Genomic DNA, 72089 nt, shown 5'->3' on the forward strand with positions numbered 1-72089 from the left:
TTTTAAAATCACTACTTAGCAATGGGAATCTTAGAAGAATAGAATTTTTGACTTAGAAGGTGCCTACAGGTCATCTAGTCTCACCTCCTGCACAGTGCCAGCTACAGCATCCCTGACACATGGCGGTCCAGCCACTGCTTAAATACCTCCAGCAAAGGAGAGTCCACCACCTCTTGGGGCAGTCTGTTCCACTGTTAAACAGAACTTAGCAGTTGGGTGTTTCTCCAAATGCAGTGGTGGAAACCATGGTGAGGTGGTGGTGCTCAATTTCTCTCTTGACAGCTGAGTTCCTGCTGCTTACTGGGAAGGATAAGGGAGGTGCAAGGGGGTGCCAACTCACTGCCAGGAGTGCTGGAATGTCCCCACCGGTGAGTTTGCATTGCATCAACCTCCCTGTCATCTTGAGCCTCCCACTCTCCCTCCCAGTAAGCATCAGCTGCCAGGAAGACAGGTGAGCACCTCCCCACCCCAGGCTGTCCACTACTGTTTTAATTTTTAGCTGAAATCTTTCCTGCAAAGATTTTCCTATAATCCATTGGATCTAGTCCTTCCTTTCAGAGGAGCAACAGAGAACAAATCTGCACCATCTTCTAGGTCACAGCCCTTCAAATACTTGAAGATGGCTATCATGTGTCTTTTATTCTTCTCTAGGCTAAACTCAGTTCTTTCAGCTGTTCCTCATAGAACTTGAGTTTCTTCTGGCCCTAATAACACCATGCTTTAATGCAAGAATAGCCAACATGATGTCCTCTAAGTGTTGTTGAATTAAAACATCAGCCCCAGTCAGCATGGCCAGGAATAATGCGACCTGTAGACCAGCAATATCTAGAAAGCATCCTTGCTTTAATGTTTCTGGGCCAGAGTGATGTACTGGCAAGAGCATTGTTAATTCCCCCCCCCCGTTACTCATTTTTTTCACTGCTATTTTTCTTCCACTATCAATGGCTATACCTTGTCCTGGCATCTGGGTGACTGGCTATTGTTTGTGAGAGGAAGGGAGGAGTTGAGTTGATAACACGCTTTGTGTGCAGAGAGTGTCAGTGTTTGAACTGGGGGGGATATTTGCTTTATGATTTTGTCTACAATATTAAGGTGGGATGATAATTATATTACCTTGCTTTTGAGGTGGCCAAGAGGTATATGTGAGTGTCCTTTCTTTCATCCCACAAATAATTTCACCAGTGGACTGCACTCTGCAGCTTTCCTGGATGCCTGTGCTTTAAATATGTGTATGCAGCCGGAATGACAATTAAACCTGGAGTGCCTCTAGACTGCCAGTATTCTGCAGGAGGGATTCAAGCCCAGGGGAAGACATCACCTGGTAGCTCCTCCCATTTCAGCTCAGATAGTGCAGTCAGCCAGAGAGACTGCTGAGTGCCACAGAAATGTTTACTGGTTAAAAAAAATATACCACCCTTGACCACCTCACAACGATAAGGTAAACTCAAAACCCCAGACCCCCCAAAATCTGAAGAAATTCGGAAGTGCTTTGGGAATGAGCCAGAAGCTTCTTTCTCAGAGGAAGAAAACATTTGTTTCAAAAGATATTCTAGAGAGGTAGCCATATTGTCTGTTGCAGCAAAAAAATCAAAGAGTCTTTTGGCACCTTAAAGATTAACAGATTTATTGTGATATAAGCTCTAGCCCACAAAGGCTATTGTGGCACCTTAAGCCTATATGCATATAATATGTGTGCAATTTAAATACAGACCTTTTGTGCACTCTGTCAAAAAACCTGCACAACACAGGTCAGAACAGGCCTATGAGTGAGCACCAGTGAGACTGAAATGGGATGGAATTAGGCTGTTCACTCCATCCTGAGTTCTGTCTTGGAAGACAAAAAAATGAAAAAACCTCACCAAATCCCTACTAGGTAAGCACGCTACCTCACACATTTATCTAGCGACTGACTGTTTCTATATTAGACAAAGGAACATGAGTCATATATGGGTGGGGAGTCCAGAATGGAAAACTGTTCTCAGACTTGGAACATGCAGATTACCTCTATATAGACACATCTTCCTTGCAAAGCAAGACTACTTTTGTCTATTGTTAGCCATTTTGAGTATACCACATTTTGTTTTCTCAGTTGCTTTTGAGAAATGTGCCCTACGAAATTTTTATCTTTGCTATATCACTCATTATTAGATGAGAACAGCACCCCCTGCCAATCAACTATTTGGATGCCAGTAAAAATGGGGAAATTTTTAACATTGCTCCTTTAAAGCAAGAGGGTTTTTTTTCCAACCTGGATCTAACATTCCAAGGGATTTCCTTGCATATTTGTGATGCCTGTATAGATTGTCCTTGTTTTAAAGCAATGTCTCTTTCCCCAGAAAATCATGGCTCCATAAAACATACATAGTCCCTGCTATTTCTGGGACAAAGCAGCAGCAGCAGCAGCATCCCATTTCTGAGAAATTAAAATCTGGTTTGTAACTCAGATCTGCCCCCAAACTAAATAGGAAAGAAATGGAGAAGCATCCATCACTTCTTTATTCCAAAATCCTCAGTGGGCAGTGAAGGCTGATTCATTAGGCCACGTGGGGAACTGCCCCACCGATCTCAGTTTGCCCTCAGCCGGCCTGCACCTCCCTGCCTTCTCACTGACATTGGCTCCACCTCCACCTACTGCTGGTCCACCCCACTAGTCCCAGTGGGCACCAACTACCCCTGTAGGTGGGAATAATATGCTATCTGTAACACCTGGGAGGGACTTATTTAGTCTGCAGTCTCCAACTTGGAACTGAGTCTACAAGCTGATCTCATGGCTAGAAGATCCAGCCTGATTTTTGCACTTCTTTGTTTCTTATTTCTCCTCCCCTGTTTTATGTAACATCTTGCCTCATGAGCAATTCTGGAGAACTTGAAAGCTTGCCACCATTTTGTGATATGTTAGTTGGCCCTATTAAAAGTATTGCTCAACTGTGGATTTTGCCATTTTTTTCCTTATGGACCAACACCATTGCTGCTTTGGCTTTTTATGCAGCAAGTACAGTCACATCTTGTGAGCAGTTTTTGACTATGACATGTCAAGGTGTTTTTTTTAATAAAGACAATAGTACTGCCCAGCAGGGCAGAGAAGTGAATAATAGATATATTCAACTGAAACTGGCACAGGGATGGATTTCGTGTGTGTGTGTTGCAGGGAGTGGTACCCTTTGTCTCTTATAACAAATGCCACCGTGTCTTTGATGAACAGAATTCAGGTTAATCATTTAGCTGGGAGGCCTTGGGTTAGTTGAAAGAGCTAGAGTTGTATCTGCCCACATGTGAGTGAGTTTCTCTCTGACTCACCTTGGAATGCCTTCAGGTTTTCCCGAGGGAATTCTTGGGAAAGCTTAGCAGGCCTTTCCAGACTGTAAAATGTCAGAAAAGCACAGAAGGTTGCTCAAAGCCCTCCTTCCAAGATCAAAATCATTTCCCAAACCTCCATACCAGTCCTTCCATTTCAAACCACCTTAGCCTTTTGAAGTATGGATAGGGACTCGTGAGGTGGGGGGGGCTTACAGCAGGAAGGGACCTCTGGAGAGGTCCGTTGAACCTCAGCAAGAAATAGTGTTTGTGAGCATGCTTAGATGGACACACCTGTCCAGTGAGCTCTCCCAGAGGGCTTATGGACTGGCAGTGACCTCATTATAATCATCACCTGAATTTGGAGGTTTGTGGACCTGAATGATAATTATTTCATTCTGAAATGGGAAAGTTTGCATTCCAAACCTCCGAATTCTGATATTCACCACATTGTTAATCTTGACAAGCATAGCCCTCTTGAGACATTCTCCTACGTTTTCACTGAACATGTGATTAAAGGGATCGGGAGTGTGCTTGCCAGTTCCACCGCCTGTATGTGTTTGCCTGATGGCCTTATCTCCACTGTGCATAAAAGGAGCTTCAAAGTGCAAAGACACTGTAAGAGCAGGGTTAGCAGGGATTATTTATTTATTTATTTTATTTTATTAAAATATTTCTATCCAGCCCCTCTACCCTACAATAGGGCACTCAGGGCGGCTACAATAAAATCACACACATATATAATAAAATAAACAATAAAAACACAAAACATTACAATGAATTAAAATGCATAAAATACTATTAAAATACATAAAATGCATGACACCCCCACCCCCCACACGCAGCAAATGTATTAAGGGAACAAATGAAAAGGGCCTTTGGCTGCATGGAGATGGAAGCCAATACACCGTGGAGTCCTTGAGATTGCCTCTGCCATGCTCATGCAGCTCTATCTCACCACCTGTTTATTGCTAAAATCCATCTCTAGTTAGGGACAATACAGTTGTGAATACAGAATACCACTTCTGTGTGTGTAGTCTATGTAATCGATTTGGATCTCATCTGCTTTGCATGGCACCAGAGACAGATACTAATGGTTCCTGAGGGTTTATTTGTAGTACCTTGAACTCATATAATTCCCTTTGTCATACAGTTCAGCTGTGTAGCCCAGCTTTCATGAGAAACAAAGATTTCAGAGTTTTAGCTGTGCTGATTGTACACATTGGGTCAGTTGTAAAATGTTCATTTCAGTCTGGTTTAGGAGCTGGGGAAGCAGAAGCAGAAGCTGGTGAACCAGCTGGAGCTGGAGAAAGGCAGTCTTAGCTACTTAGGCCACCTGAGCCTCCAGTGACAAGGTTGAATTCAGGAGCAACTCCCGCCCCCAAGTTACAGAACTGATCCTTCCAAGGGAGTGCAACACCGTCCCCCACCTTCCGGACTTGAGAACTCAGGACACATAACACATTTGTCTTTTCAAGATTCAGCCTCAATTTATTGGCCCACATCCAGCCCATCACCACCTCTAAGCACTGGTCTAACACTTCAACTGCCTCTTCTGATTCAGATGGAACAAAGATATGTCATCCTCATATTGGTGACAACCACTCAAAATCTCCTGATGAGACCTCCCAGCAGCTTCATATACATGTTAAATAGTGGGGGGGGGCAAGATGGAACCCTGAGGGACACCATAGGACAACTTCCATGCCAAACAGCAGTGTCCCATAACTACTTTCTGGAAATGGCCCTGGAGGTAAGAGTGGAACCACTGAAGCACATTGCCCCCAACCCCCACTTCCCTGAGATGCTGAAGATCACCATGGTCAACAGTATCGAAAGCCACCAGGAAATCAAGGAGAATGAGCATGGTTGCACCTCCTCATCTCTCTCCCAACCAATGTCATCAGCCAGGGCAACCAAGGCAGTTTCAATGCCATGACCAGGCCTGGATGCCAGAATGGAATGAATCTAAGTAATCCAAGTTTCCTCCAGGCATGCCTGAAACTGTACCCTCATGGGCCAAATGGGGAGACCTAGTTGGCCAGGTTTGGCACGGAGCCAAAGATTCTCCACCTCTGCCCTGTTACGATCCTCAGCCTTTTGTGGTCCACTTTATTTCAACCAGATACAACATCAGCTGTTCGAGAGATTTATGCTTAGCAGGATTTTTTAAAAAAATCTTTTTTTCATTAGATTTATTACGGTCAATTGACCAGCCAGAGAAATTCAGTACAAAAAATACACTAAAACATATTCAAAAACAGTACAAAATAGTACAGGTAAGTTAATTATTTCATGAGGCAATGGATCGATTAGGTCAAAGGTTCCTTACTCATCAGGTCTCTACGTGTATCAATGGCTGCTGCGAAAAAATTCACGACTTTACGGGTTATGGGGGAATTAATATCCGCTAATAGATATTGTGCAAAAAATTTTTTATCTCTGCCTGGAAATTTCTGGAAGAGAGGAATAATAAAATGGCTGCGAAGGCTGGTATAAAACCTGCACTCCAGTAATACATGTTCTGCTGTCTCAATGGCACCACTGTCGCAAGGACAGTAACGTTCGGTCCGAGGGATTCTATTGAACCTTCCCTCTAGTAGAGCTGAGGGCAAAACGTCAAATTTGGCCAACGTAAAGGCCTTCCTTAAGCTAGGAATAGATAGGTGATAAAGAAATTGAGCAGAAGTGAATGGTTTTAGGGATGGCGAGCTTGCGAACCTAGGACCGAGACAGGATAGTACATTTTGGAAATCCACATCCAGAATCCTCTGGGTGATGGCTAACAGCGCTTTCGAGCGCCCCAATGATATAACATAAGGGATAGAAAAGCCAAGAGAAGTAAGCTGCAAGGAAAGGGATTTTTTCCATTTGGATTGAAAGTTGTCAATTAATATAAGGGGGGAAAGACCAACTGTCTCAAAAATCAGTTTCATCCAGTAGCGAAATTTAAGAATCCAGATCCGCGATTCTGTGGAGGGCATACCTGTTATATATCTCAGTTTGGCATTTGAAACGGAAGGGAGGACGGCTAAAATACTTCTAAGAAATTTAGTTTGAATAATCTCAAAGGGTAAGTGTGAATTGTAGTTACTCACTTGGGCACCATACAATAATTTTGAGATTACCTTGGCCGTGAAAACCCTGATCGCAGACGGTACATAGTGACCACCTTTTGAGCAAAAAAAGGATAAAAGGGCTTTTGATGATCTTAAGGCAATCACTCTGGCACTCTCCACCTGCGAGCGCCAGAGACCTGACTTATGAAATAGTATTCCCAAGTATCTGTAGGATGGAACTTGGTCGATGGGGGTGCCATTAACTTGCCAACGATACTTCCTTCTCTTTCTAGAAAACACTATAACCTTAGATTTGCTGTGGTTAATCACTAGCTGGTCTTCTCTACAGTTGCAAGCAAGGACTCTTAACAGACGTTTCAATCCAACGGGCGATAGCGATAGCAAGACCACGTCATCGGCGTATAATAATACTGATATAGGTTTATTAGCTAAGGTGGGAGGGTGAGCAGGGCATTGTCTCAACTTCTGAGTCGAGGAGTTGATATATAGGTTAAATAGGGATGGGGCCAATATACAACCCTGTTTGACTCCCTTATACATGGGGATGGATTTGGTAAGGATCCCCTCGCGGTTGCATCTAATTTGAACGTATGTGTTGTGGTGCAACCCACGGATCAGGGCAAGCAGACGTCTATCAATAGTGGAAGCCTCCAACTTAGACCAAAGGATATCTCTTGAAATTGAATCAAAAGCCGCCTTGAAGTCGATGAAGGCGGCAAAAAGAGCACCACCTGGCCTAACCATGTATTTATCTACTAGATGTTGAAGTACAACAATATGATCCAAGAAGGAGCGTGATGCCCTAAATCCTGCCTGTCCCTCTTCTAGGATAGACTCCTGTTCCATCCAATCTTGTAGCCTGGACAATAAATGCCCTGCATATAATTTGCTTATAATGTTTAAAAGAGAAATAGGCCTATAATTAGCGGGATCCTTTCGCGAGCCCTTTTTAAAGATCGGAATAATGATGGCACAACCCCAATCTTCTGGGATACATAGGGATTGATCTATACTAGTAAATAAAGCAGCCAGGCCCACCATTCTGGATTAGCTTTAAGAACTTCGGGAATAATGTTATCCGGCCTGGGTGCTTTATGCAGTTTTAATCCAGCTATAAGGGATTTTATCTCCTTTACAGGTACGGGCGACCAAGGAGGGAGGTTTTCTATAGGAGGGTGAATCCTAATTAGATTGGTTTGCCCTAAATTAAAGATATTATGGAAATAGGTTTCCCATGTATGGACCAGAATATGATAATCCACTACATTTGGAGTAGTTGGCCAACCCCCGGCCACAAGCTTCCAAAAGGCAGATGCGTCATTTGACTTAGAAGCAACTATCAATGCGTGCCAGAGTTGGGTCTGAGCAATTCTTTTTTTTTGTTTAATCAGTTGCTTGTAATTTCTTTTTAATGTGAGGCATTTGGAAAGCAAAGCTGGTAGATCTTGTCCTCTATATTCCTTGTATTTCTGAATTAGCTGTTTTTTTAAGGTGACACACTCCTTGTCATACCAAGTTTTTGATAAGTTTGGTCGGGCAAATTGCTTTACCGGTAGATGGGACACTAGGCATGACTGGACTTCATAGATCAGATTTTGAAAAGCTACCAACATAGGTTCACCCTGTACCGACTCTAAAAGGAGATCACGACGGCTAAGAAGCCGTTTGGAACAGAGAGATATCTTCAAATCCATTTCTAATTTAAGTGACCACCTAATACGAGTAATACTGGAGCCAGGATCTAGTTGCATTAAAACAGGACGTTCCAGATAAAAAGAGTGGTCACAATTCAGAAGAAGTAGCAGCGGCAAATGGTCACTATCAAGGCGATGATCTACCGAACAGGAAACAAGGTTGCTGATTTGGTCAGGAGAGATGATAAAGAAATCTATTGTGGATGCACCTATCCCAGAGAGATAAGTATATTCACCTTTAAGATCTCCATTAGCAGAACCATTCAGTAAAATAAGATTCAATTTAAAAAGGGATTGCTTAAGACATAAACCAGCAAAATTAATACCAGTATCTTTGGAGCAGCGGGAGGGAAAATCTAGAGATGCTTCTAAGAGAGGAGGAGCTTCATGAAAATGGGCATATAGGGCATTATCATTTGATCCAAGTCTTGCATTAAAATCCCCTGCTATAACAACTTTTGCCTCAGGGTATAGCAGGGTTTGTTTATCTATGTATTCCTCTAGCTTGCCAAACATTTTGCCTATGAGCTTTTTTTTGTCATAGAGGGGGGAGATACACATTTATTATTATCATAGAAAAACTCGGGAACTTAAGGGCTAGGGACATGGCTAAACCAGGAAGAATGGCCAAAGCAGTGGTACAAATTCCTAGGTTTAGAGCAATCATTATCGCCAGGCCTCCCTTAGGGCTGAAAATCCGTCTAATTCCAAATTATCCCGACTCCAGGTTTCCTGGAGGAGAATAATATCGTAATTGTTCAAATACTTCTTAAATGAAGGGTCTGATTCCTTTGCTCTCCAACCAGCAATGTTCCAGGAAAGGAATCTCAACTGAGATATCCCACCTAAAGATTCTAGTCAAGGGTTGGAGGAGGGCTGGCCTATAACTAAAGGATTTCAATTTTTATGAGTATCAGCGGAAGGAGGGCATTCAGCCCATAAAGTGTCTATTCAATCTAAATTTGGGTCCATTCGACTAACATTAGAGATGTGAGGCTTAGAAGGGGGGGTAGAGTGGGCATTAGAAGAAGGAGCTTTCTGAGGTACATTCACTTGCTTTCTCGTAGACCCAAATAAAGGGTTTCCCATATTTAAAGGGCTCTGAATTTCAGCTGTATTCAGAGATGGAATATTAATTTCAGCTGTGATTGAGAGAGGGCCATGGAAGTTGTTTACCGGGGCCCCAAGCAGCGGCATAGCGGTAAATGGAGTTGCCCTCTCCCCCTCACTCGCATTAGCTCCCTGAGGGTCAGGACCCAAGCCGCCACCTGATAGTTGCTTTAATTGCAGGATTAATTTTTGTAAGCTATAAACTATCTCAGCTTGATCCTGGGGGGACAATAGAGTATAAACTTCAAACAGTTCCATTTCTTCTTTACAAAGATCGTCCTTATCGATAGAGCACCGTAAGTTGTAATTGGCAGGAACTTCCAATAAAGAATTCGGATGACTTGGCCCCGGATCCAGTAGCTGATCAGAAGGGAGCACAGAGACAACTTCGAGTGAATTTAAATTCTCAACAGAGCCCTGAACAGATGGTATCTGTGGTTTCGTGGAAGAAAAGGAATGAAAATTGCATAAGGGTTGAGGAGGAGCAACATTGTCAAAAAATCTTGATGTCAAAATGCCCATAGAAGACAGGATCGATCTCCTGTTAAGTAACAGTGATGTTTTCCGAGCCGATTTAAAAGTCACAAGAATCCGATCAAAAAGGGAGTTCTCATCTAAGTATTCAGCTTGGCTGATGTCTCCAGTTGCTAGAAGGTCCGGTAAGACCTTTTCCAGGGATCTCAAAAAGTAAGTTTTGCGTTCATGGGGAGAGAAACGTCCAACAGGTTTGCAATCATTATAAAAAACAAGTTTATGTCAATTTAGTACTAATAACCACTTGGAAGCAGAAGGCCACCTTGGATGCGACTTTACTTTTTTTAGATTGAGGGTGTGATGAACTTGCACACCTTGCATCTGGCTCTGCCCAGAATTATGTGAAGCATGGAAGGGTAATGATGGAAACCTTTTATCCTCATATGAAGTTAGAATGGATGGAGTAGTGTTTTCCTTCCTTAGTTGCGATGTAGACTTTTTTTCTTCACTTGAGGCTAAATTAGGTGGAGTATCTTTCCCCCTCTTTTCTTGAGGAGCACGAGGCTTCTGTCTCTCGCCTTTTTTGGGCTCAGAAATTTCGTCCATCCGTTTGCAGAGCTTAGAAAAATTCATCTTGCTTGATCTGTTGTGTTTTAAGCACTTGATGTTTTTAGGTTTCTTAGTAAAAGGAGCCTTCTTAGCTTTTATTTGCCCCTTAGGGACACTTTTTCGCTTTTTGCCCAGGCCATCTCTAGCCCTTTGTCGCTTTGAAACCGTTTGAGATCCCCTGGATACAAAGTCCGATTGCCGGGAGAACTTGATGGCTGTCTCTGTTAGAATGGAAAGAAAAGAATTCATTTCCGCCAAAAAGGTCTTCATATATTCAAAGTCTTTAACCAGCATCAAAAGCCAGCACTCAAGCGGAACGTCTTTAGAGTGAGGTAAGCTTCGGATTCAGGAGGATTTGGAGAAGGATAACTTATTTTAAGGGGGCCCTTTCTGGGAGTAGACAGGCTAATAAAGGAGCTTGAAGGTGGATGCTGCCTAAGCTTGGCAGTTTGATGTTCAGATGCCGATAATAAAAGAGTTAACTTGGAATGTAGCTCTGCCTCTTCTAGCTCAGAAGCCAGATTAACTTGAGATGTATCAATACTTTTCTGATGTAGCAGTCCCTTTAGGTCTAGCGACCAGTCTAGGGGAGAAGTGGACTGAGAGGACTCTGGCTGTACTTGAGGAGTCTGAACTGAAGGGGTTAATAAATGCGCTGATATAGTATGAGCACTGCTTCTCGCTCTCCTCTTTTCTGGGGATAAGGAACTGCCTGTAGCGATTTCGATACACTCGCTACCCACTAGGCTTTTATGTTCCTGCTCTATTTCCGATTCCATTTCCTTCGATTTAGGTCCAAAAAAAGATTCCAGCTTTGTCTGTCTAAATTTCTCTGAGTTTCTGGTCGGCTCTGTTAGAGCCAAACCCTGGGCCTTGTAATCCAACCGCGTTAAAACCATATCCTCTTCAAATAAATTGTATGACAAAGCGGCAAATACCAGCTTAGGGGTGAGTAGAGAAACAAACAAACAAATAAATAAAAAACAGCATAAGATAAACTGAGGCAGCTTAAAAACAAGCACGGAGAACCCAGCCAAGGTTGGATTCACTGCCAGCTCACTCAAACAACCTTCTGGGCAGCACGCCAGGTCCTTGCAAGGGAAATATCAGAGATAAGGGCTATTGCAGGGCGAGGCAGCCTTTGGTTTTTACCAGGCTGCACGTTAAGAATTACCATCTGAGAAACAGGCTCAGACAGTATAATTAAAATGATTTAAAATAGTCTATAGAAGTCTAAAAAAGAAAACGTTGCGGAGCGGCTCAAGTTGCTTACCGACCTTGGCCGCCATCTTCCAAAACCCCTAAAAATCTTTTGAAATCCTGGACATATTTAATAAAATTTTAAATGCTGTGGTGTTTTGTTTTGTTTTTTTAAAAAATTGCAGATTTACTATTAAACTACATGTTCCATGACATTTCTTTATTTAAATGAATGAATGAATGAATGAATAGTCTTTATTGTTTATAGCCAAAGGCCACCACAATATATAACAGATACTACAGAGACAAATGCAGTGACATTACATGACATTTAAAAAGTCTGAAATAAACATATTTAAAATACATATTTTAAAATAGAACCTAGCGGAAAAGCTGTAAAACCTTTCAAAATGGGATTAAATTGGAATTAAAATGGATTAAATTGAATTAAAATTGAAAAACAAATAAGATTGTAGAAAACATTCCTAGCCAGTAGCACATTAAAGCCAACAGCCTTAAATAACTGTTTCGCTCGCAATGAAGCATAAGAGGGTAAAATTTCCGTATTGATCCCATATGTAGACAAAATAAATTTAGATCGCTTAAACCAAGAGTTATGAGAGGGGCTCTGTAATTGTTCTAAAAAGCACTTTTTAGGAAGGCGAGAATCATTCATGGATGCCAGCTTCAGCCAATACATGGCAAGAGCCACATGTACAGAAGATTCAACAGAATAGAGACCTGTTTCTGTCCTTAAAAAGGAAACAGCAAGGACAGATCTCATAAAGGTGTTCTGAACTATCTCAAGGGCCGAGATATTTGCATATCCCCAGATCTCCGCACCGTAAAGGAGCTGAGGGATTACTTTTCTACGGAAAACCTCCACAACCGGAGGAACCAGACTCCCACCTTTAAATTTAAAAAAGTGGAGTAGCGAATGGATCAAATGGGACACCTTCAACTTAACTGCATCAAAATGTGGTTTCCATGTAAGGTTGGCATTGAATATTAAACCAAGATATCTAGCACTACGAAGTTGTTCAATGGGGGCATCATTAAGTTTCCAGTGATGGGTTTTTCTTTTCTTCCCAAAAACTACCACCTTTGTTTTGGAGTGATTTATTAATAAATGCTCCTTAATACAGAACTTACCCAAATATGTGTTTAATTATTTAAAATGAAAGTTAAAGATGCCCTTTCGCACGTTTTTAAGTTTCCTTTTGAGATCATCCCCTTCCCCTGTGAAAATTCATTTTAAAAAGCCTTGGCTAAAGGTGCTGCTTTAGAAAATGTGGTAAGTCAAAAAGCCCAGTGATTGTTTGGTGCAAGTACATTTGGGTTTCAATACAATCTAAATGAACATCAGCAAAAAAAAGTACCATTCACACCATCACTTGGTGTTCATTCTGAAATAAATCCTGCCTCTATTCATTTCCTTTGTGTGTAAAAAGATAGTTTTCAAGACAGTAGAACAGCTGAAACCATAAGAAGAGGGTACAAGCATAGGGGACATACTCTGCAAACACGCCCAGATTCTCCCCTTAGAATGCTGTTGCATAAGAACAACAAAAGCCTTTAGAGGAAATTGACAAAGACCGAACAGGGAAACAGAAGTAAGAACGGTAGACTCTTGCTTTCAACTCCTTCCTTTTTGGCAAAAATGTATAGCATATATCCTATTACTCAAACTAAAACTCTGAGGTAATAGTAAATACGGCAGCATGTCAAAAGGAGGGTGAAAGAGGAAATCCTAAAACTGTTGCATGTTCTTTTAACATTTTTATTGGCCTTAACACTCTAGCCCTTTGACATTTTGCACTTACGTTTTCACTCCCTTCACCTAGCCCCCAATATGTATATTTACTTTTGAGGTGTTGGACAAATATGGCTTTAGCTGTAAAGTATGTTGGTTGGTTCTATAAACTGAAAGAACGTCACAGATGTTAGTCAGAGATAGCTCTAACTGGTGCTTTTTTAAAATTGCCTAGTTAATATTTATCCACAGGATATGCATGATCTGACTAATTGTACATACTTCTGATTTCAAAGTAAGGGAAGTGATCTATGAGCTTCCTCAAAGAGTGTGGAACAAAAAGTATTTTGAGGGGAACTCTTCTGAGAGGTTTTACACCTGTTTAACTGCCCTTGTTGGATTTTTTAGAAAAAAATTAAAATGGCTGGTGTGAGCAGCTGCATGAAGTACTCTATGTTCATCTTCAACTTTTTGTTTTGGGTAAGTCAGAGTTTTTCAAAATGATTGTCAAATGAAACAAAGCTGATTCGGGGTTACTGAAATGGTAGCTAAACAATAAATAAGATATTTGTGGAACAGCATTGCTGTTGAGATATGGCAGGTGCCTGCTATTTGTGCTTTCTGGAAACACATGTTTCTTTCAACATGTTTTTCCAGCTGGATGAAAAGGTCTCATATTTGTGGAATTTGTTGTGTACTGTTTATAAAACTATTTTTGTTTTTATGGTGTGTTTGCTGATCACATTGACACTCAAGTGAAAGGCAGTTCATAAATTAATTACTTTAGTTGTTTTTTAAAAAAAATTGTATGTTTGTAAATCGCCTTCAGATTCACATGAAAAGCACTTCGTAATTTTAAAAAGTAACATTTGGGGAGGGCAGACTGTGAGATTCCAAGAGCAAGATCAGAACCCAGGCAACAAGTACTTTGAATTTAAGCCAGTAGTTTATTATATATGATACGGCACATGGATTAGACAGCACATTAACAGGGTACTGGGAAAAGAAAGACTATATTTAAATGATGCTAATAATACACGCAGGTACCCAACAAATGGTCGGTGTTGTCAGCCATCAGTCATGTATCTAGAAGAGTGTGGAACTTGTATCTCTTCTCCTTCTGATATTTCTATATGATGATCAGTGCTCAGATTTCTTAGGATCTAGGCCAAAATTAAGAGGTCTAAATGTCTAATTGAGCACTGGGTTGGGAATGGAAGGACACAGAGTGCTGGGAACTGTTTGCACTGCTATCTCTAGTATGCTTGGTTCTTAATTCAGAGTAGAATGTATACAAAGAAGCAAGCTTTGGTGTAAATATTTCTTTTGCTAGCTTGGGGCAACTCTGCATCTTATATAAGTATAAATATTAGAAATATGTACAATCACCATCTCCAGTGCATAATTTAGTAATAATTTAGTTGAGAAATGATTGAGATTGTGTGGGATTGTCTAGTGCTGAGCATTTATTTATTTAATTCAAACACCCTGCCTTGTCTTCTACCATAACTATGGGCTCTTAAGGAACACAGAAAGCTGCCTTATACTGAGTTAGGCCATTGGTCCATCTAACTCAGTGCTGTATACACTGACTGGCAGCAGTTCTCCTGGGGTTTGGACAAACTTCTCTCTCAGCCCTATCTGGAGATGCCAGGGATTGAACCTGGGCCTTCCATGTGCAAAGCAGATGCTCTACCACTGAATGATGGCTCTTACCAAATCAGACTGGTATGTGTGCACGTCATTTTCAGCAATTGCTGGTCTATCTGCACTCTGACTCCCTTCTTACTCACTCCAAAGCCCCCCCCTTTCTGTTTGGATATTATACAGCCACAAGAGTGGCTGTATACTATAGCCAACGTGGATTTTTCACATTCCGCAATGTTAAATTGAAAATACCTCCCATGCCATTCTGATGCTTCCCATAAACTCATTTCAAAATAAAACCTTACCAAATTTACAGTCCCGAACTCAGAAACGCTTGCTTAACAACACTCTCAATTTTCATGGCGATACACAAAACAGTCAGAGAGAATAGAGAGTTCAAAGTCTAAAAAGAGAGAAAAAAACTCCAGAGCCCTTTTGGACTTTTTTTTGTCAGAGTTCTCATAATCTGTTGAAATTCATTAAAAATCAGCCATGTTCACAGAGTAAGAACATAAGAACATAAGAACATAAGAACATAAGAAGAGTCTGCTGGATCAGGCCAGTGGCCCATCTAGTCCAGCATCCTGTTCTCACAGTGGCCAACCAGGTGCGTGGGGGAAGCCCGCAAGCAGGACCCGAGTGCAAGAACACTCTCCCCTCCTGAGGCTTCCGGCAACTGGTTTTCAGAAGCATGCTGCCTCTGACTAGGGTGGCAGAGCACAGCCATCATGGCTAGTAGCCATTGATAGCCCTGTCCTCCATGAATTTGTCTAATCTTCTTTTAAAGCCATCCAAGCTGGTGGCCATTACTGCATCTTGTGGGAGCAAATTCCATAGTTTAACTATGCGCTGAGTAAAGAAGTACTTCCTTTTGTCTGTCCTGAATCTTCCAACATTCAGCTTCTTTGAATGTCCACGAGTTCTAGTATTATGAGAGAGGGAGAAGAACTTTTCTCTATCCACTTTCTCAATGCCATGCATCATTTTATACACTTCTATCATGTCTCCTCTGACCCGCCTTTTCTCTAAACTAAAAAGCCCCAAATGCTGCAACCTTTCCTCGTAAGGGAGTCGCTCCATCCCCTTGATCATTCTGGTTGCCCTCTTCTGAACCTTCTCCAACTCTATAATATCCTTTTTGAGATGAGGCGACCAGAACTGTACACAGTATTCCAAATGCGGCCGCACCATAGATTTATACAACGGCATTATGATATCGGCTGTTTTATTTTCAATACCTTTCCTAATTATCGCTAGCATGGAATTTGCCTTTTTCACAGCTGCCGCACACTGGGTCGACATTTTCATCGTGCTGTCCACTACAACCCCGAGGTCTCTCTCCTGGTCGGTCACCGCCAGTTCAGACCCCATGAGCGTATATGTGAAATTAAGATTGTTTGCTCCAATATGCATAATTTTACACTTGTTTATATTGAATTGCATTTGCCATTTTTCTGCCCATTCACTCAGTTTGGAGAGGTCTTTTTGGAGCTCTTCGCAATCCCTTTTTGTTTTAACAACCCTGAACAATTTAGTGTTGTCAGCAAACTTGGCCACTTCACTGCTCACTCCTAATTCTAGGTCATTAATGAACAAGTTGAAAAGTACAGGTCCCAATACCGATCCTTGAGGGACTCCACTTTCTACAGCCCTCCATTGGGAGAACTCTCCTCTTATTCCATGACTGCTAAGCTTCCTCAGAAGCCTTTGGTGAGGTACCTTGTCAAACGCTTTTTGAAAGTCTAAGTACACTATGTCCACTGGATCACCTCTATCTATATGCTTGTTGACACTCTCAAAGAATTCTAATAGGTTACTGAGACAGGACTTTCCCTTGCAGAAGCCATGCTGGCTCTGCTTCAGCAAGGCTTGTTCTTCTATGTGCTTTGTTAATCTAGCTTTAATAATACTTTCTACCAGTTTTCCAGGGACAGAAGTTAAGCTAACTGGCCTGTAATTTCCGGGATCCCCTTTGGATCCCTTTTTGAAGATTGGCGTTACATTTGCCACTTTCCAGTCCTCAGGCACGGAGGAGGACCCGAGGGACAAGTTACATATTTTAGTTAGCAGATCAGCAATTTCACCTTTGAGTTCTTTGAGAACTCTCGGGTGGATGCCATCCGGGCCCGGTGATTTGTCAGTTTTTATATTGTCCATTAAGCTTAGAACTTCCTCTCTCGTTACCACTATTTGTCTTAGTTCCTCAGAATCCCTTCCTGCAAATGTTCGTTCAGGTTCAGGGATCTGCCCTATATCTTCCACTGTGAAGACAGATGCAAAGAATTTATTTAGCTTCTCTGCAATCTCCTTATCGTTCTTTAGTACACCTTTGACTCCCTTATCATCCAAGGGTCCAATTGTCTCCCTAGATGGTCTCCTGCTTTGAATGTATTTATAGAATTTTTTGTTGTTGGTTTTTATGTTCTTAGCAATGTGCTCCTCAAATTCTTTTTTAGCATCCCTTATTGTCTTCTTGCATTTCTTTTGCCAGAGTTTGTGTTCTTTTTTATTTTCTTCATTCGGACAAGACTTCCATTTTCTGAAGGAAGACTTTTTGCCTCTAAGAGCTTCCTTGACTTTGCTCGTTAACCATGCTGGCATCTTCTTGGCCCTGGCGGTACCTTTTCTGATCTGCGGTATGCACTCCAGTTGAGCTTCTAATATAGTGTTTTTAAACAACTTCCAAGCATTTTCGAGTGATGTGACCCTCTGGACTTTGTTTTTCAGCTTTCTTTTTACCAATCCCCTCATTTTTGTGAAGTTTCCTCTTTTCAAGTCAAATGTGACCGTGTTGGATTTTCTTGGCAATTGGCCAGTTACATGTATGTTTAATTTAATAGCACTGTGGTCACTGCTCCCAATCGGTTCAACAGCACTTACATCTCGCACCAGGTCCCGGTCCCCACTGAGGATTAAGTCCAGAGTTGCCGTCCCTCTGGTCGGTTCCATGACCAACTGGTCTAGGGAATAGTCATTTAGAATATCTAGAAACTTTGCTTCTTTGTCATGACTGGAACACATATGCAGCCAGTCTATGTCCGGGTAGTTGAAGTCACCCATTACTACCACATTTCCTAGTTTGGATGCTTCCTCAATTTCATATCTCATCTCAAGGTCTCCCTGAGCATTTTGATCAGGGGGACGATAGATCGTTCCCAGTATTAAGTCCCTCCTGGGGCACGGTATCACCACCCACAACGATTCTGTGGAGGAGTCTGCCTCTTTTGGGGTTTCGAGCTTGCTGGATTCAATGCCTTCTTTCACGTATAGAGCGACTCCGCCACCAATACGTCCTTCCCTGTCCTTCCGATATAGTTTATATCCAGGGATAACCGTATCCCATTGGTTTTCTCCATTCCACCAGGTCTCGGTTATGCTCACTATATCAATGCTCTTCTCTAAGACCAAGCACTCCAGTTCTCCCATCTTGGTTCGGAGGCTCCTAGCATTAGCGTACAGGCACTTGTAAGCAGTGTCTCTCTTCAAGTGTCTTTGGCACTTGTGGTTAGGCCTGTGGTAATTTTGCCCTTCTGAATTTATATCCTGTGCCCCTGCTCTCACAATGCCTACGTCTAGGCCTACCCCTTTTAAAATTTCATCATTTCTTTGGTTTTTATCCCAGGGGGGAGGTTTATTCCGAACCGGACCTTTCTCAGCTCCTGTCGGGTTTCCCCCCTCAGTCAGTTTAAAAGCTGCTCTGCTACCTTTTTAATTTTAAGTGCCAGCAGTCTGGTTCCATTCTGGTTCAAGTGGAGCCCGTCCCTTTTGTACAGGCCCGGCTTGTCCCAGAATGTTCCCCAGTGCCTAACAAATCCGAACCCTTCCACCCGACACCATCGTCTCATCCACGCATTGAGACTGCGAAGCTGTGCCTGTCTGGCTGGTCCTGCTCGTGGAACCGGTAGCATTTCAGAGAAAGCCACCTTGGAGGTCCTGGCTTTCAGCATCCTACCTAGCAACCTAAATTTTGCTTCCAGGACCTCACGGCTGCATTTCCCCATGTCGTTGGTGCCAACGTGCACCACGACCACTGACTCCTTCCCAGCACTGTCTACCAAACTATCTAAACGATGGGCGATATCCGCAACCTTCGCACCAGGCAGGCAAAACACCTTGCGGTCTACACGCCCATCACACACCCCACTGTCTATGTTCCTAATGATCGAATCACCCACTACAAGGATCCCTCCACCCCCTGGAGATATATCCTCGGCACGAGAGGATAGCTGCTCATCCCCCAAGGAATGGGTCCCTTCTGAGGGATCGTTTCCCTCTTCCTCAGCTGGATGCTCTCCTTCCCCGAGACCATCGTTCTCCATGATAGCAGGAGAGCTATCATCGTTGGAGTGGGACACAGCTATAACGTCCCTGAAGGCCTCCTCCACACACATCTCTGCCTCTCTCAGCTTTTCCAGGTCCGCCACCTTGGCCTCAAGGAAATGAAGTCGTTCCCGGAGAGCCAGGAGCTCATTGCACCGAGAGCATACCCACGACTTCTGTCCAACAGGCAGATAGTCGTACATACTGCAGGCGGTGCAAAACACTGGAAAGCCCACACACCCCTGCTGGCTTCTTACCTGCATAGTTTTGTTTAAGGTTTATTACGTCAATGGGTTGGAGACTGCGGTTTAGTTGAGGTCAGGGAACAGACGGGCAGAGTGGGGGGCCCTGGCCTCCTCGCCCTGCTGCCGAACTTGCTCTGCTGCTTAACTCGCCTTGACGCTTTGTCAGCTGGGGCTCCCTCTAGCTCGTGGAGCAGGCTCCCTCGCTAGGGTGCTCTGACTTTATATGTGTGGCTGGTTCCTCCCAGCTACTGCTGCCCATCAATGATGTGTTACTTGAGGCTGATGGCTATCAGCTGGGGCTTAACTCTTTAGTATTCTCTCAGGCTTCCTTCCTTCCTGAGCGAGGGACGGGGCTGTTTAAGCTTTTGGCTGCTTTTAATCTAATCAAGGGGCTGCGCCTTCCAGGCAAGTCTTTTGTGTTTGTTGTTTTCCCACCTAGAACAGCCTGACCTTTCTTTAACCTAGGGAAACAGAGCTTGTGGTTGTGTTTCAGGAAGGCTGAAGCTGCCCTTTTTAGCAAGGACTGAGCTGACTCTCTCCCTGTATGTGTCAGTGGAGTTTCCTTTTCCCCCTTCTCTCCGACTGGAATTTAGCCTTGTTTACAGTGTCCCCTGAAGCTTTCCTGCTAGGGTGGTGTTGAAAACTAGCTTTCTATGGGCTTCCTTCTCCTAGGATCTGTCTCCTAAGATATAGGTTCTTTCAGGATTTGGCTCCTAGCTCAGGGTGACCTTGGGCTGCCCTTATTACTTATTGCTCTGAGCTGTTTTACTTCAATTAAATAATGGAATAAATGGGAGCTACTTACCCTCTTTTCGCTCTGCTGCTTAACTCGCCTTGATGCTTTGTCAGCTGGGGCCTTGACGCTTCGTCAGCTGGGGCTCCCTCTAGCTTGTGGAGCAGGCGTACCTGTAATCCTAATACTGACCTTGCCCCATACTCTGACCTTCATCTTCTGCAGTTTAAAAGTTAAAAAAATGCCTGGCTGATTTTTAATGCCCAGCCTCCAAGAGGTCTTCTGTATATTTAAAAGTTGTACACGAGGAAGGGAGAATTCCACCTTGTGGTTTTTCCCATTACAGTGTTGAAAGAACACCTGCACTTGGCTGACTTTCTCTTCTCCTAAAGATACAGGATCAGTCTCAGGCCCTGAACTGGCAACCCTAGTGGGAGGCTACATGTGCCTTCTGTAGAATAAAAAGGTTGGGGAAACGCTGAAAAGCAATGATACTGTTTACAATGTTTTCTGTTTGGAAAGGAAAGGGGCTTCCCTTCTGCCCAGTGCCCACCCACCCAATCTTCTCCCTTCCCCCACCTTGTTCCCTCCCTGCCCCTTCCCCAGGTCAGTGTTGGACTATGACCTGGAAGACCAGGGTTTGAATCTCCACACAGCCATGACTTTGGGCCAGTCACTGCCTCTCAGCCTCAGAGGAAGGCAATGGTAAAACCACATCTGAATACCATTTACCATGAAAGCCCTATTCAAAGGGTCTCCATAAGTCCGGTCGACTTGAAAGCAGTCCATTTTCATTTCCAAACATGATTGCACAGAAATAAATCCCATTGAACTCAAAAAGTATGCAAATGACCAAACCCACCCTCCCTTCTTCTCCCTCCTATCCCCTCCCTCTTGCCCCTTCCCTCCCCCTTCCTTTGTTCCTCCCTCCCCCTCCCCTTCCAATCCCCTCCTTCCCCTTCTCCTTCCTCCCCCTTCCCTTCCTCCTCCCCATAGTCAGTTTTACTTATCTTAATCATGATTGCACGGAAGTAAATACCATTGAACTCTATAAGCATGCAAATGATCAAACCTGCCCTCCCCTCCCCTTCCTTTGCCCCCCTCCAATATGCTCCTTCCCCTTCCCCCTCCCTTTCCCCCTCCCTTTCCCCCTCCCTCATGGTCAGTTTTACCTATCCTAATCATGATTGCATAGGACAGCCTTTCCCAACTAGTGGGCCATCAGGTGTTGTTGGACCACAATTCCCATATTTCCTGACCATTGCCAATGCTGGCTGAGGCTGATGGGAGTTGTGGTCCAACAACATCTGGTGGCCCACTAGTTGGGAAAGGCTGGCATAGGAGTAAATCCAATTGAACTCAATAATTATGCAAATGATCAGACCTGCCTTTTCCCTCCTTCCGCTTTCCTCTCCCTTCCTCCTCCCCTCCCCTCTTCCTTCTTCCTCCTCCCCTGGCCACTTCAGCCCTCCATCTCTCTCCCCCTGTCAGTTTTACCTATCCTAAGCATGATTGCATGGGAGTAAATCCCACTGAACTCAATAAACATGTAAATGATCACATCTGTCCTTCTCCTCTTCTCCTCCTGCCTGCTCCCATTCCAGTCCTTCCCTCTGCTTTTCCATCCATCCCTCCTCCTCCTCCTCCCTTCCCCATCCTCTGTGGTCAGTTTCACCTATCCTAAGCATGATTGCAGGGGAATAAATCCCACTGAACTCAGTAAGCATGCAAATGATCAATCCATTCTCAGCAAACTTGCACAGGATCCCATTTCTTACCTCCTGGATTAAAAAGCAGGGAAATTCACTAATAGGTAAAAAAATCTTGTGGTTTAAGAACGTACCTATAGCCCACAGATATTTCTATCAAACTTTAAAAAGCAGGGAAACTGGGCAGTTATAGTGAATGCACCAGGGGAGCAGGAGACCTGACCTCCTCTCTGAGATATTGTACTGCCCTACAAATTTGTCAAAATGCAAACGCAATTTGGGTTGGTCTTTCACAGTCCAATCCACTTGCTGTGTAGCTTGGAAGAATTTGGTAACGTGCCTCTGAGCATATGGTGAGTGGTGGCAACACCTGCAATCAGCCCAAATAATAGAAACAAGACATGTACTGTGCTGATTTCTTTTAGCAAGGAGGAAGCAACATTATTAAGATAGTTGATATAGTTCAGATGGTCACTTTAAATATGTCTGATATACTTTGCAATTTTAGTGAAGTTTCCTATAGGAAATCATTTTCTTTTGCTTTTATTTCTATGAATATGTGAAGTACAGCAACCCTTTGCAAAATTTACACTAAAAAAACTGCAAACATAATTGTGGAATAACGATACTGACATCTGCAGAATAGTCTCCAGTGGACCTCAGAAGTGTCTCAATTTGCACAAGATGAAACAGTGGGAGGTGAAATATATTCTAGCAAAATTCTAGATGTGCTCTATGTTTTTAATTGATCATGAACACCTTGCCTTAGATAAAGTGGTTTAAATATAGCAGGCTGAAAACATGCATCCTCTTTTTTCCACTTTCCACTTTCATTACTGAAGTAGCAACATTTTGCAATCAGTCTGATTTTACATCAAACTGCAGTTTCAGATTCAACTGTTAATGCACCCAAAATAAAAATAGAACATAACCTCCAATTTGAAACACAAAAGGCTGTCTCTACCATCATATGACATTGACCAATAAAAAGACTTTGAAATTAATGAAAATGAATTTGACACAGATTTCTAGGATAAATAATGAGGGAAATAAAATTTTCTGGTTTAGATTCTCTGTAGAAACATTAGTAAGACAGGAAAGAAGCAAAGTAAGAAGAACACCAACAAACATACAAAAATATAATTCTCCATCTTTGGAGATGGCAGGTGTTGCCACCACTCATCATATGTTCAGAGGCACATGTTACCAAATTCTTCCAGGCTACACAGCAAGTGAATTACACTGTGAAAGACCAACCCAAATTGAGTTTGCATTTTGACAAATTTGTAGGGCAGTACAATATCTCAGAGAGGAGGTCCGGTTTCCTGGTCCCCTGGTGCATTCACTATAGCTGCCCAATTTCCCTGCTTTTTAAAGTTTGATAGAAATATCTGTGGGCTATAGGTACGTTCTTAAACTGCAAGGTTTTTTGCCTATTAGTGAATTATTCTTTTAATTCCTATATTCAAATGCACTATTGTTGTCCAACACAAAAGGAATCCAAATTTGTCATGTTATATTGCAGTGTTTAGTAAACCATTCAACTTTGCCCACTTTGCATGATTTTAAATGATAAAATGTTTACAGTGGTAGCATGAATATTTTTTTGTGAAAAAAATAATGTAGGTCATCTGGTATAAATAACTGATTTTGCTGAAATGTTTAGCAGAGACTTTTTATTGGAAACAAAGAAATACGGTTGCAGAACCTATCCATGGCATCTTTTTCATTTGTTAAATTTTTATCTGTAAAGGTTTCTAATTTAAAGAGCTTGCTCAGTAAACATAGGTTTACTGAGTTTGAAGGTATGGTGAAAGAGCTGCATGAACATCAGTTGCATGAGCCACAAACCCAGGTCAGCCTGGATGCACTCAACCCACGTTCCTAACATACTATTAAAATGGTCATTTGAACCTGAGGTATGTGGATGCAAATCTAGTTTTGTAACTGCACACATTGGACAAGGAGCTACACCCAATCCTGATTTTCTGATTGAAGATCTTCCTCTTTCAACAAGCCTTTTAAGTAGAGACCTTATGCCAGTCTGTGTCTGTGTTGATATTGCTTTTTAATATGTTTTTAAAGCTTTTTTTAAAAAAAGATGTTTTTAAATATGTTTTGTTTTAATATGTTTTAAAGTGTGTTTTTATGTTTTAAAGTGTTTTTAGTGCTTCTGTTTGCTGCCCTGGGCTCCTACTGGGAGGAAGGGCAAGATACAACACACACACATACATAGAATATTTGTATGGTACACAGGCTTCCAAGCATATGCTAATCTTATTCATATATTGTTGGAAGTTTTGGGATGCAACTTAGCTTGATGGGAGAGTTCATGGGGAAGGGTAGATATAGAGGGGAACCTCTGGGCTTCCTAGACTGTCTTTCTGACCTAACCTGCACTGACCTTCCTTCAGGTGCTGGACTGATACTCTTAGGGTTGCTGACCTCATTTACTGCTCATTCCTTCTTCTTCATCCCATATTGGGAGAGGAGGCATCTTTCTTTTCTCTCTCTCTCCTGCACAGATGAAAGAGCAAGTATGGCTCTTTGCATTTCCCAGTGTAGTTAACTAGAACTAGGATCTTTCTTATCCAGTAAGTATTTCCTATAATAAATGTAAGCTTTCTTGTTTTCTTAAAGCCAGAGTCTCAGTATGGTTATATTCAGGGTCAAATGTGCTCCTTCAACAGGGACCCTGTTACAGTTCTGCCAGCATTTAACTGGAAATTATTCATAAGAAGCTACCTTATACTGAATTGGTCTGTCTAGCTCAGTTTTGTCAACTCTGACTAATGGTGACTCTCCAGGATTTCAGATGGGGTCTACCCCCAGTCCTACCTCGAAATGCTGGGGATTGGGCCACAGGCCATATCAATGACAGGAAACCTTGCCCTCTCTTCGTTGAGCTTCATGATGATCCTGCTTCATTATATAGGATCATTAAAAACCTGAGACAGAGGTGGAGGACCTGTGATCCTCTAGGTGTTCTTGGACTACAGCTCCCATCATCCCTGAACATTGGTCATGAACCTGGGACTTTCTGCATGTAAAGCAGATGCTCTGCCACTGAACCCCAGCCCTTCCTCACTCATTGTTTCTCTCTTGTGTTTCCCTATTGAAACTCTATTTGATTTTTGGTTTGTTTCCTATTTTTAGGATAATCATTGGATTATTTTACTTTCTTTTCACTCTTATCTCATGTTGTGAAAAAACTTCACTGTCCCTGCAGCTTCTCTCCTCTTCCCTTTTTCAAGTGAACTTGCAGATTTTCATTCATGTACAGCACAGCACTTGGCACATATTAACTGCTGTATAAATAATAAATACAAGGAAAGCTTGAGTGGGGGAACAATAGAATATGGCTTGCATTTCCTCCTCGGCTTTGTCCTTTCAACTTTTTATAGGCAAATGCCATCCCACCACCCTACCGCACTTGACTCTTGCTTCTGCTTCCCAGGCTTGGGCAAGGTGCGTGTACAGGCCCATGTGTGCGGTGAGTAAGAGGCCTACTACAGGTCATTTGGTCAGAACTCACCAAAACCTGGAGCCAGTCTTGAATTGCTCAGAAGGACTAATACAGCCACAGACAGAGAGTGAGAGGTCCCTCCTCACCTTATCCTCCTAATCCATCTTGAAATCTGGCATGCAGAAGAGAACACACTCATTCTGCAACACTGCTGGGCAGGTAACCAGTATTTTAAAAAAAGACAGTCACTGCTTATCCACCATGTGATAAGGAAACAGCCACCATGTTCTTAATGGCAGAGAATTTTAATGGAACATATTAAAAGGTATCTATTGATCAGCCTTTCAAATAACTGCACTGGCCAGGGCTTCTGGTTGGTCTGCACTTAAGCACAACGAATGATCCAGACCTGCTTGAAGAAATCCATCCTTAAACTACCTGTGTATTGTGCTATGAAAGGAAAAAAGTAATCTCTCCAGACATTTTTCTCAAAGTGAGGGGATACTTATAGAACATTTTAACATATAATATTTATTTTATATCAGGGTAGGCTAGCCTGCAGCCCTTGGGCTGCATCCGCCCTCCCCAGTACTGAGTAGGACCCAGATGCATGTGTTCTTGTAACACCTCTATTCTCATAACAAAGATCAGTGCTTGAGCCCACATTACACAAAGCTGAAAGTTTTTCTCCATCTGCTGTATGTGAATAAGCAGGGGTTTGGGGTTTGGGGGGGATGACTATGTACTGGAGGTTGGGCCCGAAGGGCAGTTTGGGGATCTTGCTCGTGTACCGCCCGCCCCGCTGCACGGCAGATTCCCTGTCCGAGGTGCTCGAGGTGGTCTCGGATGTACGAGTGTTGACCCCAGAGCTTTTAGTACTGGGGGATTTCAACGTGCATGCTGAGACCACCCTCAGTAGAGCCCCTCGGGATTTCCTGGAAACCATGGCTTCCTGGGAACTGCACCTTAATAATACTGAGCCCACCCATGTAGCCGGTCATGCTCTCAACCTTGTATTTGTCCTGGGAGCGGTAGGAAGTGTTCTGAAGTTGGGGGCTATTTCTTTTACCCCCGTGTCATGGTCAGATCACTATCTGGTGAATTTTGACATCTCGATGCCACACTCCCTCCGCAGGGGTAAAGGACCTATTAGAATGGTCCGCCCTAGGCGCCTGATGGATCCAGAGGGATTCCTGACTGCGCTGGGGGAATTGGAACCTGCTGAAGGTCGTCCGGTCGAAACCCTGGTGATGGAGTGGAATGAGGGAATCACCAGGGCATTAGACCGGGTGGCTCCAAAACGTCCTCTCCCCCTGAATAGGACTCAGACAGCTCCGTGGTATACACCCCGGTTGCGTAGTCTGAGGCAGGAGGTGAGACGACTAGAGCGCCGGTGGCGAAAATCCCGTTCTGAAGATGCTCGGACACAGGTTAGAGCAGCAATAGCTGCCTACCAGGTGGCAGTGAGGGCAACAAAGAAGGATTTCTTTGCTGCCTCTATTGCATCCGCAGAGTGCTGTCCCAGGAAGCTGTTCCAAGTGGTCTGAAGCCTGGTTGGTCCAGTTGCTCAGGAACCCTTGGAACATTCTAGGGCTTCCTGTGACAAATTGGCAAAGCACTTTGCTGATAAAGTCGAGCACCTGAAGAACTCGATTCCGTACGCTGTGTATGCAGTGGGGGATCCAGAGTTGACCAATTGCAGTCCGGTTCTGTGGGATGGGTTCCAGCCTCTCCCTTCTGAGGATGTGGACAAGGTGCTTTCAACGGTAAAGCCTACCACCTGTCTGATTGATCCTTGCCCATCATGGTTTCTTATGAAATGTAGGGAGAAATTAGGCGAAGGGATCAGGGCGGCGGTAAATGCATCCTTGAAGGAGGGTGTTTTGCCACCAGCCCTCAAGGAGGCAATTATAAAACCTATTTTGAAAAGGGCCTCCTTGGATCCCAAAGTCTTGAACAACTTTCACCCTGTTTCAAATCTGCCATTTTTGGGGAAGATCATTGAGCGAGTGGTGGCTGGCCAGTTGGCAGCACACTTGGATGAAACGGATTATTTGGATCCATACCAATCGGGTTTCAGGACTGGACATAGTACTGAAACAGCCTTGGTCGCTCTGGTGGATGATATGAGGAGGGCATTAGACGGGGGAGAATCCACCTTTCTTGTCCTCCTGGATCTCTCGGCGGCTTTTGATACCGTCGACCACGGTATCTTGTTGGATCACCTGGAAGGATTGGGAATAGGAGGCACTGTTTTGCAGTGGTTCCGTTCCTTTCTCTCTGACAGGCATCAACAGGTAGCATTGGGAGATGAGGTTTCAGACCCTTGGCCCCTCACATGCGGAGTGCCACAGGGTTCTATCCTCTCTCCCATGCTATTTAACATCTATGTAAAGCCGCTGGGAGCTATCATCAGGAGTTTTGGGCTGCGATGTCATCAATATGCAGATGACACGCAGCTCTATCTCTCCTTTAAATCTTCACCAGAGATGGCTGTGGAGACCTTGTCCAAGTGCCTGGAATCCGTGAGTGGATGTATGGGAAGGAACAGACTGAAGCTCAATCCTGATAAGACCGGGGTGCTACTTGTGGGTGACAGGGGAGGTTGGGTGCTGTTGACCTACAGTTTAATGGGGTGAGTTTACCCCTGAAAGATCAGGTCCGCAGCCTCGGGGTGGTTCTTGATTCCAAGCTGTCCATGGAGGCTCAGATTTCGGCAGTGAGCCGGGCAGCTTGGTACCAATTACATCTCATACGGAGGCTGCAACCCTACCTCCCTATTCATCAGCTCCCACTGGTGGTACACGCCCTGATCACCTCTTGATTAGACTACTGCAATGCGCTCTACGTGGGGTTACCCTTGAAAACGGTCCGGAAACTACAACTGGTGCAGAATGCGGCAGCTCGGTTGCTTACAAACAGCCGCCGCCGTGATCACATCACGCCAGTATTATTTCATCTACATTGGCTGCCAGTTGTTTTCCGGGCCCAATTCAAGGTGTTGGTATTAACCTTTAAATCCCTATACGGTCTCGGCCCAGTTTATCTGAAGGAGCGCCTCCAGTACCACAAATTAAGCCGCCCAACCAGATCAGCCACACAGGGCCTTCTCTCAGTCCCACCAACGAAAACAGCTAGGTTGGTAGGGACTAGAGAGAGGGCATTTTCAGTGGCGGCCCCCACTCTCTGGAACTCCCTCCCATTTGATCTTTGCCATGCCCCTTCCCTGGATATATTTCACCGGGCATTAAAAACTTGGCTTTTTGGACAGGCCTTCAGGAATTCCAGGGAGGGCTAATTTTTTTGGGATATTTTATTATCTATTGATCGCCCTAACTGATTTCATGCTGCTGTGATTAATGATTGTACTGATTTTATTGTATTTTATCTGTATTGTAATTTACTGAATTTTAGTTTGTACGTCGCCTAGAGTGGCTTCGGCCAGATAGGCGACACAAAAATTAAATTTATTATTATTATTATTATTATGAGATGAAACAGAAACAGAAATTGGCAGCTGGCGTAGTGGAGCCATTCCAAGACCAGTGTTGCTGCCACTTACCGGGATGATGGAATGTTGCAACTGTGTGGGCAAATTGGTGTTGGTATGTGGCACTGACTCTGCTGTCGGGAGGGTGGCAATGCAGCATGTCCCATCGCAATGGTTGTTCCTGCAGTGCAGCGACATTTTGCACCCATGCATGTACTCTAAGCCAAGATGCATCTGCCCCCAACTGAAGGCGTTAACTGAAGACCAGGGAGAGGGCTGAAACCTGAAGAACTTGACTCCCCACATGTGCAGATACTGACCAGATTTTTTACCAAATCTTCCTCAAAAGCAAAATTAGGACCACAACAGAGAGTGTTTTGCCAGGCCAATGACAGATATCAGGAAACAGAGATTATCCCTGGGCTCCTACTGGGAGAAAGGGTGGGAAAGAAAGAAAGAAAGAAAGAAAGAGAGAAAGAAAGAAAGAAAGAAAGAAAGAAAGAAAGAAAGAAAGAAAGAAAGAAAGAAAGAAAGAAAGAAAGAAAGAAAGAAAGAAAGAAAAAGAAAATATGATATTATATCCATTGTATGTAATTGTATGAAGTCAGGCAAATAATTGTACTAAACTTGCTGGCAGACATCTGCTGCAAAGTGATTGTTACACATTCTGTTTACCCTGCTGATCAATGTATTTACTTATACAGGTATGTGGCTGCATTATTCTGGGAATCTCTATATGGATGCGTGTAAGCAAATCTGCTCAAGAAGTAAGTCTGTTTTCTCCATATTATTCCATAATATTTACCCCTGTATTATTGATCTCAAAATGATTCAGACACACATACAGTATCTTCCCAAGGCTATGTTTTCCAAGAAATAGATATTCTAATTTTAATTTTAGAACCATGATGATAGAAATCATAAATTGTTCTGTTTTTTTCATTCAATTCACGTATGAGAAATAGCAAAACTTTATCCCAAGGGTTGGGCTACTGTGTGCTTTTAATATGAAGATAAACCTCCTTTATTTTATAGTATGAGACTTATCTCAGCCATCCACTGCCTCATAAATCCATTTCATTTTTTAAAATATAATGAAAGCATAATTCACTAGATGCTTCTTTGGCCATAACTAGTACCACTATGTTCAATGGGACTTGCTCCCAAAAAGGTGTGCACAAGTTTGCAGGTTTAAGCTCTTAAATAATTCAGGTATGCACTGAAATTGTATTGATATTAATGCTGTTGTGAAAGAAAGAAAGAAAGAAAGAAAGAAAGAAAGAAAGAAAGAAAGAAAGAAAGAAAGAAAGAAAGAAAGAAAGAAAGAAAGAAAGAAAGAAAGAAAGAAAGAAAGAAAAGTGTGCCGAATATATTTTACTGATGTGATCAGGGACAAGACCTGAAACATTTCCACTTGAAATGTAATATAAAGAACACAGATGAGTACATAGTATGAATTCTGGATGTACATATACATTTTAAGTCATATCCTATAGTGGGCCTGGGCTGCTGCTGCAGCTTCATTAACAGTGTTACTAGAGTCATCTTCTCTTTTAACAATCTGACCATTCAGATTATCATCTGAAGACTTTCTTTGGGTGCTCCCACTAACTGACGTATGGTAGGTTATGACCGGAGAGAGAGCCTTTTCAGTGGTGGCTTCTTATTTCTGAAATGCTCTACTCATGGAGGCCTGCCTGGTACCCTAATTACTCTCCTATAGATATTCCTATAGAAACAAAAGCATTTCTATTTTCCCAGAGTCCTAAATTTAGCATTTTTATCTTTGAGCTGTATTGATTTTTACTATCTGTTTGATCTGGACTGTAAGAGTTTTAGTTTCTTGTGTTAGCTTACATGCCTTTTTAAAAATTTTCTAACTTGATTGCATCCTGCTAGTTAGTTACCTTGGAAGCATACAGGTGCAGGAAATAAATTATGCAACTAAATGAATAATCCTATTCCTAGTTGGGAACATGTGGTCTCTTTGTGCTGTGCTGTGTGGCATCAATATTAAGGGATCCTGCTTCTGTTGAGCCCTGTTCACAATATGTGAATGTGAACATGTGGATGTAGGGGAGCTGGTCATGTGTGCTGGCCCCACCCCTTATCACTGCTCATTAGCAGAGGTTTGAATTGAGGGCCATTCCAGACTGGTGTTTTTATGGGTGTATTCTGCAACAAGTGATTGAATAGTGCATTAGTGGTGGAGTTATACTGGACTGTCCACAGTCCACACATCATTCTGCTTCATTAATTGTTCCAAGATGCTTCCCCAATGTTATTGCATTATTGAATTTTCGTCAGTATCCAGTCATTTTAATGATTGTTTTGTACTGTTTTAATGTTTTTTAAAAAATTTAAAATAGCTGTACGCTGCCCTGATATTTTATGAAGGGATAGTATATAAATACTTTTATGAATAAATAAATACATTATAAAATTGCCATCTGGAGGGGCACTCTTGGGCTTTTGCACAAAAAAAGTGAGACCAACAAAAAAGCCAGATCATTTGTGGTATGAAAAGTTACAAGATTTCAACAGGAAGCTACAGGACATGCACTGGTTGGAAGTGTAGCCATATGTCCAACCTGAAATATGGAAAGCACAGACAATATTGAAAGCCAGATCGCATACAACCACCCCTATACCATCATGAGCACAAATAATCAGCTACATATAATATTAAGGACATCTGGAGGGGCTCAGAGTCTATGCAGATACCACTATATGTACATAGGCACTCTTGCATTGGGGAATCCAGCAAAAAGGCAGGGACTACAATCCAACATACATGCATAGGCTCTGCTCAACCTTCCACTGAATGTATGGAGATGAGGAGCACAATGAGCAAGCACATTCCTGTTCTGCATTAGCCATGTGTTAATATCGGTGGATATGGTATGTGAACAGAACTTGAAGTTGATAGGACCATGCTTAGTATTGCCACTCCCCTGTCCTGCCTGTGCCCCTTCTCCACATGCACCTGAGCAATACAAAACATTGTACTGTGCAGTTGTCCTGTCCTAACTTGCAAGAGTACTGCAATGCCCCTGGGTATTGTGTAACACAAATGTGATGGCACAACTCTTGAAGTTTCACTTGTGTAAATACTTTTAGCACTGATCCCATTCACAGGAGACTAGTGGAATGAGTTGTTGGCTGGCTTTCAGGTTGTTTTGAGAAAAGAATGCCCTTTTTCTATTGATTGTATTTGAGGTCTTTCATCTCTGTCTTCACAGGAACTCCACATAGACAGCAGCCTGTTTGCCGGTGTTAATGTTCTCATCACAGTGGGCTCTATCATAATGGTGCTTGGTTTTCTGGGTTGCTGTGGTGCTGTAAAAGAAAGCCAATGCATGCTCCTCTTGGTAAGAGTGTCAGTATTGAACATTTCAACACTAAGCTTTCCAAACCAATCTTCAGAGTGATGAGCTCGCTTACTATCTCCTTTGCTTGATTGTGATTTGGGACATATTAAAGGAAATGATTTGCCATCTTTAAGAAGTTCCACAGCAATAGGCAGGAATTCCATTATTTGCAGCTGTGAACTTTGATCAACAAAGATAATGTCAGACAGAAGGGTGCAGCAAAGGAACGTCATTCAGAGTAGCTCTTACAATGATAATAAAATGGCTATGCTGCTGTAGGTTTCTGTTTCTTACCAAGTGTTCTCCAGAGCTGCTTTCTTCCATGCAACCAGGTGTGGAACACTTTGGTACCTAGTTTGAGTCACTATCATTACAAGGATGTTTTTCACAACTGAGAACGGCAATTGTTTTCAGAGGAATTTCCACATTCAGTGACACTTTTTCCAGACTGGCCTGCTGAACAATACTGGTTTACCAGTAGATCTTCCATAATAGCATGCACCAGAAAATAAAGCCTCCAAGCTCATCTGTAATGTCATGAAGTAAGCTCAAATGCAAGATTCAGTTTATAATCACTAGCCAGTAATGCCAAATAAAGATGTGCCTGCTTCGTAGGTCTCCAGCAAAGGCTTTGCATTGAGCACAGATTTATGAGCCACATATTTTACACACATTTCTGTGCACAAGCTCAAAGTGTCTAAGAAGGGGGGTGACGGAATGGAGGGAGTTTTCTAATTCTGTTGATAAGAACATAAGAACATAAGAAGAGCCTGCTGGATCAGGCCAGTGGCCCATCTAGTCCAGCATCCTGTTCTCACAGTGGCCAACCAGGTGCCTGGGGGAAGCCCACAAGCAGGACCCGAGTGCAAGAACACTCTCCCCTCCTGAGGCTTCCGGCAACTGGTTTTCAGAAGCATGCTGCCTCTGACTAGGGTGGCAATGCACAGCCATCACGGCTAGTAGCCACTGATAGCCCTGTCCTCCATGAATTTCTCTAATCTTTTTTTAAAGCCATCCAAGCTGGTGGTCATTACTGCATCTTGTGGGAGCAAATTCCATAGTTTAACCAGAGCTTGGAAAAGTTACTTTTTTGAACTGCAACTCCCATCAGCCCAAACCAGTGGCCATGCTGGCTGGGGCTGATGGGAGTTGTAGTTCAAAAAAGTAACTTTTCCAAGCTCTGAGTTTAACTATGCGCTGAGTAAAGAAGTACTTCCTTTTGTCTGCCCTGAATCTTCCAACATTCAGCTTCTATCTAAAAGTAACTTTTCTCTATCCACTTTCTCAGTGCCATGCATAATTTTATACACTTCTATCATGTCTCCTCTGACCCGCCTTTTCTCTAAACTAAAAAGCCCCAAATGCTGCAACCTTTCCTCGTAAGGGAGTCGCTCCATCCCCTTGATCATTCTGGTTGCCCTCTTCTGAACCTTTTCCAACTCTATAATATCCTTTTTGAGATGAGGCGACCAGAACTGTACACAGTATTCCAAATGCGGCCGCACCATAGATTTATACAACGGCATTATGATATTGGCTGTTTTATTTTCAATACCTTTCCTAATTATCCCTAGCATGGAATTTGCCTTTTTCACAGCTGCCGCACACTGGGTCGACATATTCATTGTGCTGTCCACTACAACCCCGAGGTCTCTCTCCTGGTCGGTCACTGCCAGTTCAGACCCCATGAGCGTATATGTGAAATTCAGATTTTTTGCTCCAATATGCATAATTTTACACTTGTTTATATTGAATTGCATTTGCCATTTTTCCGCCCATTCACTCAGTTTGGAGAGGTCTTTTTGGAGCTCTTCACAATCCCTTTTTGTTTTAACAACCCTGAACAATTTAGTGTCGTCAGCAAACTTGGCCACTTCACTGCTCACTCCTAACTCTAAGTCATTAATGAACAAGTTGAAAAGTACAGGTCCCAATACCGATCCTTGAGGGACTCCACTTTCTACAGCCCTCCATTGGGAGAACTGTCCGTTGATTCCTACTCTCTGCTTTCTGCTTCTTAACCAATTCCTTATCCACAAGAGGACCTCTCCTCTTATTCCATGACTGCTAAGCTTCCTCAGAAGTCTTTGGTGAGGTATCTTGTCAAAAGCTTTTTGAAAGCCTAAGTACACTATGTCCACTGGGTCACCTCTATCTGTATGCTTGTTGACACTCTCAAAGAATTCTAATAGGTTACTGAGACAGGACTTTCCCTTGCAGAAGCCATGCTGGCTGTGTTTCAGCAAGGCTTGTTCTTCTATGTGCTTAGTTAATCTAGCTTTAATAATACTTTCCACCAGTTTTCCAAGCTAACTGGCCTGTAATTTCCGGGATCCCCCCTGGATCCCTTTTTGAAGATTGGCGTTACATTTGCCACTTTCCAGTCCTCAGGCACGGAAGAGGACCTGAGGGACAAGTTATATATTTTAGTTAGCAGATCAGCAATTTCACATTTGAGTTCTTTGAGAACTCTCAGGTGGATGCCATCCGGGCCCGGTGATTTGTCAGTTTTTATATTGTCGATTAAGCCTAGAACTTCCTCTCTCATTACCACTATTTGTCTCAGTTCCTCAGAATCCCTTCCTGCAAATGTTAGTTCAGGTTCAGGGATTTGCCCTATATCTTCCACTGTGAAGACAGATGCAAAAAGTTCATTTAGCTTCTCTGCAATCTCCTTATCGTTCTTTAGTACACCTTTGACTCCCTTATCATCCAAGGGTCCAATTGTCTCCCTAGATGGTCTCCTGCTTTGAATGTATTTATAGAATTTTTTGTTGTTGGTTTTTATGTTCTTAGCAATGTGCTCCTCAAATTCATTTTTAGCATCCCTTATTGTCTTCTTGCATTTCTTTTGCCAGAGTTTGTGTTCCTTTTTATTTTCTTCATTTCCTCTTCCATTTTCTGAAGGAAGACTTTTTGCCTCTAAGAGCTACCTTGACTTTGCTCGTTAACCATGCTGGCATCTTCTTGGCCCTGGCGGTACCTTTTCTGATCTGTGGTATGCCCTCCAGTTGTGCTTCTAATATAGTATTTTTAAACAACTTCCAAGCATTTTCGAGTGATGTGACCCTCTGGACTTTGTTTTTCAGCTTTCTTTTTACCAATCCCCTCATTTTTGTGAAGTTTCCTCTTTTGAAGTCAAATGTGACCGTGTTGGATTTTCTTGGCAATTGGCCATTTACATGTATGTTTAATTTAATAGCACTATGGTCACTGCTCCCAATCGGTTCAACAGCACTTACATCTCGCACCAGGTCCCGGTCCCCACTGAGGATTAAGTCCAGGGTTGCCATCCCTCTGGTTGGTTCCATGACCAACTGGTCTAGGGAATAGTCATTTAGAATATCTAGAAATTTTGCTTCTTTGTCATGACTGGAACACATATGCAGCCAGTCTATGTCCGGGTAGTTGAAGTCACCCATTACTACCACATTTCCTAGTTTGGATACTTCCTCAATTTCATATCTCATCTCCAGGTCTCCCTGAGCATTTTGATCAGGGGGATGATAGATCATTCCCAGTATTAAGTCCCTCCTGGGGCATGGTATCACCACCCACAACAATTCTGTGGAGGAGTCCGCCTGTTTTGGGGTTTCGAGCTTGCTGGATTCTATGCCTTCTTTCACATATAGAGCGACACCGCCACCAATACGTCCTTCCCTGTCCTTCCGATATAGTTTATATCCAGGGATAACCGTATCCCACTGGTTTTCTCCATTCCACCAGGTCTCTGTTATGCTCACTATATCAATGCTCTCCTCTAAGACCAAGCACTCCAGTTCTCCCATCTTGGTTCGGAGGCTCCTAGCATTAGCGTACAGGCACTTGTAAGCAGTGGCAAGTGTCTTTGGCACTTTGGTTTGGCCTGTGGTAATTTTGCCCTTCTGAATTTATATCCTGTGCCCCTGCTCTCACAATGCCTACTTCCAGGCCTACCCCTTTTAAAATTTCATCATTTCTTTGGTCTTTATCCCAGGGGGGAGGTTTATGCCAAACCGGACCTTTCTCAGCTCCTGTCGGGTTTCCCCCCTCAGTCAGTTTAAAAGCTGCTCTGCCACCTTTTTAATTTTAAGTGCCAGCAGTCTGGTCCCATTCTGGTTCAAGTGGAGCCCGTCCCTTTTGTACAGGCCCGGCTTGTCCCAGAATGTTCCCCAGTGCCTAACAAATCCAAACCCCTCCTCCCGACACCATCGTCTCATCCACTCATTGAGACTGCAAAGCTGTGCCTGTCTGGCTGGTCCTGCGCGTGGAACCGGTAGCATTTCAGAGAAAGCCACCTTGGAGGTCCTGGCTTTCAGCATCCTACCTAGCAACCTAAATTTTGCTTCCAGGACCTCACGGCTGCATTTCCCCATGTCGTTGGTGCCAACGTGCACCACGACCACTGACTCCTCCCCAGCACTGTCTACCAAACTATCTAAATGACGGGCGATATCCGCAACCTTTGCACCAGGCAGGCAAATCACCTTGTGGTCTACACACCCATGACACACCCCACTGTCTATATTCCTAATGATCGAATTGCCCACTACAAGGATCCCTCCACCCCCTGGAGATATATCCTCGGCACGAGAGGATAGCTGCTCATCCCCCAAGGAATGGGTCCCTTCTAAGGGATCATTTCCCTCTTCCTCAGCTGGATGCTCTCCTTCCCTGAGACCATCGTTCTCCATGATAGCAGGAGAGCTATCATCGTTGGAGTGGGACACAGCTATAGTGTCCCTGAAGGCCTCATCCACACACCTCTCTGCCTCTCTCAGCTTTTCCAGGTCAGCCACCTTGGCCTCAAGGAAATGAAGTCATTCCCGGAGAGCCAGGAGCTCATTGCACCAAGAGCACACCCACGACTTCTGTCCAACAGGCAGATAGTCGTACATGCTGCAGGCAGTGCAAAACACTGGAAAGCCCCCACACCCCTGCTGGCTTCTTACCTGCATAGTTTTGTTTAAGGTTTATTACGTTAATGGATTGGGGACTGTGGTTTAGTTGAGGTCAGGGAACAGACTGGCAGAGTGGGGGGCCCTGGCTTCCTCGCCCTGCTGCAGAACTCGCTCTGCTGCTTAACTCACCTTGACACTTTGTCAGCTGGGGCCTTGACGCTTCGTCTGCTTATGGAGCAGGCTCCCTCACTAGGGTGCTCTGACTTTATATGTGTGGCTGGTCCCTCCCAGCTACTGCTGCCAGCCAATGATGTGTTAATTGAGGCTGATGGCTCAACTATCAACTGGGGCTTAACTCCTTAGGATTATCTCAGGCTTCCTTCCTTTGAAGGCAGGAGGGGGGGCCTGTTTAAGGACTTTGACTAGTGGTACTAAGAAAGGTTAACTAGCTTTTACTCTATTTTTATTTTATTTGCTGACAACAACCACTTTTATCAGTGCAAGTTCCCCTGTAGTTTTAAGTGGTGCCTTGCACTCTGGCCTGGACAAACTAGACTAGCTTTTGGCTGCTTTTAATGTAAGCAAGAGGCTGCGACTTCCAGGCAATAAATGTTAATATGTAGATATGGTGTTCTAATCCTTACTAGATCTGGTGCTCCTTTGTGGGATCCAAACCCCAAGAAAAGAGGAAAGAATTCATATGTTGAATTAAGAGCCAATGTGGTGTAGTGGTTAGAGTGTTGGACTAGGACCTGGGAGACCAGGGTTTGAATCTTCACTCAGCCATAAAGCTCATTGGGTGACCTCAGGCCAGTCACTGCCTCTCAGCCTAACCTGCCTCACAAGGTTGTTGTGGGGATTAAGTGAGGAGAGAAAGAACCATGTACACCACCTTGAGCTCCTTGGAGAAATGGTGGGCTATACAATAAAAAAAACAAACCCAGAAAGGATTTTGGGGCTAGAGCATGATCTCGGGAGATCCACAGTCAAATCCAAATAGATCAGTCAAGATCACAAGATGTAACATTAGGGAGAAGCTGACAGTCTAGCATCACAGCTGGGCAAAATAAAAATCCAGATGAAGTTCTTGAACTGGAGCAGGACAGAAAAAATCGCATAAAGCAAACAATTTTTTTACCAGCTTTCCTGGTAAGCAGCAAGCTGTTCCTGTTTTCTTCTGCTAAGAAGCTGGGAATTAGATAATAGCTGGGTATAACTGCCATTATAACCTTTCTAGAGCCTTGTTTAGAAATATATGTGTGATTGGGGTCACACCCAATGGCTCTGCCCTGACTTCCGTACATTCAAGGGCCCGATCTGGACACAGCCTGGATGTATATAGCTGAAAGTGCACACAGGCTCCCATATGAGCAGTCCCTACACTTACTTTTTCTAGGGTATGGATCACAGAGCAAATGCATGGCGGTTGGGGCCAAGGCCAATATGTGTGACATCTATCCCCTCATCATGCTTTCATTTTTACACAGTTGAACAGTGCAATGCACACAGGTGTAGTAGATCAAGTCTGGAAGCAAGTACAGAATCAGCAGTTGTATTTATTCTAGAGGATGCATTGTGATAACACTTGAAATTGTATACCCAGATCTATATACTCTTTTATTTTATTTATTTATTTATTTTAAAAAAATATCCTGCTTCTTCCTCCCTTGGCACCCAAACAAACTCAAAGAGACTGACAACAGTAAACTATACACATGCTAAAACCAAATCCACAAAATGCATTTAACAGTCATCAAAAAGCACCAATATAATAAAAATCTAACAAATTCCTAGGAAGAGGAGGACTGCAAGAGGAGCACTGACTAGAAATTTGGTGTAGCTTAGCCAACTATGAAGTGGAACCTTTTCCTTCTTAATTAAAATTACAGGTATTTCTTTCTCATTCATAACTGTTTGGTTTCACAGCACAATCCTAATAGCATGATCTGCTGTAATACGTGATTTGTCTGATTTTATGACAAGCCCCATATATTGCCTTTCAAAAATTCATTCACTGTCCATCTTCTACATAACTCATCTAGACACAATTATACCCATACTACTTTAGGGCATGTTGTATATCTTATTAAGTGTTGCAGCACATTAAAAATAAAATGCATATGGTCTAGCTCAAAAAACTATACAAAAGTGCAGTAGGTGGTGATGCACACTGGAAGGATGCAGTTTATCATCAAAATTGAAGGAGAGTGATATGCAATTCCCATGAGCCCTGGGGGAGACAGAGTCCACTGTCACCTAAAATGATTGCTGAAAAACACTGTGCTACAGAGTTATGACATTCACATTCAGAGTTACTTTTCAGCAGATGCTGTTTTTCTCACCTTGCATGGGAAGTTGGATTTTCCAAAATTCTCTTTTTCACAATTATAAGGAGTCCCTATTTGACGTAGTCACTCTGGCTTTAAAATATGCTGCTTTCCCAATGTAAATTTGCATTTCAATCCTAAAAATGTCACAGGATGGAGAAAGTAATAGGTATATATTTTACCCTGCTTGAATAATTATTTTTTCTCCTTTTTGTTTCTTTTCCCCATCAGTTTTTCATTGGACTGCTAATGATCCTGCTTCTTCAAATTGTAGCAGGTATTTTGGGAGCAGTGTATAAATCTCAGGTATTGTATTCTTTAGTTACATTCGCTTATTTCTAAGGAACTTGTATCAAATATGCTGATTTATTTTGTGTTCCTTTTCTAGATTGAAGAAATCCTTGACAAGTCCTTAGCTGAGGAGATTGCATTGTTGAAAAGTACTACAAGCAATGATAAAAACTTTCGAGACAATTTTCACAAATTTGAGATACAGGTAAACAAAGTTACTTTATAAACATGGGATTTGTATTCCACTTGCTTCAAAAGCTCAGAATGAACAACTGTGTTGGACAACATATACACCAGTTTCTTAGCTTTAAAAAAGGAAATATTAGCAGGACTGTGTATTCTTTGTGCTTAAAAACAAGTCAAAAACAACCCAAAATTCTGTGCCCCAAAAAACTGACATTCCCAGCTGGAATAAATTGTGAAAATGAAGCATGGATTCTCCCACGCTCTGCAAGTTATTGGGAAGAGAGAGGGAACCCATGCAGTCTACTAGACTATGTTGTCTGGATAGGGTTGCCAACTTTTCTACTGCCATCTTGACCTGTACTTTCTAATGGTGGCTTGATGTTCAGACATTAGCTGGTGATTATATGTATTACTTATTTCCCTGTTGTGTAGAATGCCTACTGATTTTATAGATCAAAGCACAAAAGATTAACTTGTCTATTTTCTCTCTATTCAGTTGGCAACCTTATAGCTGACTAGTCTTCCGATACACTGGGCATTACCCACACAAACTCAAGGTCTATCTTTGCAGAATCAGAGTATAGAAACCTGTATTTTAAATAAAGAACACTGAAAGTGAAATTATTGCTCCTTGGCAAGTGCTTGGACTTGGGAAATGCCTAGGGCCCCAGATTGTAGAGGAACAGAGCCGTTTGGTATTTGTTATATGCACAGTTATAAGTTACATCCGGTTTTGGATCTGAACCTAGACCACTTGCACACATTAAGAGGATTTCCAGACTGTTGCTGTTGTGCAGGGGTGATTTAGCTGTGTGCTAGCAAATTCAGATTGTATAATTCAAGTGGGTTTGGTGCAATTTCACAAACCTGCTTCCAATCCCCCCCCAACCCTCAAAAGTCCAAACTTTTTGTGGTAACAAAAGCGATGAGAATATGCACTGGAAAGGGTGGGATAACAATAGCTTGATGTGACATTGTATAATCTCCCTGCAAATGAATCAGAATGGATGCTCAATAAACAGCCAGGCTCATACATCTTCTCCACAGACTTTGTGCTAACAAATCCAGATAAAAATTGAATGAAGAGGTCACCTGGAAGCAGAAATTCCACTCCATCCCATCCTCATACAAGTCAGAGCTGGGAGATATGTGTGTGGTGGTATTGTGGGGGGGGGCTCCTAAAGTCTGACTTGTTGAGGCAGGTAATCAGGAGTCCCATTACTCCTCCTGGTCAAGCTACTTCAAGGCATCTGACACAAGAAAGGGTTGGGTTTGTCGTATTAAAAAAAGGAATGCAGCAGATACTAGCCCCAGTGCATAGGCAATGAAACTCACACATAGTCTTTGAAACAGCTCATGGCAAGCATCTGCTTTAGCTTATGGTGGGATGACTGTTCTGCTTCTAGTTTTATGTGGTGCCTGAAACATCTTGATTCTGCTGTAGCAACTGACTTCCTACTGAACGAAAATGTGAACGAGGACAACGTTAATAGCTTCAGAACAAGCCAGGATATTAAGCCAACTTCACACTAGTATAGAAATGTTGTAAATAAAGGCATACACCATACATTTAAAGCACATTTGAATGACATGATGTCCCCCAAAGCATCCTGAGAGCTGTAGTTTGGGAATTGTAGCTCTCTGAGGGGTGAACTACAGTTCCCTGGATTCTTTGGGGGAAGGTATATGCTTTAAATATATGGTGTGTTGTATGTAGCCAAAGAAAAGTAATCTGCCTCTAGGAATAAGGCATTTATTTCTAAAGCTTTTGATCTTGAAATGAATAGTACCAGCTGATGTTTCAAAACAAAACAAAAGCTTAAAGTAGAGTATTGCAAGTTCTTTTTCTTTTCAACAAAAAGTGGACCTTTTGGGTAAAATGGGACCAAATTCTAAAAGAAATCAGATTGAGTTTTGAGAACCTAAATAAAATGTCTCTGGATCACAAATATCCCACAAAAGGATAATTACCATTGCAAGGCTTTTGCTTTTCTTGAGAATTCCTGTTCATTTGTTACATTTAGTCTGTTTCCCCCTCCTTGACTTTTTTTGGTGTGAGTATCATTTCTCCACAACAGTGTGAATAGCCATTTAGCTTGGTACCATTATTACTGGTTTTTTCTATATGCAGCTTTGTTTGCTTTTTAAACAAGTACTCTGAGATGTTCAGCATCTTGGCATATTCCATTTTCCTCATCAGCAAACTCTCATAGTCTCCTTATTGATTTTCTCCTCTCTATGTAGAACAAATGTTGCGGTTTGCTTAATGGCCAAGAGGACTGGAAACCAAACCTTCAAACATATCATGGCTGTGAATGTAGCAATGAAGACTTAGGGACAAAGTTCTGCACAGGGTCCATGTATACGAAGGTAAGAAGAATTATACTGTGTTGCATATTTTCCACAGAGGAGTTACTGAACAATTATTTGAATATTCATGGTGTCAATTATACATTGGTAATGGTTTGCTCCATTACCTGTCCCAAACTCTGGTCTCCTTCTCATACCTTAAAATGGGAGAACTCATGTTTCTGTTGCCTTTCTTGCAGCCCTGTTTACTGAACAAGCTAGAGGCCATGTGATATATTTAACATGGTTAATGGCCCTACCACAAAATAACTGCACATTGCACACTGTATACAGTCTACCTTGGGATACATTGAATGTGTTGCTTCTAGCATGTAAACCATGGTTATTAAAGATTTGGAAATCTCCTTTAATCACTGCTACTGAATTCTGAATTATAACAAAACATGTATTACATTCCAGACTTAAATACAAAAAGTATTGTAGCATTTCCCCTGTACTGTCATATGTAGTGTGCTATTCAGCACCTGATGTATTATGAATATGAACGCTTGTGAATATGAACAATGTTTGCAAGAAATAGAGACTGAAAGTGCCACAAGCTATTTATAATTCTAAGTTTTAGGGACTTCACATTCACTATCACTGTGGAAAAAGTGTCCTTTTGCATTTTGCTTATATGCTGCTTTGTTCCCTAATGGAACTCCCAACATCAAAATTTTCCTAGTGTTGTGAACTCAGGTCCTCTTTCTTTTGAATGTAGGTTACTGAACACTCATGGTGTTTCTGTGATACATGGTTTATTTACATACACACACACATGTGTGTATGCATGCATACACACACACACAGGGCTTTGCCTCTGTACACTTTGGTGCCCCCACCAGGACTGCCAACACACACAGAGAGAACTCCCAAACAAACAAAAAGGCATTCCCAACACACACACACACACACACACACACACACACACATCCAGGCAAGTCCCCAAACTGCCCCCCTGCAATTCCCAAAATGCCCCCACCCCACCAACTCCCAAAGTTGCCTCCCAGGCACTTGCTGCTGCCCCATTTAGGCAGCTTACCAACTTTCCACCTTCCTGTGCTGCCATCACGGCACCACCCCGCCTCAATCACTCACCTGCCTCCTATGTTGCTGCTGCTCGCTCGCTCGTTTGCCCCCCGCTCGTCCCCACACACTTGCCTGCCCACCATCCTTGCTTCTCTCACTCCCTTACCATGCTTGTCTGCTATCCTGCCACTGCCCCCCGCCGTGCCCCCCAACAGTGTGATGGTGTACTACAATATTCTATTGTTAGACAGATATATAGGCTGAGTATGCTATGAGGGTTCACAGGATTAACTCTAACAGATGTTGCATCCCATCTGATTTCTAGAGGAGCCCCCAATGCAACAGGATTAGATTAGATTCTCATACAGAACAGTCAGGCCGCTATGTCTCTTTCAGACTCTATTCCAGAGGCTTTTGGCCCATTCACAAAGAGCTGAACTGATGACCCTCTTTTGACCAGGACATGTCTGGACAAGATCTTACCAAACTAATTCCTATACTCTTGCTAATCCTGATCTTTTACTTACAGTCAGACGGTGCATACACACAAGATTTTATTCCAGAATCGATAGAGACTCAGTACTTGTTTTTTCTACATAGACCACCACAATATAGATCTATTGCATATTTTTTGCCCTTGAAAAGTGCTTCTTTTCATTCTGAAAATAAAAGCTCATTTCAGATTGTTCTATATTACCATGCAGCCTGTCCATTTGAAAATAGATTTAGGTGATCCTAGCAATGGGGGCTGTATCCATACCTACCCGGTGATGTTTTGGGTGGCTGTATACCAAGATCGCAACCATCACTTCCTTCTTCATTCCCCTAGGGCAAATGCAGGGATGAAAAAGGCATGGATAACCTAATCAAGGTTTTTTTCCCCCAAATGCCTATCAAGTATCCACACCTACCATTGTGATAGTAGGATCTAGAATCAATCTAGATTGAAAGCAGCATGTTGAGGATGAGCATGAATGATTCTAGACTGAGAAAACTACATTTTTGTGCTACAAACCAGTTAGTGTGTATGCAGCCAGTGTCACTGAGTTTGTGGGGTGGGGGAGAATCCAAGAGAGATATATCAGACTAACTCCCCAACCCCATTACAATAAAATTGCAAAGGGGTCCAGACATTGGTTATATCTAGAGCTGCTTAGCTTCCTGATGAACTTCTTCTGACCAGCTCTTTCAGGAAATAGGTGGGTCAACAATGGGAAATAAAGAGATTACGTATGAACCTGGGTGGGTCTGTCAGTAAGTGTTCATACAAGAGAGAAAAGGAGAACATATCACAGACTTAAATACTGATTGTATCAACAGCTTGGTCAGCAAAAAAAGTATTATAAGTATTACCTATTTATTTGGTTTATATGCCACTCTTCCTCCCAGTAGGAGCTCAGGGCAGCATACAAAAGCACGAAAAACACTCTAAAACATCATAAAAACAGACTTTAAAATATATTACAACAAAACATCCTTAAAAACATATTAAAACAAAACATCTTTAAAAACATATTTTTTTAAAAAAGCTTAAAAACATATTAAAAAGCAATTCTAACACAGACAGACTGGGATAAGGTCTCTACTTAAAAGGCTTCTTGAAAGAGGAAGGTCTTCAGTAGGCACCAAAAAGATAAGAGAGATGACATCTGTCTAATATTTAAGGGGAGGGAATTCCAAAGGGTAGGTGCTTCCTATATTGTGCAGCATGGACTTTCTCATGAGATGGTATCTGCAGGAGGCACTCACCTGCAGAGCATAGTGATCGACTGGGTATATAAGAGGTAAGACAATCTTTCAGACATCCTGGTCCCAAGCTGTATAGGGCTTTGTACACCAAAACCAGAACCTTGAACTTAGCCTGATAGCTAATAGGTAGCCAGTGCAATTCTTTCAGCAGCAGGGCGACATATTGGTGATACCCTGCACCAGTGAGCAGTCTCGCTGCTGCATTTTGTACCAGCTGCACCTTCTGGACCAACCTCAAGAGCAGCCCCACATAGAGCACATTACAGTAATCCAGCCTGGAGGTTACCAGTGCATGGACAACAGTGGTCAGGCTATCCTAGTCCAGAAATGGCTGTAGCTCTCTTACCAGCTGAAGCTGGTAAAAGGCACTCCTAGTCACTGAGGTCATCTGGGTCTCTAGTGACAAAGATGGATCTAGAAACATTCCTAGGCTATGGACCTGATCTTTCAGAGGGAGTATGATCCCATCCAAAGCAGGTAACTGACCAATTATCCGAACTTGGGAACCATCAACCCACAGACCTTCAATCTTGCTAGGATTCAGACTCAGTTAAATGGCCCTCCACCAGCCCACAGCTGAATCCAAGCCACAGTCCAGGACCTCTCCCAATTCAGATGTTACAGAGAAACAGAGCTGGGTATCATCAGCATACTGCTGACACCTTACCCCAAATCTCCTGATGATGGCTCCCAAGGGCTTCATACAGATGTTAAACAGCGTGGAGGACAAGATGGTACCCTGTAGCATCCCACAGCACAACTGCCAGGGAACCAAAAGACAATCAGATGCTGCTATTCTCTGAAGACAACCCTAGAGATAGGGTTGGAACCACTGTAAAACAGTGCCTCCAATACCCATCTCACCAAGTTGGTTCAGAAGGATACCATGGTCAATGGTATCAAAAGCCACCGTGAGAGATCAGGTAAGAATAACAGGGTTGCACTCCCCCTGTCCTGATAAAGGTCATCCGTCAGGGCGACCAAGGCAGATTCAGTTCCATAACCAGGCCTGAACCCAGACTGGAATGGGTCAAGATAATCTGTTTCATCCAAGAGTATTTGCAATTGCTGCACCACAACCCTCTCAATCAACTTCCCTAAAAAGGGGTATTTGCGACCGGGCAGTAGTTGTCACAAACTAATGTGTCCATAGTGCATTGTTTTAGGAATTGTCAGATCACTGCCTCTTTCAGGGAGCCTACCGCTCCCTACCACAAAGATACATAGACCACTCCCTGGATCGACTCAGTTAAACCCCCTCGGCAAGCTTTAATAAGCCAAGAAGGGCAAGGGTCAAGAGGACACATTGCTGGCTGCATAAGTAGACATCTGCATAGATAAAATGTGCATTTGCTGCTCTTTACTGGTGCTCTGAACCAACAAACTGTGCCAAATGTGTCCTACTGCCATACAGACAGAACTGGGTGAAATAGGGGCAAAGCCCTAATGGGAAGGGGCATGGGTGAAGACAACTTGCTTAATGCTGCAATCCTATGCACACTTACCTGGAACTGGGAATAAGCCTCATGGAATACAGTATGTCTTACTTCTGAGTAAACATGCATAGAATTGTGCTGTGAGCAAATTCAAGGATAGTAGTGTGGCCCCCTGGTGATCGTTAATGATCCAATTCCTTTTTCATTTTGGATGCTGTGGAGTGCTGGCTGTGATGGGAGGCTCCCGACTATGCCAGGCTCTGCTGGAAGCAGCTCTCCAGCACAGCAGAGATGTGGCTCCACTAGGAGCCTGCCAGCACCATTGGTGCTCTGCCAGGGATAGCCAGCCTGGAGGATGGAGGGCTGGTGGAAGCCAGCAGGAGCCCTGAAAATGAGGAGTTCTGGAGGAGTGGGGGGATGAGCCATGGTGGGGGAGGAGTCGTGGTGGGAAGATCTTCCTCACATGAGATCCTCCTTACTTCAGACCCCTCCCCCAGGTCCCAATCCCCCTTCAAATGAGGTCCTGATCCCCCTTTAACATAATTTTAAATATGCCCCATTGCGGCGTACAGGCAGTGCTTACTCCTCAGGAGGCCTGTTTGTGGGAGCCGGTGCTTCCCAGCTGGCTTGTGCATGCAGCTCCTGACGGAGCCAGCATTCAGCTGGGCCAGTGGCTCCCAAGCAGAAGAGGGATCCCGCAGAGCTTTCCACCTGCTGCTCCTCCACCAGCCCCCCTTCCCGCCAGCTTCCCAGCAGTTGGATTCCTCTGCCCAGCAGATAAGCAAGTCAGTGTCTTCCCCCTTGCTACTTACAATCAATATCTCATTCCCTCCTGCTGCTTTCTGTCTGTCAATTACAATCAACACCTCATTGACATCAGTGAAAGGGAATACACTTTTGAAGAACTCGCATAGAAAGTAAACTGATAAAAGTATCGCTCACACTATTGATGATTTCAAAGTGATTTTAAAAAAAAAAGAATTGGGAAAAAAGAAGAATGAATAGGAAACCAGGCACAGAGGCTTGCTACTTCAACATTTTCTCCGCAAAGATAGAGAATATCAGAAATAATAATTAATCCAATGGCAACTCCTATTACTGCAGAAATGGAGCCCATTGCTACTTTACTCTGGTCAATGCCTGAATAAAAGATTGCCCGGGAAACCCATTTACGCTGCCTTGAACTCCATGGTGGAGGGAAAGTGGGAAATATACTAAATCAAGAAAGAAGCAATTTAAAGAGCAATGTAATAATAATAATGATAATAATAATGATGATAATAATGATAATAATGATAATAGCAAGCAAAAGTACATAGAAACCAATGTTTTAAGAATGCTCGAAGGAAGAAAACTAATGTAATGTAATGTACAGCTCTTGAGCAACAATGAAGAAGACCTTGCTTTTCTTATATAAGTTTTTGTGTGTGTGTGTGTGTGTGCATGTATGCAGATAGATATCCTGTCTCTGATTCAGATTAGACTTGCATATCTATTTTAAGAAGGTAGGTATTTTGCTGTGTTCTGCTTTGCCCTTTTGTTACCAAATCCCAAGTGACCTATAGTTGGCTCCAGACTGGAGATTCCTCTAGTTTAGCTCATTGTTAAGAGTTCATGTCAGAAGACTATGAATTGCTAGCCATTTCCCCCCTTGTATTAATTTTGTCTTTCTTGTCTTTCAGTCTTGCAAAGAAGTAATAATGGCTTTCTTGAAGAACAATATGGTCATAGTCATGGGGGTAGCATTTGGCCTGGCATTCATTGAGGTACATCTAAAACTGTTCTTGCTGGTTGTATCTCACCCTTTCTCTAAGGAGCTCAGGGTGGAAGTCCCATATTTATACAGCACATTAAGCTCCAGTCAGCTGTTTATGTGAATGTGTGTGTTTAAAGTGATGAGAGAGGATCCTGATGCGTGCTCCACTTCCAGCCTTTGAACTGAAGAAGACTGTTCTGGGAGAGAAAGAGCTTAATAGCAGTTTGCCCTAGCTAGGAATGAATCAATCTGTCAATTTTGGTTTCTCCCAGTTGCTCGTTTTTTGAGTCTTAAACTCAGTTTACCACATTTCCACTTCAATTTGTGATTTTGTTTTTTAAAAAGGCCTCACAAAAATAATCAGCATTTTGGTGCACATTTCTCCCAATATTTTTGTATGAAATTGTGCCTAACATTTTTGCAAGCAAGTTTTCCTACTGCAATGCATTTGTAATGTTATTTTCACTAATATTTGCATTTTTGTACACATTTTTTGAGTTAGAGAATTATATAATAGAATTCAGATGTGTGTGCAATTTTTGAAGGATTGCTGTTTTAGTTTGCATATTGTTTTGAGAAGTGCAGACTAGGTAGGCTCACTTCGATATGCAAACTGAACTGTGTTTTATCTCCTACCCCAAGTCCTAGCCAAGAAGATAGACTGGACCTTTCTCACTTCTCCATCTGATGCTGCAACTTGGAACTTGCCACACAGAGTCTGCAGCCACACAGAGTGATTTAATTTGGCCACTATAGTGTGCATGTTGTCCAACAGTGTCTACTGTTAGCCCTTCACCCAAACATGGTTCTGTGTATGTTTTGAGCCCCTTGCGGTTTCTTCCTTTGTCATTATCCAAGCACTGCTGTGAAACAGCTGCTATGCTCTTTCTAAGCTTCATTTGAAACTGGAAGGAGCTGTAAAATGTGATCGTATAAACAACTGTTAGTAGGAAAGAATAACAAATGTTTAGTAAACAAGCCAACAACAAATCGTATGATAATTGTGTGATAATTAATGATGTGGGAAATATGCAGGCTGTGAGGTGAGGAATTGCAAAACTGGCCATCATCTTCATTACTAGAGTTGTGTAAATCAGTTTCTAATTGAAACTGATCCTGACCTGACCTTGTATCCATATCCATATTGAATCTGAATGTGTGTGTGTGCATGTATGTTTTAAAGGAAAACTAAGTTATGTCTTTTTAAAAATGGCCCATCTTGTACATTCATATTTGTTGAATAATAGGAATGTACATTTGAGAGATGCTTACCCACAGGCAGACTTGTTCAGATGCAAAACTAAACCATAGTTTTGTACTACACAAGCCTGGGTGAGGTATTCCTGAGGGTTGGGGGACTCTTTGGAAAAGTACAGGGTATGGCACAGAGGGCTGCATCAGTTAGGGGGGATATCCAAAAACTGGATGCCCCACTTTTCATCAGTGTAAGAGCTTCCACTAGTGCAAGGCCACTATTGGATAAACCATTAGAATTACTTCATGGTTCATTTCTGATGAACAGTAGGGTTTCAGCCCAGAACAGTTCTATCCTTGAGAGAGAAAGAGTATGAAAAACCTTCCTCAAAGGGTAAGAAATTATATTCTCTCTCTCTGTCTCCCTTTATAGCATATAGCAGCAATACAAAGGCCATAGAAGGAGATGTCTTCACTCGTTAAAGCAATCCATCTTTCAGAATAAATTTAAGTTTCCCATGGTGTAGTATATATGGGTTTAATAAAAATCACACTATTCTAAAGTCATACTTCTAAAAACTACCTTGGAAATGGTCTTCAACCTAGCAAATTTCTTCTGTATGTAAATCCAAGAAACTTGCAAACAAAATGTTCTTGCTACGCATTTGCCTGTATGTGGGGGATATCTGAAGCTGCCAAATAATACCATAAACATCTTTCTTTTCCAGGTTCTTGGTCTTGTGTTTTCAATGAGCCTTTACTGCCAAATCCAGAGAAAATGAAACCATGAAAGTGTCAGAAATATGTCACCAGCCAAATGAGAAACCTTTGTAGATTGAGACATGGATGTTTGGTTTGGCACTCCCAAATAAATGCCAGAAGTAGCTGTGATGGTAACAGCCGAAAACTGATGGATAAAGATTCTTTGTGACTTATGAAATACAATCTGTTTAAAATTAGATAAATTAATGCTCTGTCACTGGATTTCTTTAATGCAATACATACCTATGTGTATACATTTTGTCGCCTTTTTAACTTGAAGATTACTCCTCAACAAAATGAAGCATTTAACTTGCCACATATTGTATTGACATAATGCAGTAGCATTTTCCAGACTTCTGATAAGCAAGATATACCTTTTTTGTTTAGAATTAAAACTGGATGCACACACTTCACCCTTACAACTGGAAAATGTTTACTTATCACGGGTGGAGAATCCATGTCCCTCCAAAGGTTGTTGAACTCAAATTCACATCAACCCTAGCCAGCAGGACCACTAGTCTGGGATGATGGGAGCTGTAGTTCAGGAACATCTAGAGGGCACCAGGCTAGTCCCTTGACTAATAAAAGTACAATTGGCCAGTCCAAAGGAGTCCTCCCATCTGTGTTTCTGCATTTCACTACCTTTTCCAGATATACCTGATGAAGTCAAATGATCTGACCCAGTAGAGCCTGGCTTGAAAGGATGCAAGGCTAGAGCAATGATTCATGGAGAATTGCAGAGACATAGATGAGTGCATATTTTGGGTACACATGAGCTTTTCATTGTTTACAGTACAACCCTATACATGTCGACTCAAAAGTGAGTTCTGCTGAGTTCAGTGGGACCTACTCCAAGGTAAGTGTGAGACTTCAGCCTTGATTAATTTTTTCTCATGGGATGCTAATGCCTCTCTGGTAGCACATCAGCATTTTTGTGTGAAATTTTCTATTACCTATTTTTATATGTAATTTTGCCTAATATACACATTTTTGCAAAGCGCTTGTCCCCAATTATTAGCAATTTTGTATGTTGTTTCACTAATACATGCATATTTATGCACATTTTACCATAGTATATGTTTTTTGTGCACATTTCTTGGCTGCAGAACTGCATTGCAAAATTCAAATAGGTGTGAATTTCAAAGGATACCTGTGTTTCAGCTTGCATATTGTTTTGGAAAATGTGAATTTGGTAAGTTCGCCCTTACATGCGAACTGAACTGAGTTTCCCCCCATCTCTAAGTGGCACAATCTTTGGTAGTTTTAAAGAACAGCAGCATAAAACATTTTCATTTCAATCTGCTTTTTATGAATGGCTATTAATCTATTGACTACTACTGCTTAATTTCAAGGAGGTGTTTTATTGTTTCAGTTAAATTATTGTTTTGTTATCTTTTATTATGATGATTATGATCATTGTATTTTTTCTTGTCTTGTACATGACCTTGGAGGGACAATTGTATCATACAGCTTATTAATCAGATAATCAATAAATATTAAAAAGAAAAAGGTTCTCTTTCTCATCTCTGACAACACTGCATCTGCCTTGATCACATTTCTCCTTCTCTGCCAACACTATGTTTGCCATAGAAGTGACAATGAGGAGGGTACAGTTCTCTACCTAGTCATAAGAGAGTGATGAGTAACCTCTGAGGTCCAGTTCAGATCTATTCATTCCCCATCAGCATTTAAGAATCCCTGAGGCCCAAAGTTAATGTGATATCAGCAGGTCTTTATCTAGAGCAGCCACTTGCACATCACAAAAAAATGACAAAGGGGGACACAGATTTGCTTTAAATTTGTATCTGTTAATTTATATGTGTAACTACACATTTTAAAAATAATTACTATAATTTAAATGAAGCCCCACCTGCGCAGCATGGATAAGTGGGGCATAGTTGTGAGGAGGGAGAGATGCTGCCACGGCCATCTTCGTTAAGTGCAACGTCGTGGATCGCAGCGTTATGTGTGCATGACGTGCGGCAGGGAGGGGAGGGGCCATGGGCCTATTTAAGGCCAGGCCGCCCCTCCTACCTCCTCTTTCAATGAGCGACGCCCACCCTGCCCTTCCTCTCTTATAGTGTGTTCAATGGTCACTTCGGGACCAAGTAGGAATTTTTACCCTGCCCACCCTTGTTTGGCGGGCAGGTTTTTTGCCTACTCCACACTGTGAGAGTGGGATGGAATCGGGTTAGGGGGCATTGTGATTAATAGGTGAATTTGGCTAATTTGGCTATTTTGTTATGGTCGAAGTTTAATTGCCCTAGGAGGGCAGTTTATAATTGGGGCACTGGTGTGGGAAGGTGCGGAAAGGGAAATAGGTAAGGACAGCTCGGTGGCCCCCTTAGGCACCTTTGGAGGTGATTGGCGGTTCCAGAGGCCTGTCTGTCAGAGCTTTGCGGCTTGAGGGCAGGATATGGGCTGCTTTTGGGGCCAACTTAACTCATCCACCCGAGGGTTGTGCGGCCCCGGGGGGTGGTGACCTGAGAAGGCCCCCCTACTCACCTACTGGGTGTGGCTGGTGGAAGGGGTAAGCTGATGGGGCTTGCCCTTGTCCCAAGCAGGGGCTGGTTGCCCGTGAGCTGTATGGCAAGATGCTTGCTTATAGATAGTTCCGCAACTAGGTTTCCCTTTGCAGGTCACTTTAAAAGGTGTTTTTGTATAGTTTAATAAAGTGGCCCTTGTTCAACCCAAACTGATGTGTCCTTGTCTTATTTCGCCCCTTCACTCGCAAATAGAGATATATCTCACCAATAGTAATAGAAATGGATGATGATAATAAATAATAATAGAAGAAGAAGAAATAAAGGAAAAGAATTGTATGTTTTGAATTTATTTATTTAAAATGTTTTTAGGCCACCTTTAAGGGCCATAGCTCTTCCAAGGCAGCTTACAAAATGAAACAAAACTTTATCTTCAAAAACAGATATATAATCCCTTTGGATGATACGTGAGTAGCAGAAAGAAAACAGCCATCTAATTATGAAATCATTTCCCTGTTACAGACTTGAGCCCCTGCAGAATCACTGAATACCTAGTTTTCTATCAGATAAATAGGGATCTAGATACATACTCAGCCACGATATATATCGCTAAAGCAGAGGTGAGGATGTTATTTAACTGGCCATGGGGATCATGCATAGGTTCGGGTTAGGGATGAAAAGAGCTGTCAATTTCAGTACTCTCTGTTTTTCGTTTTTCAAATTTTAAATTCAGTTCCCCACATTTCTGCAGCAATTTGCGAATTAATAAAAATCCTCATGAAAATTCATGTTTTAGTGTGAATTTCTCCTAATAAACATTTTATAGGCAGTTTTGATTAATGTACACATTTTTGCAAGCCATTTCTCATCATATAATGCATTTTGCATGTTATTTTCACTCCTATGTTAATTTCTATCCACTTTCCCCTGATATGTGTATTTTTGTAAACATTGGTTGATGAACTGCATTGCAAAATTCAGATAAGTGCAAATTTTGAAGGATGGCTGTGTTTCAGATGTTATATTGTTTTGGAAAAATTTTATTGGTCAATGTCATATGATGGTGAAGACAGCCTTTTGTGTTTCAAATTGGAGGTTATGTTCTATTTTTATTTTGGTTGCATTAACTGTTGAATCAGAAACTGCATATTGATATAAAATCAGATGGATTACAATATGTTGCTACTTCAGCAATGACTCTAGCTGATGGAAAAAAGAGGATGCGTGTTCTCAGCCTGCTATATTTAAACCACTTCATTTAAGGCAAGGTGGGCATGGTCAATTAAAAACATAGAGCACACCTAGAATTTTGCTAGAATATATTTTACTTCCCACTGTTTTATCTTGTGCAAATTGAGACACTCCTGAGGTCCACTGGAGACTATTCAGCAGAAGTCAGTACCATTATTCCACAATTATGTTTGAAGTTTTTTTAGTGTATATTTTCCAGAGTGTTGCCGTACTTCACATATTCACAGAAATAGAAACAAAAGAAAGTGATTTCCTATAGGAAACTTCACTAAAATTGCAAAGTAAATCAGACATATTTAAAGTGACCATCTGAACTATATTAACTGTTTGAATAATGTTGCTTCCTCCCTGCTAAAACAAGATCAGCACAGCATATGTCTTGTTTCTGTTATTTGGGCTGATTGCAGGTGTTGCCACCACTCACCATATGCTCAGAGGCACATGTTACCAAATTTTTTCAAGCTACACAGCAAGTGGATTGGACTGTGAAAGACCAACCCAAATTGTGTTTGCATTTTGACAAATGTGTAGGGCAGTCCAATATCTCAGAGAGGAGTTCAGGTCTCCTGCTCCCCTGGTGCATTCACTATAGCTGCCCAATTTCCCTGCTTTTTGAAGTTTGATAGAAATATCTGTGGGCTATAGGTACGTTCTTAAACCACAAGGTTTTTTGCCTATTAGTGAATTTCCCTGCTTTTCAATCCAGGAGGTAAGTGTGATGTTCCTATATTAATGTATATATGGTAAGTGTTGTTGTTTTAGAAGATACATGGTAAGTGGAATGAAAGAGGAGGGGGAGTGAATGGGCAGTAGAATGCGAGATGATTGGCTGAGTGTTTAAAATGGCTGAATGGATAAAAGGAAGAGTGAGAGTGGAATCGGGGGGGAGAAGAGAAAGAGTGGATTGCTTGGTGGGGTTTGAGAGAGTTGTTTGCCAGGAGAGAGTGGAGAAGGAGGGAGGTGGAGTTCGGATTAGTATTGAGTAAAACCATATGCTTATGTGCCTTAAGAAGAAATCTTGTTAATCTTGTTAGCTTTGTTATCTGTAATAAATACTTAATTTGGTTTACCAAAGGCCTGATCCTTGGCTGGGGTTTCACAGACCAGAAGGGAGGGTATGGTAATGACCAAGGCTGAAGGGGAACTGTAACAAATGGTGGCAGCGGTGAAGAGAATAACAATACCAGTATTCAGAGTCTCTGCGAATACTAGTATTGGGACATTACTGGTGGTTGCCTAGCAGGGGGATCTGTTGAGATCTGTGCTAGAGCGGATAGGTAAACCATAAGAGAGTGCGGTCCGGACTGGTGGAGTCCCTGGTGGTGCCTAGAGACAGGCAGTAACCACGAGCAGGTAGGAACCTGACAGGGAGAGCCAGGGAAGGACGCATCACAGTAAGAAATGGGATCCTGTGCAAGTTTGCTGAGAATTGATCATTTGATGCTTATTGAGTTCAGTGGGATTTATTCCCCTGCAATCATGCATAGGATAGGTGAAACTGACCACAGGGGATGGGGAAGGGAGGAGGAGGAGGAGAGGAAAGGCAGAGGGGAGGACTAGGATGGGAGCAGGAAGGAGGGGGAGGGAATAAGAAGGACAGATGTGATCATTTGCATGTTTATTGAGTTCAGTGCGATTTACTCCCATGCAATCATGCTTAGGATAGGTAAAACTGATGGGGGGAGGAAAGGAGGGCTGAAGTGGGCAGGGGAGGAAGAAGAAGGAAGAGGCGAGGGGAGAAGGGAAAAGAAAGGGGAAGGAGGGGAAAGGCAGGTCTGATCATTTGCACGATTGAGTTCAATTGGATTTACTCCTATGCAATCATGCTTAAGATAGGTAAAACTGACCATGAGGAGGAGGATGGGGAGGAGGAGGAGGGGATTAGAAGGGGAGGGGGAGGGAGGGGCAAAGGGAGGGGGAGGGAAGGGGTAAGAAGGAGGGGATAGGAGGGAGGAGAAGGGAGGATGGGTTTGGTCATTTGCATACTTTTTAAATTCAATGGGATTTATTTTTGTGCAATCATGTTTGAAAATGGAAATGGACTGCCTTTATGTCGATCCCGACTTATGGTGACCCTTTGAATAGGGTTTTCATGGTATATGGTATTCAGAGGTGGTTTTACCATTGCCTTCCTCTGAGGAAGAGAGACAGTGACTGGCCCAAAGTCACCCAATGAGCTTCATGGCTGTGTGGGGATTTGAACCCTGGTCTCCCAGGTTGTAGTCCAATGCTGACCTGGAGAAGGGGAAGGGAGGGGAAGAGATTGGGTGGGTGGGCACTGGGCAGAAGGGAAGCCCCTTTCCTTTCCAAATGGAAAACACTGTGAACAGTATCATTGCTTTTCAGCGTTTCCCCAACCTTTTTATTCTACAGAAGGCACATGTAGCCTCCCACCCAAATTTAAACCAAAGCTGTCCCTGGCCACATCCACACCAGGCCTCTGTTACACTTTGGAAAATCATGGCTTTCTCAAAGAATCCTGGGAATTGTAGTTAGTGAAGGGTGCTGAGAGTTGCTAGGAGATGCCCTGTTCCCTCACAGACCTTTAATCAGAGTGGCTGACTGTTAAATCATTCTCTCAGGGGAATAGGCAGAGCTTGGAAGATTACTTTTAAAAAGTAATAAATTACAGTTACAATTACTTGGCCCAAAAAAGTAGTAATTACCGTTACAATTACAATTGCTCTGAAAGTAACTGATTACTTTGCTTTTTCTCAAAAGTAATCACTACAATTACATTTCAGTTACTTTTTTAAAAAACTCCTACAAGGTGCTGGCCTTGGCTGCTGCACATCTAAGAAGCCTAAAACAATATTAAAAATAAACACACACACACAGGGGGTAGCAGAATAAAAAATTTTATCCGTAAGATTAACATAATGGCATAACAGAATCTCACATCCCCCCAAGCAATGAAGATACCCCAACTCTTGAAATCAAATTTTACACTTGAAATGCTTTTATAATATGTTTCTGTTATGTCTCAAAAGAACAAGATGCTCAAAGAGCATGTCAGACAAGGAATGTCTTTTTACAGTCATTACGTTGCCACCAGTACTGAACAGGCGTTGTACTGCGGCGCTTGAAGGTATGCCTGTGTTGTGCTGCAAAAAACACCGCAGCACACGTGGAAAGCCATGGAGTGATGACACTTCCCTGCTGGGAGACCTCAGGTACCTCACCAGTTCCTCCTCAGCAGTGTCCACTGCTGACTTCTTGCCCTGGGGCAGAAAGTTAAAGAAGTCATCTTCTAAGTCATCTCCTTCCTGGTCTTTATCTGAAGACTGATCACTGTCCTCATTAAGTACACCCATCTTTATTTCAGCTTTCAACAAGGCTTCCATTGTGTATCTAAGAAAGAGAGAGGATATGTTAACACATATATGTTAGGAAACCATCATCTGCTCTTCATTTCCTGATGCTTGTCATGTCCCCTGGTTCAGGGTCCAGCCTGAGCCTGTGGATGATGACATGGAAGGTGGGAAGGTGACCAAGTCACCACACTCATGGGGCAGCACAGCAAACCCTTAAGGATTACCTGCAGCAACCCAAGGTTGTGATGAGGAGCCCCAGGAAGAAAAGGCCCAGCCCCTGCCTACCACCTTAAGCCCTCTGATGCCTCCCTTGAGACAACATTTCCCTTGGAGTAATCCACCCAAAGGGCTTCCCTAATGTTCTTACTTGTTGGTATGGGTGGTGGCCTGACACGATTCCAACCAATCTAGTTTGAAGCGAGGGTGTAGGCAGGCTGCCAGAAGAAGCTTCTTGTCCTCCCATATAGCTGCAAACCGCTTTCTTAGGGCTTCGCGCACACCTCTCAGCAGCTGAAAACAGTATGTGTACCTCTCAGGTTTGTTTTCCAGTCCTTCTAACTTGCGGTCCAGATTGCAGAGCGTTGGTAGCAAATACCCCATGAACATGCCGTTCTCCCGTTGCAGGATATCTAGGGACTGGGCTAGTGGCTCCATAATCTCTGTGTATTCCTGTACCACTTCAATCTCAGCAGCTGTGATCCTGGACAAGGAGCAGCGGTCCATTATGGCATGCATTTTTAGTGGCACAGTTGACAGGAGCTCATGTAGTTGCTTCAACGCATCAAAGGTGGAATTCCACCTGGTCTTATTCGGTACCTTCAGATACGCACCACATTGCGCATGGATATACTCAGCAATCTGTGCTGACTGGTTCTGCTTGGACCACAACTTGCTGCACTTTCCCATCAAGGAACGAAACTGTTTCTTGAAAGGACCAAGAAGACTACTTTTGGAGGAGTCAGAAAGCATGGCCTCTATGTCTTGTGTTGCCACAAGGTTGAGGGTGTGGCTAGCACATCTCTGGTGTGGTGGTAAAACAAAATCCTCTCCTGAGTCTGCAGCTTCTTCCTCTGCCTCAGGTCCTATGTCCAGGATCTCACAGATAGGCACAAACTCCACCTCAGCCTCCTCCTCCTCCTGGTTATCACCATCATCGTCACTGGTGCCTGCAGCTTCCACTGGTTCTTTGGCCATGAAAACTCTGAACGCTTTCACAAAGTTGGAGCCATTGTCTGTAGTAGTGCACATAACTTTGTTGTGGATCCTGTCCTGCACATGTACATCATGCAGTGCTTTTGAAAGGACATCGTATGTATGGCGCCCCTTCAGACGCTTACAAGCCAAGCCCCCGACCTCACATTTCAGGGTAGTTGGGTTGATCCAGTGGGCTGTTACCCCAAAGTAACTCTTCTTGCCATTGGTCCAACAATCTGCAGTGGTTGCTATATATGCCACAGCACCCATTCGGTTTGCAAGAGTTTCTCTCATGTGGCATGCTCTCTTCTCAGTTATGTCTCTCAGAGTCTTGGCACATATGATGGTGAGATCTTTGGGGAGTCCAATGCGAACCAGATTAATGAATGATGGTTTGTCCACAGTCTGAAGTGGTAATGTCTCCTCTACAATGAAATCAATGATTCTCCTGTCGAGATTGCTCTGGGTGACAGGCTCCCTGCCAGATCCTCACCTCTCAAGGGTTGTCTGCTGCTGCTTCAGCATTTTGGGAGGAGGGGTGTCATGCATTGGTTCAGGAAGGCCACGTCTCCTTGCCTTTATTGCTTCTTCAATTGCTCTCAGCTTCTCAGGGTGTGAGCTCTGAGGAAGAAGAACAAAGCATGAATCCAAGAAAAAATGGAAGAGGAACTTCACCATTTAAACATAAATAGACAATGGACACTGTTTTAGGGCCAGCATGACAAAGGCTTACCTCAAAATGTTTCTTCAAATTGGATGAGGAGGAAACAGCTGATCTCAGATTTTTGATCCTTGGAAGGCAGTAATTGCATCGTACAACAACATTTTTCCCACTCTGGCTCACAAATGTACAAGCTTTCTCAAAGCCAAACCATGGTACTTGCTGTTCTGCAGATGTGGCTGTGGGCAACTGGCACTGCTTCATGCCCTCCTCCTCCTCGTGCACAGGGCCTCCTTTCTGAACCTCACTTTCTAGTTTTGCCTCCTCAGGATCAACAAGCTGTGACTCAAGTGGCCGCACTAACTGACTGCTGCTCTCAGCAGCAAAACCTGCAACAGGCGTCTCTGTAATAAACAAGAGATAATGCTCCTATATGGGTGAACTTCAGCTGTGATGTGCCCCCATCTCTTCCCCATGCTGCAAGATCCCCCAGTCAGAGTGGAAGTAAGCAGGTCGATAGCACAATTAAAAGAGATCCTATTTGCATCATTTTTGCTCACTGAATAACCCTGCCTGGGCCAGTCTAACCTACTATCTCACAGGGTTGTTGTGAGAACAAAATGAGACTTGGGTTCAAATCCCCACATAGCCATGAAGCTCACTGGGTGACCTTGGGCCAGTCACTGCCTCTCAGCCTCATGAAAACCCTATTCATAGGGTCACCATAAGTTGGAATCAACTTGAAGGCAGTACACATATTTTTTATTTTGAATATGATGATTATGATAATAAATATGCAGCATTTCAAATTAATTCTGTATGAGAAGCATTCCATGCCAAGCTTGGAAAACCAAGGATGAGGTATAAAATGTAGACAAAAATACTTTTGACAAAATGCCGTTTATCTTTTATATCTATATCTATAATTAGCAATACAGCTGAATGATGTATGTAAAGTATTTTTTCTTTCCCTTTTCTTTTTTATTAATATTTTAGTACTACTGCTAAAGTTCTGATGAAAGAATAAAGCATTCATTAGCCAAATTCAAATGATTAGAACACATCACATAAATTCCACTGAAGCTGGAGTTTTTGCCATAGAAAATGAAAAAAAACATATAACCTATGATAGCCCAATAGACAATCAGAACTAATATTTATTTATTTAATTTATTTATTTAATTGCACTTTTAAACCGCCCTATAGCAACAAGCTCTCAGGGCGGTGTACAACAAGATAAAACCACGTTTAAAATACGAACAAGTGTGGATTACAGTATACAATTATAAAAACATATTTAAAAACAAAATTAGAATACAAATTAAAATAAAAATTGCAATTACCGTTTAAGTTTAAAATTAAAATTAAAAATTAAGCTTAAAATGCCTGGGCAAAGAGGTAGGTTTTTACCTGGCGCCAAAAGGATAACAAGGAAGGCACCAGGCGTATCTCATCTGGGAGGGCATTCCATAATTCGGGGGCCACCACGGAGAAGGCCCTAGATCTAGTTGCTGTTCTCCGGGCTTCCCTATGAGTTGGGACCCGGAGAAGGGCCTTGGACATCGAGCGCAGTGAATGGGTCGGTACATAGCGAGAGAGGCGCTCCATCAGATATTGCGGTCCAATGCCATTAAGGGCTTTATAGGTAAGAACCAACACTTTGAATCTGGCCCGGAAACATATTGGTAGCCAGTGCAGTTGGGCCAGAATAGGTGTTATATGGTCAAATTTCTTCGTCCAAGTAAGAACTCTGGCCGCAGCATTCTGCACCAGCTGAAGTTTCCGAATCGTCTTCAAAGGTAACCCTACGTAGAGTGCATTACAGTAATCCAATCTAGAGGTTACCAGAGCGTGAATAACTGAGGCAAGGTTCTCCCTGTCCAGATAGGGTCGTAGTTGGGCTACCAGCCAAAGCTGGTAGAATGCATTCCGTGCCACCGAGGCTACCTGGGCCTCAAGTGACAGGAGCGGATCTAATAAGACCCCCAAACTACGGACCTGCTCCTTTAGGGGGAGTGTAACCCCATCCAGGGCAGGTCTGACATCTACCATCTGGGCAGAGAGCCCCCCCCACCAACAGCATCTCAGTCTTGTCAGGATTGAGTTTCAGTTTATTAGCTCTCATCCAGTCCATTATCGCGGCCAGGCAGCGGTTCAGTACATTGACAGCCTCACCTGAAGAGGATGAAAAGGAGAAATAGAGCTGCGTATCATCAGCATATTGCTGGAAACGCACTCCAAAACTCCTGATGACCTCACCCAGCGGCTTCATATAGATATTAAAGAGCATGGGGGACAGAACTGAACCCTGCGGGACCCCATATTGGAGTACCCAGGGACTCGAGTAATGTTCCCCAAGCATTACCTTCTGGAGACGATTCTCAAGATAGGACCACAGCCACTGCAGTGCCTCCAACTCCTAAATCCGTGAGTCGCCCCAGAAGGATACCATGGTCGATGGTATCAAAAGCCGCTGAGAGATCAAGGAGAACCAACAGAGTTACACTCCCTCTGTCTTTCTCCCGACAGAGGTCATCATACAGGGCGACCAAGGCTGTTTCTGTACCAAACCCCGGCCGAAAGCCCGATTGAAATGGATCCAGATAATCAGTTTCATCCAAGAGAGCCTGGAGTTGGTGAGCGACTACGTGCTCCAAGACCTTGCCCAGAAATTGAACATTTGCTACCGGTCTATAGTTGTTAAAATTATCGGGGTCCAAGGAGGGCTTTTTTAGGAGCGGTCTCACCACCGCCTGCTTCAGGCAAAGTGGGACCACTCCCTCTCGTAAAGAGGCATTAATCACCTCCTTGGCCCAGCCGGCTGTTCCATTCCTGCTAGCTTTTATTAGCCACGAGGGGCAAGGATCCAGAGCAGAAGTGGTCACCCGCACCTGTCCAAGCACCTTGTCCACATCCTCGAGCTGTACCAACTGAAACTCATCCAATAAAACCGGACAGGACTGTGTTCTGGACACTTCATTAGGTTCAACTGCTACAATATTGGAGTCAAGGTCTCGGCGGATGTTCGTGATCTTATCTTGGAAGTGCCTCGCAAACTCATTACATAATATAAAACCCTATTGCTTCTCATTTGCAAATCTTGCAAGATCTAAGGTAACTCTAGATCATGTGAGTTCAGGTGATACATGTTATGTACATTTGTATAGATATTAGCAGAGATTGTCAACAGTCTATGATGCTTGTGTGTGCCAATGTGTGTGTTTGTGGCAGGCTTTTACCCTGCACTGAGATCACTGAGACGTAAGACTTAGTAAAATAAGAAAAGCTATTTCATTTATAGAAATACATTGTAGATAGGAAAGGCATACCTAGTTCTAAGTAACTAACTTGGAGGTGCAACACCCAGGTTTGGGAGTTGCCCTCACTGCCCCTTCTTCATGTGTACTGGAGAGTGACAGAATAGGGCTAGAAGCAAATAGAAAGCAAAAATGGAAAGTAGGGTAACATCTAAAGAAATACTCCCCTTTACATCTCTCCTTTCTTTCTTTCTGTATTATATATATATATATATACATATATATACATACATATATATATACATATATATATATACATATATATACATATATATATATATATACATATACATATATACATATACATATATATATATATATATATATATATATATATATATATATATATATATATATATATAAAGTATCTTTTAAAATTGTTCTTTTCAATTCACTCTTGAATGAACATCATACCTAGGGCAGATCCACACCATTCCTTTAAAGCACATTCAACACCCATTTGAAGCACATGAATCCCACCACAGAATCATGGGAACTGCAGTTTGTTAAGAGTGGTGAGAACTATAACTGTGAGGGGGAAATGACACTTCCCAGAATTCTTTAGGGGAAGTCATGCGCTTTAAATGCGAGTTGGATGTGCTTTACACATATTGTGTGAATCCGCTTAATAAATTTTGCCTGCATGTAAATTGTTTTAATTAATTTTTCAAAATGGAAATAAGCTATAAAGTGTAGTGGGTGACCATGGGCTACTCACCATTTCTCAGCCTATCTGCCCCTCAGGATGAAAACAATGGAGAACCATGACTACCCCAAGGCATACTTAAAATGTAAAGGAAGTATTGTACAACCATAGTATGCAATTGGATACTTATAGGGACACAGCATGACAAAACTGGGTGGAAGTAATGAGTGGGGTACCACAGGGCTCGGTCCTGGGCCCAGTGCTCTTCAACATTTTTATTAACTGCTTGGATGAGGAGGTACAGAGCATGCTTATCAAATTTGCAGATGATACAAAATTGGGGGGCATAGCTAATACCGTGGAAGACAGAAAGAAAATTCAAAGGGACCTTGATAGGCTGGAGCATTGGGCTGAAAACAACAGAATGAAATTCAACAGGGATAAATGCAAAGTTCTACACTTAGGAAAAAGAAACCAAATGCACAGTTATAAGATGGGGGATACTTGGCTCAGCAGTACGACATGCAAGAAGGATCTTGGAATTGTTGTTGATCACAAGCTGAATATGAGCCAACAGTGTGATGTGGCTGCAAAAAAGGCAAATGCTATATCAGGCTGCATTAACAGAAGTATAGTTTCCAAATCATGTGAAGTATTAGTTCCCCTCTATTCAGCACTGGTTAGGCCTCATCTTGAGTGCTGTGTCCAGTTCTGGTCTCTGCACTTCAAGAAGGATGCAGACAAACTGGAACAGGTTCAAAAGAGGGCAACAAAGATGATCAGGGGACTGGAAACAACGCCCTATGAGGAGAGACTGAAGGAACTGGGCATATTTAACCTGGAGAAGAGAAGACTGAGGGGAGATATGATAGCACTCTTCAAGTACTTGAAAGGTTGTCACACAGAGGAGGGCCGGGATCTCTTCTCGATGATCCCAGAGTGCAGGACACAGAATAATGGGCTCAAGTTGCAAGAAGCCAGATTTTGACTGGACATCAGGAAAAGCTTCCTAACTGTTAGAGCCATACAACAATGGAACTAATTACTAGAGAGGTAGTGGGATCTCCGACACTGGAGGCATTCAAGAGGCAGCTGGACAGCCATCTGTCGGGAATGCTTTGATTTGGATTCCTGCATTGCACAGGGGGTTGGACTTGATGGCCTTATAGGCCCCTTCCAACTCTACTATTCTATGATTCTATGAAAATATTTATATAAGCATGACTATCAAATATGTTTATTTATATAACCTGTAAAGATATTTATAGTGCAATCCTATGTTTGTTTACTCAGAAGCAAGTCCCAATGTATTCAATGGGGCTTACTCAACCAGGGAAAACTGCAGCCTCAAGTGATAAGGAACTTGTTCTTTTAACAAGTCCTTTAAGTTGAGACCTTATCCCAGTCTGCGTCTGTGTTGAAATTGCTTTTTAATATGTTTTTAAACTTTTTCTTAAAAAAAATGTTTTTAAAGCTTTTAAAAATGTTTTTAAAGATGTTTTGTTTTAATATATTTTAAAGTCTGTTTTTATGATTTTTAAAGTGTTTTTAGTGCTTTTGTTTGCCGCCCTGGACTCCTACTGGAAGGAAGGGCAGGATATAAATCAAATAATAAATAAATAAAAATAAATAAACTTCATTCATTTTTTTAAAAAAGCACAAGTCTGCGCTATGTTTACTCACAAGTCCCATTAATTTACAGCACAATCCTAACCATCTTGGACAGAAGAGGAAAAAAAACATTAAGCCATATTACTTACGCAAACTGCAAAAAACTCAAAGCCACCATATTCTGACGTTCAGCCTAGGCATGCCTGGATCAACAAGTCACAACTCTGGCGTCATTGGCTCCAATCATGAAAGGGCGGGGTTTTTAAACTACAACTCCCATCAGCCCCAGCCAGCATGGCCACTGGATTGGGCTGATGGGAGTTGTAGCTAGAGCATGGATCTGTTTTTAAAAAAGTTATGCGGGGGGGCGGTTGACGTTTTGGTGTATATCTCGGGAATTAGACCACCTAGAAACTTACTTTTTTTTTTAAATTGAAGCTGAGAGTCCGGAGAGTAAGGGGTGGTAGCCAGAGAGCCAGAGCCCCCCCCAAAACCAGAGACTCCAGCCAAAAACACACACACCGGGGCACACACACACACAAATCATCGTCACTCACCTCCACAGCTCTTCGCCATTCTGCTGCTGCCTTCTCCGTTGTCCTTGCCCTGGCTTTTTCCTCCGGCGTCCATTTTTTCCTCTCAGAGTCAGACGCTAGCAGGTCCCCCCTGCCTATTCACCTCTTCCCTCGTGCCTCCTAACACAGATCACTAGGGAAGAGTCTGCGCAGAGGTCCAATCAGTGTGAGGCACATGTCTTGTGTTAACCAATCACAGCCAGGAGCTGACTTCCCCTTGTTCCCGTCCCCAAGTAACATCCAACCTAATGTGGTAACGTTAAAGTTGCAGCTGAAAAGTAGGGAAATTACTAGTTGTTCTGTTACTTGCCAAATGTAATGTAATTACCCACTCGTTATCTAAAATTGTAACTAATTACAAGTAACTCATTAAAAATAACGAGTTACTTCCAAGCTCTGGGAATAGGAGTCTCCTCTCAGCACCCTTCACAAACTATACTTCCCAGGATTCTCTGAGGGAAGCCATGACTGTGTCACATGAAATGAAGTCTGGTGTGGGTGTGGCCCTAATTAGCCAAGCCAAGCAGCTATGAGTGTGGCTTTTAGAACACTGACAGTTGGTTCTTACTGAGCATGCCCAGCGTTATCATTGGCTTCAAGCCAAAATTTCTTAAATTAATTAAAAATCAGCCAGGCACTTTTTTAACCTTTAAACTGCAGAAGATGAAGGTCAGAGTATGGGGCAAGGTCAGTATTAGGATTACAGGTACTCTGTGAACATGGCAGATTTTTAATGAATGTCAACAGATTATGAGAACTCTGAGAGAAAAAAGTCCAAAAGGGCTCTCAGGTTTTTCTCTCTCCTTTTAGACTTTGCACTCTCTATTCTCTCTGACTGTTTTGTGTATCGCCATGAAAATTGAGAGGGTTGTTAAGCAAGTGTTTCTGAGTTCAAGACTGTAAGTTTGGTAAGGTTTTATTTTGATATGAGCTTATGGGAAGCAACAGAATGGCATGGGGGTATTTTCAATTTAACATTGCGGAATGTGAAAAATCCACACTGGCTATAGTATACAGCCACTCTCGTGGCTGTATAATTCTGTCTAGAGTTTATTCTATCTAGTTCAGAGCAACATGTTTAGAATAAAAAGAAATAGCTAGTTCCACAAGGATGGGATGGAAACAAGACACATTGCCTGCAGTGCATGAAATCTGATTTACAGTGGAATCCTATGCATGCCTACTCAGACTTAAGTCTGATTGACTTACTTCTGGATGCGTTGGTCTAGGTCTAACTATATGCACACTTACCTGGGAGCAAGCTCCATTGAACTTAATGGGACATACTTCTGAGTAGACATGAATAGGATTATAAGAACGTAAGAACCTGCCATATACTGAGTCCATCTGGGTCAGTACTGCCCTCCAGATGTGGCTGAACTACAACACCCATCAGCCCCAGCAAGCATGGCCAATAGCCAGAAATGATGTGAGTTGCAGTTCAGCAATATCTGAATGGCCAAAGGATCCCCATACCTGCTCTACCACTTAGTTATGACCCTTCCCCAACATTAACTTTAAATTATGTGTTGTCTCAGTGCAACTGCAGTTGTCAGGCTTGCCATGCACTGTGTGTAGGAGAAAAGGAATTACTAGGGACTTGAGTACATCAGTTGAAATTGGAAAACTTTATTTTTAAAGGAGTTTTAATGCCTAGTTTTTTAAGGAGACAGTGGCATCAGTACTACTACCGCTGCACATAATCAGTGTGATGGAGCTCAAAAGCTACTCAGAAGAACAATATCTTCACACTGGTGCATTGTCAACACTCGACTAAGGCCTTGTCAGCATTTCTCTTCTCACACACTCCAGACACAAAAACATTTCTGTACCCAAGACAGATATTCAGCCCTATTTCAATCAAGAGCCAGAGTTCCTTGACCAATATTTGCTTCCACAGCTTGTGGGGTGATCACCTTCAGCATGCACACAGATTCTCTCCCCCCAAAGTGAGCTCATTAACAATGGCATGCAAAGAAATCAAAGGTATGGACAAGCACCATAAGGCTATCCTGGCTATGAGCAGAATGGGGAAAGTTCCTCTTATAGGCAAAGTTATAGAAGCTATCATGGAAACTATGGACAAGTACAAGCAAAGTGCCCAACAAAGATACAGTGGATATGAAAATGAGAACTAGAGCTCTTACAATTGCTTGAAAATTATCCAGCCCCACCCGTTGAAGGAGAGAGACCCTGGGTGAATCTACCACCAACTGGCCATGTTTTTGTGGCCATATCTAAGACGTGGCTCTCCCAGGCCCAGGAAGACAAGAATGAGTTTCCTATCCTCTGCTGGGCTCCGACAAATGGCTACAATCCAGATTCTATCATTCAACAGCTGAACTGAACATACTTCAGCGGAATCAGGACTAGAATGTTTAATACAATGCTAATACTACAATTGTCGGAAGAGCTAAGGTAAGTTTCTCCACTTTTAAATTCAGAGTAGTTATTTCTCAAAAATCTCCTCTGTGCTATGTTGAATATACAGCTGTGAGCTGCTTTGTTTTGATTATGTTGCTATGCTATTTAATTGGTATGAATCCAAGCAAAGATTCAATCGGTTATTCATCAGTCAAAGAAATGAACTGTGGTTATCCTTAGAGTCTTGCCAACTGCATACTTACTAACTTCAGTTGTATTGTGCTGTTCCCTACAGAAAATATTGGAGACTATTGCATGGATTGAGAAGATGTAGCTGATGTGGGTGCTAAGTATTATCAGATTCTGCCTCCAAAGCAGCTAAGCCAGCTACAAAATAAAGAAACAGAATCACAGCACAAGGCCATTTATATAATGTTCTATTGTAGGGTAGTGGCATGGGAGGAATCTGCAAATTCAATGCTTATGAGACATTTACAGTAACGTTTCATTCATATTTACTTGAGAGGATGGTTTTTAATGGGGCTTTTTCACAGGTAGGTGTGTGTAGAATTACATCCCTCTTTGGTTTCTTTACACACAATAGAAACTCTGTGCACCTCCTGGTCACTTTATCATTTCAGTCTGGGGAAAGAAGAAACGGTATCTCTGGGTCTGGCTTTTGCCTCTCTGCTGCCCTTCTCCTCTGCAAGGCACCTCAGAGTTCTCACCTAGCCTTGCTTGCCAGGACAGAGCCGAGCCTGCTACATATGGCAGTGCTTTGAAGTGAACTGTGTTGGAGAGTACAGAAAGGCACCCTTTGGGCATGTGGGAGGATAAGCCATTGCAGCATCCGTTAACCTTAAGGGGAAGGGCCAGAAATCAGTGGTAGAGCATCTGCTTTGCATGCTGAAGGTCCCAGGCCCCATCCCCAGCATCTCCAGGTAGAGCTTGGAGAGACCCTTGTCTGAAATCCTGGAGAACCACTGCCACTCAGTTTGGTCAATACTGAGCTAGATGAACCAATGGTCTGACTCAGTACAAGGCAAATTCCGATGTTCTCAACCTGTTCTTAACCTGTCTTTGTCACCCCTACTCACTCCTTTAGCACAGTTACCACATGTGACCTGATAGATTGAAAAAGGATCAACTGTTGTATTGGAAAGTTGAGTAGCTCAGGCTGGAATAGTTTGGAGGGATTGAGGAACATGCTGTCTTCCTCTCTTCATAGTAACAGGGACTTTAGAAAGACATTCTAAGTGGTAGCACCTTATTAGTTTGTTTGTTAAATTCTCACTCTGTCTTTCTACCAAATGGTGCTGGCAGGTAGGGGGAGAAGGATCTGTCAGTTTGGGTTCTCTTGGTTTCTTATTTTTCCAATCTAAAATTCATTTCTCCATATTTCTGCAGGAATTTGTGATTTTTTAAAAATCCTCATGAAAATTCTTCAGCATCATAAACACATTTTTGTATGCAGCTTTGACTAATGCACACATTTTTGCAGGCAATTTCTCCTATTGTGCATTTTATATATTATTTTCATACAAAATAATAATATTAGTACACCTAATAATATTATTATGCATACTTTGCCCTAATACATGCATTTTGTAAGCATCGTTTAGTTGAACTGTATCACAAAATACGGATTGTGAAGGATGGCTGTGTTTTGGTTGTTGTATTGTTGAGGAAATTTGATAGATTCAGCTTAAATGTGAACTGAATCAAAATGCTTCACCATCCCTTGTGGCAGGTCTTGAATTCCCCCCCCTTCCATATTATCTTTAGGTATAAGTGCTTATTTTTCTATTATCACATGTAGGCTTTCTGCCACATGCACCTTAGATATTAAAAACATCTGTTTTCTTTATTCCTCTATATAGTATCTCTGCTGTCTCTGTCTTGTTCCAAATCATTCCTTTGCTCAACATTTACCACACGCACATTAGCTGGGTTTAGGCATAGGTTGAATAGACCCGGAGACTCATGTTTAAATATATATATATATCAATTTATTAAAATTTATCTGTAATATAAGAAGATTATATAGGAAGATAAAATATAAAACAACTCTTTGCTGGATATTTGCTTTAAGATGTTACAGTTGCTTTAAATATGTTGCAGTTATTTTGAAGAGATGTCTGGTTACTTGCCCCAGTTCTCTTCCCTCATCTAAACCAATAGCCAATTTCCCTTAAACTTTCCTTTCGCAGTTAACTGATATTAACTACATAGTTAACTTTGTAGTTAACTACAAAGAGGACTTTATCTGAATTCTTCTTTCTGCTCACGGTTCTCTTCACCCCAGTTAACTTTCAAGCTTCACTGAAGATTTTACCCATGGTCTTGTTTCTGGTCAAGAACTAATGGCTTCATAAAAGAACAACTGCCACCAACTGGCTTAAATTTGTCTGGAGGACTGCTGCTGAAGTTTTTCTCTCCCTGAAGACCTTCCAAGGTCAGCTTTCAGTTATTTCAGCTCTGATGTCTTGGATTCTTGTTGAATGGCTACCTTCTGCCACAAGGGTCTCCCAGCTGCACTCTGACTTCTCTGCTGCTGCTGCTGCTGCTCTAAGCTTCAGACTCTCTTCAGGTTTGCCTTCAGACTCTTCTGAGGCCCCCTCCAGAGACTGGTGTTTTTTTGCTGGTGCATTCTGCAACAGGTCATTGAACAGCAGTGCATTAGTGGTGAATTTATGATGGACCATCCTGATCATTCTGCTTTATTAGTGGTTCTGTGATGCTTCCCCAATGTTACAACATTATTTCCACCTGGAGGGGCTGGACAAAAAACCCACCCAGAGAACATTTGTGGTATGTAAAGTTACATGATTTCAGCAGGAAACTACACTGATTAAAGAAGCAGCAGTATGACTGCACAAAAATGTTTGCAGGAGCAAACTGTATTGAAAGTGGGATTGCGTCTAACTGCCCTGATACCATCATAAACATAAATAATCATGAATGCACAATAAAAAGGACATTTGGAGGGGCCCTGAGTCTGTTCCTCAATCCCTCAACAACTGGCTTTCTCTTCATGGACAGCCTCCCCAAACAGTGCTTTTCCTGCCTGTTCATCCTCTTCTGCCAGAATCCTTCACACAAGGTTCTCTATATGAAAAGTCTATATCTCATTGGACTATGACTAAGGACCAATGAGTGTAAAAGAAATGCCCACTGAAGGACATCATAGCTTGACCTTTTGGATTCTACTGATTCATATAAAAGCCAACTGTCATACTGAGAAATCTCACAAAACAAGACACATAGACACATTTTTATTAATGGCATCAGTCTATCCTTAGCCCTTTCTTGGCAAACTGTCCACTGAAGAAAGTCTATGCCTTCTATCTTCCAAGGACAGGAATTGCAGATGAGCCAGAGGAAAGTGTTAGAAGAAAGGAGTGGCTTGAGGTGACTCTTGTAGCAATGCATCAAGAGTATAGAATAAGACTCTTTAGAACATATTCCACATCTGCACAATTACACATCATTAACAAACCAAAAAGCCAGACCAAAAATTGTCACTTAAAAGAGATTTATCATAGCACATGGAATCATAGAATCATAGAGTTGGAAGGGGCTTATAGGGCCATTAAATCCAACCCCCTGCTCAATGCAGGATTCCAGATCAAAGCATTCTCAACAGATGGCTGTCCAGCTGCCTCTTGAATGCCTCGAGTGTCGGAGAGCCCACTACCTCTCTAGGTAATTGGTTCCATTGTCGTATGGCTCTAACACTTAGCAAGTTTTTCCTGATGTTCAGTTGAAATCTTGCTTCCTGTAACTTGAGCCCATTATTCCATGTCCTGCACTCTGGGATGATCGAGAAGAGATTCTGGCCCTCTTCTGTGTACTTGAAGAGTGCTATCATATACTGTGTACTTGAAGAGTGCTATCAAGTACTTGAAGAGTGCTATCATATCTCCCTTCAGTCTTCTCTTCTCAAGGCTAAACATGCCCAGTTCTTTCAGGCTCTCCTCAGAGGGCTTTGTTTCCAGTCCCATGATCATCCTTGTTGCTCTCCTCTGAACCTGTTCCAGTTTGTCTGCATCCTTCTTAAAGTGCAGAACTGGATGTTGAAATGCCATCAAATGCTTGTCAACTTTAACCCATCAACTATTAGAAAAGTCATACAACTCTTCCCCAAAATGCCTAGCTATGATCTATTGAGAAAAAGAGAGTTCCACAATGGTGCAGCAGTCATTAAGAATGTTTTTCTACTGGGTGTAATGCAGTCCTACCTTGGCATACTGATGATACTCGTAGAGGCATTTACAGAGACAATTTGCTTTCATCCCCCCCCCTTGCTGCTTTGCTTCTTTGAGTGTGTGTGTGTGAGGAGGGTGGAATATATATATGTATTATTTACTTATTTATTGCACCTGTATACCGCCGCATAGCCGAAGCTCTCTGGGCGGTTTACAGCAATCAAAAACATTAAAACAAATATACAATTTAAAACACATATTTTAAAAACAATTTAAAACACAATTTTAAAATTTAAAACAATATAAAAACA

The 72089-nt window shown here is 42.5% G+C and overlaps 1 protein-coding gene across 1 annotated transcript; it reads left to right on the plus strand.

The window, feature by feature from the left end:
* The first annotated feature begins 13528 nt into the window (after positions 1-13528).
* Positions 13529-51159, plus strand: TSPAN8 (tetraspanin 8). The gene is made up of 8 exons (XM_061637816.1): positions 13529-13694; positions 29529-29591; positions 32067-32195; positions 39634-39708; positions 39791-39898; positions 42124-42249; positions 48125-48208; positions 50121-51159. Exons 1-8 carry the CDS (start codon positions 13635-13637, stop codon positions 50172-50174), a joined length of 699 nt encoding a protein of 232 aa, XP_061493800.1. The 5' UTR covers positions 13529-13634; the 3' UTR covers positions 50175-51159.
* The last annotated feature ends 20930 nt before the right edge of the window (positions 51160-72089 follow it).

Source organism: Rhineura floridana, chromosome 8 (assembly GCF_030035675.1).
Source record: "Rhineura floridana isolate rRhiFlo1 chromosome 8, rRhiFlo1.hap2, whole genome shotgun sequence".
Lineage (NCBI taxonomy): Eukaryota > Metazoa > Chordata > Lepidosauria > Squamata > Rhineuridae > Rhineura > Rhineura floridana.

Bases quoted from the DNA above. Each gene is read 5' to 3' on its own strand.
- TSPAN8 (XM_061637816.1), top strand. From the start codon at position 13,635: ATGGCTGGTGTGAGCAGCTGCATGAAGTACTCTATGTTCATCTTCAAC. The intron at 29,592-32,066 runs GTAAGTCTGTTT...CTGTCTTCACAG, and splicing joins TAAGCAAATCTGCTCAAGAA to GAACTCCACATAGACAGCAG. The intron at 39,709-39,790 runs GTATTGTATTCT...TTCCTTTTCTAG, and splicing joins GAGCAGTGTATAAATCTCAG to ATTGAAGAAATCCTTGACAA.